Consider the following 72,089-nt stretch of genomic DNA (forward strand, 5'->3'; position numbering starts at 1 on the left):
GATAAGATATTATTTTACAAAACAAGCTGACAAAGAGTAAAAAGATTAACATCAATGTTTGCAAGAATGTGAGGAATGGTTCTCCCATCAGTGGTGGAAATATAATTTGTTACAGCCCATATGGTGCACCACTTAACAGTATCCATTAATATTTTCCATGTGAATTTGCTAACACCTAGCAATGCTACTGTTGTATAGCTCCCTAGAGAAGTGTTTAAACACATGCACAAAGACACGTATAAAGGATGTAATGGCCAAAAACTGGAAACACCCACTGGTTAAAAAAAGTGGATTAGATAAACTGGTATGGCCATAATCTGAAATAACCTAGAGTAGAATAAATGAACAAGGTAGATCTACACATACTATCATAGAAATATCTCTAAGACAAAACTTTTTAAAAAAAGCAAGTTTCAGAACATATCAATGGTATAATATCATTCATGTAAATTTTGTGAGCATGTGAAACAAAATCATCTATTTATATAGATATACGTGTATGTATGTGAGCATAGAATGTTGGAACATCATGTAAGGGTCATTATATCTGGGGAGAGAGGGAGGGTTTTTTGTATTATTATGTTGTTTTAATTTCTTGCAAGGAACTAATTTTGTGGAACTTTTTAATCTGAGCAATGAATTTTTAAAAAGCAGATGACTCAAAGTAAAACGTTGGTCTTGAAGACATGATTCTAGTAAATTAATCCATGATTTTGGACCTCAGTTTTCCCAAAAGCCCATGAAATGACACAAGTGCATCCAAGTGAAGCATGTCATCACTGTCACTCAGATTCCTCAAGGAACTGCAACTGTGCCTGACATTCAGACATTAGCAGAAGCTCTGTTATGCCCAGAGAAGCGCCCATGAGCAGATGAAGAGGCTCTGGGGGAAAGCGGTTTGCTTAGGGCCACCCGGCTAACAGGTGGTGAGACTGAGGTGCTTTCGATCGAGGGCAGAGACAGGAGACAAGCATCATGATTAGTTTTCCAAACAAGCTGAGATACAAACAGTGTAACAGGAGGGATTTCATCTTAAGGCTAAAATTCCATTTTAAAAGCCAGGAAATTAGGAGGTAAGATTCCTAACATATTCTTTGGGAAACAGACAGTAACTCACCCCAGCTTAAAACAAGGCAAACAGTCTTAACTGATACATTTCCAGAGAGAAGCCACTATCCCGGGGAGGAACAGGATCAATAAATGACTTGTGTTAAGTTTATTTTGCAGAATTGGCCAGAGGACTGATAATAGAGGAGAGGAGACAAGGTGTCTCTCGCTGGAGATAAGCCACTTGCCAAGTCTACACCCCTGGCCCTTTAAAACATTCCTGAAAAACTCTTTAAAAGATGAACCCCCAGCCTTTTGGCATGCCTTGTCTCTGAGGATGCCTGCACTTTTTCTCTAAGTGTTTAACTTTAACGCTTTCTCACTGTTCAACTTAATTGCATTTTGTCTCTGCTTTTTCTTGGTAAATGTCTTTGTTTCTTGGCTATTTCAATTCTATTTCTAAGTCTTCATTCAGTCTGTGCTTTACTTCTGATGGGGGAGGGGGAGGGCTGTTGAGAGCTCAGATTTGGGCCTTCAAGTTCCCAGTCAACTGGGTGACCTGGGAGGAACTGGAGCTGCAGGAGCCTGCCTGAAAATCTCCCTTCTTTGGGAAGTTCTCAGAACATAATCTCACCCCATCCCGGGGCCCACAGCTCCCCCAAATCCTAGGGTGGTAGGGGCTAGCCCCCCTGCAATGCAGATCCAAGTGGACTCAAGATGCCAGGTGACCCTGGCTTCAGGAGCTGGGAGGGAGACTTCCTTATGCTGAGAGGTTCAGCAAGCTCCCCTCCACTCCCTCCCTCTGCACTTTCTTGCCCTCAGCTGCCTGCAAGGCTGCTGCCATTCCTTACTCATCTCACTGTGATGAATTCCTTCCTTACCTACACTCTTCCAACCTGCTCAAGAATTCTTTCTCATTCAGAGTCAAGAAACCTCCCCCGTCCAGGTCAAAGTTTCACCTGGTGCACAGGGAGAGACCTCCCAGACCAGCTGCCTGGCTGCATTTTGACTCTCACACAACAAGAGGAAGAAAGAAATAGAATCAAGGTCCTCTCCTCAGCGAAGTTTCTAGGATCTGACATAATTCCCAAAGTCTCCTACCTGGGCTCTTTCCCTGGGAACAGCTGTTAGTTTGGGAGGAGACTGTATGTTTATGCTTAAACATGAGAAATAATTTTAGATGCTGAATCTGGATTTTGTACAGGTACCCAGAGAACTTGGGGCCTGAAGCCTGCTCTACATAAATTGAATAAACAGCTGTTGATGCGCTCAGTTATTTTTACCTTAATCCCTCTGCCCTGCTGGCCCTTCCTCCCTCTGCCTGTCCTGGGGACAATCCCATCAATCCAGTCTGCTCCTTCCTGGAGACAGCGAGGGAGCTGCTCGGGATATGTGAAGAGCCAGTTTGCTGTCTATCCCTGCAAAAGTAGACATTTCCAGTTTTCTTTTTTTTTTTTAACAGACTTCCATTGGGATAAAGAAAGTCATTTTTTTTTTTTGGAGGGGGACTAACTTAGTTTATACTCAGTTTTCAGAGCATGTTTTCTATATATACTAGAGGCATGTTGACTGTCCTGTGATTGCCTAGGGTTTCTTACAAGAAAAATCTGGAGACATGGAATTAAAGGTATCTTCTCAACACAACCTAGGCTCCTTCAGCCAAATCAGGGCTGGTAAGAGCTAAGCTCTGAGGAGACAGTGCTCCCTGGGAGATTTGCTGTCTGGGGACCAATCCCATAATTCATAAGGCAACATAACGAAGCATGGTGTGATGCTGGCATAAACGAGCTCCAGACTCTGCCTGGAAATACCTTAGAGGAAGTGACAGTTCAGCCAACCCTCAAATTTTCTGAGGGTATTTGCTTGGCGGGCAGGTGTGGTATAAAGGGGAGGTTGGCAAGAGACCCATCAGAGAAAGGACACAGAGTCACTGTTGTGATTATCCTGTTACTCTGGTAAGGAGTTTGGCCTGGATTCTGGAGAGAGTGGGGAATCATTGGAGGGTTTTCAGCTGCAAGAGTAACATGATGCTAAGTGCATTACAGAAAAATTATTCTGGCCACAGAGTCAAGGACCAAAGAGAAGGGCCAAGGCTGAATACAGGGAGTAACCATTAAGACACCGCAGCAGCGACCCAGGCAAGAGAGGTTGGGGCCAGAACCAAGGTGTTGCCTGTGAGGGTGGAGTGAGCAGAAAGGTTCCAGAGCACTTGGGAACTGGAACCGATGGGCTCTAGTGACCAGATGTGAGAAGTGCAACAGGAAGGCATATGTCAGAGATGAATCCGCAGGAAATAAGCCTCACCCAAAGGGATTGTCCTGATGAGAGCATAATGAAAGCACTATTTACAAAGGCGTGGTTTGGGGAGAGGGAGCCCCACAAGGTAGGTGAGTTGACTGCAGACTAGCAGCCACAGAAAGCCACTACTGTCCATGGGCAGAGAGGGACAATGTGAGGGCAGCACCACAGGGGCTCGTGAGAGCTGGTGCCTGGGACAGCCACTCAACAGGAGCTGAGCCCAGGACAGGCAGGGCAGGGAAGAGGAAGTGCAGGGGGAAGAGCGTCCACCTCTCTCCCTGTGCCTTCCCTCACCTACCTGTGCCTCCCCGCCCCACCCCCCACAGTCAGTCCACCTCCCTGGGCACACAGCACAGCAGGGAAGGATGGAGAAAGGAGCTGAGACTCCGAAAATGCAGACAATCTAGCACAGTGGGAGCTCCTTTCATCACAAGTGAAAGAAACCCACCTAATCTGGTTCAGGCCAAAATTAAGGTGGGGGCGGGGGCAGGTGTCCCACTGACTCCACTGGGAAGAGCAGTCAAATCCACAGGCTTACAGCCGGGTCATCAAGACTTCTCTCCTGCCGTATCAACTCCTTTTTCTCCCTCGGTGCCCACTATGCTCTCCAAGAGTATTCCTAACAGCAGTGAGTATGACCACCGGCACTTCTAAAGTCATGAACTGAGAGTTTGTATTCCCAGAGAAGAGCAGGGACGCCTCCTTCTCCAATTCAGAAGGACCCTGGCAAGGGGCCAATCAGGTGGCATGCAGTGGTGCACTGGAGCCAGCTAGAACCAGGTCCCAACTCATCATACAGCTTGGTAGCTTGACATTGCCAGGGCATGAGTATTTACACCAAGAAATCAGCAAATATTGTAAATCAAGGCTCTTCCATACATTGTTAAATATTTACCAGCATAGTGCTTACATCAGGAAATGCCATACCATGACAGGTCAAGGCTGGGTCCTGAGTCAGCCTGTCCCAAGCAGCCTCCTGAGAACCTCATGGTGCAGATAAGCATCTCTAGAGGAAGAGTTGGTACTATTACCAGAACTGGGGAGACCCTAGGCTGAAAAGACAAGCTACAGAAGCCCACTGCAGCCAGTGAAGGAGAGGAAGGGATCTAAAACAATTTCCACATCTTGGGGAGCTAGGTGAATGGTGAGGTGGAGAGCAGAGGTCTGGAGGAAAATGGTAAGTTCAGGTATAAACAGATTGAATATGAAGTGCCTGAACACCTATTTTTATGAGTAAAGCAAAATTCTTCCCATCAAGAAACACTCTAACCAGACAGGTAGTATATAAAGGGCAAATAACTGTCCTACAAGGCCAAGTGTAAGTACCACCAGAGGACACAAACCACACACCTGGAATTCTATTTGCTGCTTCAAATTGTAGTTCCCTGGACAGCCCAGCTCTTTGTCACACCCAGGAAGGTGCCAGGTCTACAAAGGGATTCTACCCACACCACACCTGCCCAGGACAGGTGAGCAGAAGGGAAGAGGTGAGACAGGCTGTGACCCATTGAGAACTTACATAACCACCCTGTCTTGGTGAATGAGGGAAAGGAGAAGGTGAATTGGACATGGCTGTCAATATGATGTATGGGAAGGAAGCCTGGAAATCAGGATTCAAATCCCAAGTCTTCTGCCCAGAGGCTTGCCGGTCTGCTGCATGATGGGTCTGAGAGCTTGATAGCAAAACTGCTGTGGCAGCAAAATGATGGCCTCCAAAGGGGTCCACAAGCTGATGCCCCGACCTGGTACTTTACATGGCAAAAGAGATTTTGCAGATGCAGTTAAGGTAAGGACCTTGAGATGGGGAGATAGTCCTGGATCATCTGGGTGAGCCCAGTGCGATCACACATGTTCTTATAAGTGAAAGAGGGAGGCAAGAAGGGTGATATGATCGCTGACTGGGGGTCTCAAACCAAGGAATGTGAGCATTCTAGAAGAAACTTCTAGAAGCTGGACAAGGCAAAAAACAGATTCTTCTCCTAGAGTCTCCAGATGGAACCCAGCTCTGCTGACACCACAATTTTAGCCCTGTGAGACCCATTTTGGACTTCTGACCTCCAGAACTATAAAATAATAAATCTGTTGTTTTAAGCCACCAAGTTTGCAGTAATGTCTTACAGCAGTGATAGGCAATAAAAATGGTATCCAAAGACATCTGGGAAACTGTAGCACCATGCCTGGTGCTGTTCTCAGATCAAGCCACGTGAGCTGGGGAGGCTGTGGCTGATAAGGACTAAATCCATGCCAGAGTTAGCAGGCCCACATGGTGGCCTGTGGTTATGCTGCATATTGGGCTTCTCTGAGATTGATGAGGTGTCCCGGACAGTGTGAGACTGGGTGATTTGTATGTAATGCTGAGCAAGGGAGCTCCCAGAAGTGCTCTTTCCCTTCACGCACTGTTACCATCCACAACTGTGCACACCTTGGTCTAAGAGTTTACACTTCCGACTGCCCTCAGAAACGTTGCTTTCTCCCTCCTGTGTGCTCCAACTATATTGATTGCCTTCTGCTTCCTTTAGAGAAGTAAACCCTGAGCAATTCACCAAAGCAGTGGCAATGTGTGGCCCTTAATACCAGTATCTGTCATTGGTGGGACAGTGGGCAAGGGGCTTAGTCTGAAGGATGGTAACCAAAGGTAATCTTAGATAGTAATAGATTACTTAGGGGTAATCTTCGGTAGTAATCAAGAAATCTTAGACTTGTTTGGTATGTTCCTGGGGTAGAGGTTTCAGAATACAGATTTTACCTCAGTTGAAGTACAGGTTTCTTTAGTGGTCTTTCTAATCATTCATTCTGGTACTTCTATGTAGCAAACCCCCTTTTTATGGCTTGACAACACTACAAATGAATGTGTCCTTCTAAAGTTAAGTGACTGCCATGGCGTAAATATTCCCACCACGGCCAGTCAAGCTATCAATGTGATGCTGATAAATGCAAAGTTAGGAAGCCGTGCGCACTGTGGGCTCTCCTGAGCTGGTAAGAGCCGGCTCTAGCATACCACTCCTTAACCCTACCGGCCACCTTCACTTTCTGATTAGGACAAGGGACACCCCAACAGAAGTGTGGCAGGAATGCTCGTAGAGCACTTATGAGAGCCAGGCACTGTTCTAAGGGTTTACAGGAAAACAATGCAATTCTCATAGCAACTCTGTGTGGTCAGTAGAAACGCAGAAACTGAGGCATTGGTGACATAACCAGTCCAAGGTCATGTAACTAGTACAGGAGAGCTGAGACATGATCTTAGTATGTCTCAGTGTCCATAATCTTAAAATCTTTAAAGTATTCTCTAAAACTGCACTAAGAGTATAGCCATAGCCACATCGGTTCTTTAAACTGAAATTAAATAGTTAAAAATGTCATTTCCTCACTTAGACATATTTCAAGTGCTCAGTAGTCACATATCACTAGGGACTACCACATTGGATGATGCAGATGTAATTCATTCCCATCAGCACAGAAAGTTCTAATAGTGCTGCTCTAAATAGATGGTCAGAAAGAAAGAAGCCACACATATTTGCTTGGAAACAAGGAAGATTTATGGTCTCTGTTGACTGCTATAACACAAAAACTCAGAATACAATTTCGTGTCTCTTCTGCTCTGAGATAAGTAAATTCATTCACTTATTCATTCATTCATTCTTTCAATACATGTTAACTGAGCACCTGCTGTGTTTCAGGACCTGTGCTAGGTTCTGGGGAGAGAAAGATGAATGAAGCGACACAGCTCCTACCTCCAGGAGCTTACAGTCTCACTCAGGAGGCTGACAGCTAAAAAGGCAATTATGATGCCATGAGGACAGTGGTATGATGTGGGATTCAAGGATAACAGGAGATTCAGACAGACAGGCAGCTGAAACTCACACATTCAGAGAAGGCTACACAGAAGGGGTGATTTCTAAACTGGGTGTTGAAAGGTGAATAGGAGTTGGCAGGTTTCAGGTATTTTAGATAAAACATTTCAAAATGCAAAGAGGGGCCCAGAAGAATGTGGGCCACACAGGGACCCGTGAGTGAGTGGGTTTGACTGAAGTCTAGGATGCAGTAGAGATTCGAGATGTGACTGAAGCAGAAGTCAGGTGTTCTCTGGCAGTGTGCTGAAGGGGGGCAGAGGCTGGGGAGGGAGAAAGGAAAGAGTTTCATTTTGAGAGTGCTCAGTTTGATGTGCCTGCAGAATGTTCCAGAGGGTTTGCAGATCTGAAACTCAAGATCAAGGTTGCAGAATACAGAGTAAGAATATCAGCCTCAAGGTGGTGATTAGATGGGGACCTGGCTGAGCTCATGCAGGGAGTGTGTGCAGAGGGGGATGAGAGAGCCAGAAAGAATAAGAACAACTCCAGGAAATGTCAATATATCAGTGGCAGGTAGTGAAACAAGGCTGGAGAAGACTGAGGAACCACATCAGAGGATCATCACAAGGAACTGGTGTCCCAGAAATCAAGGGCTGGGCATGTCAGTGGATGCAGAGAAGCCATATAACATAAAGACGGGAAAGGATCCATGGGAGGTGACCTTGGTAAGAGCCATTTTAATGGAGTTCAGCACGGTAGCCTGCACCCAACAAATATTCATAGAATGATCAGGGCTAAGCTGGGCTGAGCTGGGCTACATAGAGCAAAATTGAATTGAACTGAGTTGAAATGCACCACAATGATACTGGGGAGCAAAGAACAGTACATTCCCACAGTAACAAAGTTGAGCATTTCCTCACCTTCCTTACCAAGGGCCTTTTGGAAACACCACCTCCACAATGCCTCCCCTGGTCCCAGCCAAGCTGCCGCTGCCCCACCAGGCAGGTCCTCACTGCTTCTTATGGAACAGAGCCGGGGCTGGCTCACTGCTGGGCTCGGCCAGGACCTGCATGGGCTGGTTGTTCAGGGCAGCCTCGCGCATCTTGTGGTACATGAACTCGTTCTGGCGGAACATGCGCAGCTCCATCTCTGTCTGCACCCGCATGGCCTGTGGGACACAGATATACCACAAACAGTAATGACAAGCCCTCAGGGCATGCTGGTCTCTCACCAATCTTGGTTGCTTTGGGAAAGGCAGACAATGGGGTAAGTGGCTCCCAGTCACTGAGACTCAACTGTACCTCAGAGGACACGCACACACACATCTTCTGGGGGTCTAATATCCTGGCAGTGGGCTTGGTTTGTCAGGAGCAGGTGTCAGACCCCTGAGAGAGTAGCTTGAGGGACTATTCTCAGCACAGAATGTCTATTCTCAGCACACACACATCTTCTGGGGGTCTAATATCCTGGCAGTGGGCTTGGTTTGTCAGGAGCAGGTGTCAGACCCCTGAGAGAGTAGCTTGAGGGACTATTCTCAGCACAGAATGTCTGTTCTTAGGAAGTGCCACGTCAGGACCTGGCTTTGAACCCTGGCCCCTGCACCTAGGTCCCACCTAAGTTCATGGGACCTTTGGCAAGTGACCTAATCCCTTCATCCCTCAGTTCCCTCATGCATGACAGGGTATGACTCCTTCAGTCTTTACAATGGAACCAGGAGACTATAGTGTGTGCATGTAGAAAACCCCTCATTTGCCCATATTTCCAATCAAGAAGCATGTATCGAGTCCCAGGCATTGTCGGGCATTGAGCATATGGCCGTGACTAAGAGGACAAAGACTCTGCCTTTGACAAGCTTATTATGCTAGATCTAAGTTAGTCCTCTCATACATTTTATGACACCAAAGTTCTCCTTTTTCCCTGTACCTCACTGCTGGGGACAGTCCTTTGAGCCCTGCCACTCAAATAAACCCTTCAAGGCACAAAGGAAACCAGCAGCTATTGAGAGCATGCCACCTGCCAGGCAACGTGGTGCTGCTCACACAGTAACTCACTGTCCTTGTTACAACCCTGTCCTTTCTCTCCATTTTACCAATGAGGAGACTGAGACTGCATGTTCTGTATTTGCAGTCCCACAGCTAGAAAGCGGTGAAGCTGGAATTCAGTCCAGCAGTCTGATTCCAGAGCCTGCACTCCCAAGCTCTGCTCTACAGAGCAAGCACATTTTTCTATGGAGCATATGGCTACACACACATGCACACATGTGTACACACACACACACACACACAAACCATTGGTTAGGTTTTCTATGTCCCAGCTTAGAGCATTTCAGGGTTCATGTCTCAGCTTTGCCATCCACTTGCTATGTAAGGTTACCCCACTTTCCCTAGGCCTCAGTTTCCTCACATGTAAAATAAGGGGAGTGGCCTGAAGCATTTCTAGATTTCCCTCTAGTCGAGGAGACAATCTACGGACTTTCCAAAAGCAGCATCCAGAACTCATCTTTCATCCTTGGAGGGCTCTGAGCAGGCAGGGGGGCCCAGCCCCGAGATGCTACTTGCCTCTAAGTCTTTGGTGATTGGGTGGGAGGGTCCGTGTGTCACCAGAAGGATGGCATAGGCTTTGCAGATCATCCCATGCCCCACCTCAATGTTGCCAGCATGCCAGTTGGTCAGCCCGGCCCGCATCACAGCCATGCCCAGCTGGGCGTTGTTGGGGTGGTAGAGCTTCCTGTAGGGCCATAGCAAATAATCATCACATGTAATCCCAACCTTCCTTATATCCATAGGCAGTTGACAACTTACAAAGCGTCCTCATTGATTATGTCCCATGCTCTCCCACCAGTGCTATGAGGCATCTGTAGCCCTTCGAGAGGAGAAGGAGCCATAGAGCAGATGAGAAGCCAAACACCCCACGTGGTGGGGCTGTGGGAGCTGAGGCCACGAGCCTAGTCATCACGGGGATGAGGCGTCGGGATTGTGCTCTGAACTCAAATATAGGAAGCTGGGAGCTCTCAGGAGTACCCTAGCCCTCTCCCTGGAGAACAATAGAAGTTCGAGAGAAAAACAATAACTTGAATGTCCTTCTCAGGGTAGAGCTGTATTTTCACCTCCTTGGCACACCTAAATGTCATACAGTTTTCCCAGATTTTGTTTAAAAGTAACATCCTCTCAAAAAATGAACCTGCTTGTGCCAACTTACTCGTTTGGCCAGAGATACAAATTCACATACCAATGTGCACACAATCGGCAAGGAAGAACATCGGCAGAAGGAAGGCAAGGGCTTAAAATCTGTGAGGATGGCTAACATCTCTCTTTTTCTTTTTTAATAAAAGAAAGCTCACAAGATTGCCTGTGTTGCTTGTTAACAGGCAAAATCTTTCCAAGTACTTAAAATCAAGCTGGACTTACGGACACCAAAAGTAGATGCCACTCAAGTGACAGATGAACAGGAGGATTTGGGAAAGACCAGCGGTAATACATAGGTTTTATCTCAGGTACCAACTCTGATTATTTGGTCATTACTACTCAGAGCACCATGGTCAAAAAGCTCAGTCATAAAGAAGACTGTGATCAATTAGTTAGACCTGCTATGGGTACAAGAGGGAGAGGTAGCAATGGGTACCATCTACTTGCCATCCTTGACCTAGAAACATTTCCAGGAGACTATCTCAGATCCAGGATTGTCACCTACATGTAGCCATCCACCATCCTCCTGGCATAGTACGAGGCCTCCTCAAAGGCCTGGAGATAGGAGAGAACCTCCGAAATTATGCTCTGCATCTGCAGCATGTAGAGGTTGGTGTCAGCAAACACTGGCTCCTGCTTCTGCAGGCACTCCCGGCACAGTCTCACCACCTAGAGGAGACATGGGCTGTGAATATTACCGCTGCACAAGAGCACGTGCGTAATTCACACATGGGAGCATCATGATGACATTGGACATTTGTTCTCTCAAGGCTGAAGAAATTGCTGACAGAGGTGGGAAAGCACCTGTTTGTGATTTAATAGCAAAATGGTCCCACTTAGCTAAGATGTAGGGGTGGGAAGAGTAACCATGGGAGATACTTGGCAAAACAAGGAGTTTTCATATATAAGTAAGTAATAGGGAGTTATGAAAAATATATATATATATATGATTCACCACCCTGGCTGTGCTTTGGAAACACTTGGAGACCTTTTTAAAACCACTGACATCTGGGCCCTACCCCAGACCAGTTGAAACCAAGTATCTTGGGGGGGGACCCTGGCAACTATAGTTCATATAAGCTTCTTGGTGGTCCTTATGCACAGTGAGGTTGGACAATCATGCTAGAAGTATACAAGATAGGTTGGCAGAGAGGGAAGTTCACCAGAGGTTGGGAGGGTGCCACACTGGTCCTGGTACGAATAAGATGGGTGTGGATAAAGTGAAGGTTCCTGTGGCCAGGAATCTCACCTGGTCAGCTTGCTCACTACACACATGTGGGCAATACGTTGTTATTGACTCTATATAAAGAGCTCTGCCCAGTGCTCTGGGCAACACGGTGGCATGGCCACATGGCTGCTGCACAGCTGCAGGGCTGCAAGGCTGCAGAAGAGCAGAGACTGGAGTGGTGCCAGTGCCAAGGACAGAGACTGAGACGGCTGCGGGGGCATAGTGGCCCAGAGGCAGAGACCGGCTTGCTGCATGCAGACTCACTCTGAGTGGACAGGACTCTAGTGATTGACCTGCCACCATGGGAATAAAGTTGGGTATAAACCCTTTCACCCCAAGAACATTTCATTGTCATTCCTCAGTCTCACTGAATCCATAGTGAACTTGCCCGGGGCTGAAACCCATTGGCAAGACAATGGATCTGACCCTAATCACCTTGGTCAGGCTTTTCTGACTGATATGAATGTAGGCATAGGCTTAGGCTGCACCCTACAGTCAGGTAGTCTCTGGATTTTAGTAGCTCATTGTTCTCCTCTTCCCTGCTGCTCTCATGAAAAAAATGCCACACAATTCTTTCCATTTCAAATGAGCAGAAACTTATGTTTGCTCTGACACTTTCTAAGAGTCCCATGAGGCAATTGGGTGGGATGACAATCAATCCATCTTGAAGACAATCCTCTTAAACCTATAGGGCAGTGTCCAGCCCTACACTGGTCCTGACAAGTTTGAATGGAAAAGAGGAGAAACAAAGGAGAGGAGAGAAGCCAGAGGAATGGAACCAGCAGAGCCCTCCTGATTGCTCCAGCTCCTACCTGTGCCTCTCACATTGATTTTCCATGTTGTACAGCTGTTTGTTCATGTGACCATCTCCCCAACTGACAGAACTCCTGGTAGGCAGAGAGCATCTGTTGTGCTGGTCTGCCCAGTAAGGGCACAAAAATGTGCAGTGACAGAGCTACAGGGTATTATACTCAATGAAATAAGCCAGGCAGAGAAAAACAAGTACCAAATCATTTCAGTCATTTGTGTAGTATAACAACAAAGCAGAAACTAAAGGAACAATACAGCAGCAGACTCACAGAACCCAAGAATGGACTAACAGTTATCAAAGGGAAAGGGACTGGGGAGGGTGGGTGGGAAGGGAGGGATAAGGGGATTAAGGGGCGTCATGATTAGCACACATAATATAGGGCGGGGCACAGGGAAGGAAGTATAGCACAGAGAAGACAAGTAGTGACTCTACAGCATCTTACTATGCTGATGGACAGTGACTATAATGGAGTATGTGGTGGAGACGTGATAAGAGGAGGAATATAGTAACCACAACATTGCTCATGTGAAAACTGAGCATAAGATTGTATATCCATGATACCTTAATAAAAAAAATGTGCAGTGAATGAGTAAGGGAGGAGAATGAAGATAAGGAGAGAGCATATAAAAACGATCAGAAGTTAATCTCCCACATTGCCATGCCCTGTTGGCATTTAAACCCAGCTACACATGAGTTATTGAAAGAGCTTGGGGAAAAATTCTGATCCATGGTCCCTGTATTCAGCTGGAGATTTGGTGAATCACACCTTTGAGGGTGAGACACAGGAATCTCTATTTCCAACAAGCTGCCTAGGTGACTTCGATGCAAATGTTCTGTGGGTCAGTGTTGAGCAGTGGGTCTCAACTTGGGGTGTACATTGAAATCACTTGAGAGCTTTAAAAATCCTGATGTCAATTTTCTGGGGAAATTGTCCTGGGTCAGGGTCTGAGCATTCTGGTGTGCATCCACTTGAAAACTCCTGGTGCTTTGAGAGCCAGGGTTGAATGCTTAGTTAGTAGAGACTGGGAACTGTAGCTAGGACATGCATTCAGTGTGGGAAAGCAAGCAACCACGGCTCTCTCCATTCCTCATCTGTGATGCCAGCCTGAGATTCCCTGGATACCCCAGGGAGCTGGGATTTGTCAGGCTACCTGTACTTTCCTCCAACCTGGTACTGGTGGGATAAACAGTCACTGAGAACACACCCCTAAGAAATGCTAAAGGCTTAAGGGCAAGAGTTATGGTCTCAACCAAAAAAGCATCTTCCAGAAAAACAACCAGCTTGGTGCTTTCTCCATTTTCACCCCACCCCATTTCTTCCCTTAATAGAGAACCTTTCTGCTCTTCTCCCCACCTCCATCCCTTTAAAAATGAAATCTTACCTCATGGTACAAACCCTCAGAGCGAGCCTTGTCAATTTTTTCCAATGTATCCTTGGATAATTGTACTATCTCCTTCACCACATCCTGGGAGGGCTGGGAAAGGGAGGGACATTTAGTTGGAAACCTGTTCACAAAGCAACTCATTGCATCTTTGAATAGCTGCCATCTTTGACATTCAGTGTAGTGTAAGGTTAATGCCTCCCTGAATACTTCATTTCTGTAAATGCTTCTCAAAATCCCTATACTTTTCCAACACCCCTATCATTGTTCTGATTCACGTTGCATTTTCCATTGACCAAGCTCCAGAACCATGCTGCCAGCCAACCGACCCCACCCTGGGCTAAAGCTGGATTTTTGGACCCCCGCACAGAATCTGACAATGACCCCTATTCTATTTTCTCTAGCATTTTAGATTCTCATTCTATCACCCAAAACATTTTCCATTTTTCCTCTTTACTTCAAGTCAACCACACATTCTGCTGGTATGTCCTTTTATTTTTGTCTATACCCAAGTCATTGACTTAAATACAGGCCAGCATGGGGGCCAAGGACAGAGGCTTAGGGCTTGACGAAAAAATAAAATTCTAGTTTGCCACTGGAATTCAACAAAAAGGGCCCATGGCTATAGACATTCAAACCCTTCCAAGAGTCTTAGCATCCAACTCATATTTCCTTTCTTCACCAAAAGTGTATCATGAGACAATTTGTCAGCTGTCTGTGAAATCTAGACTCATTGGGCTTACTGTCTTCACCTGAGCAGTCTAGTGCTCTTGTAAAAAACAAAAAATAGGTTTTGATACTTAAGGCAGTGAAGTGTCACAATTAAGAAGCCCCTGAGGCCACCATAATTTTGAAGAAAAAGGGCCAAATTTCTCAAGTCCACAGGAAAAGTGTCCTTGTGTTGCTTATCTGTATCAGATGCTCTTTTCTGAAAAAAAAAATTCTTTTTTTGCTTAGGCAAATCTGATAAAACTTTTTCCAAAATGAAAATTATTTTATTATTTATTCTGGCTGTAAAACTGATGCATGGAAGTTGTAAAAATTAAAGCATATGTAAAAAAGGTAGAAATACCCAGAATCCATCCAGAGAGCGACACAGCATTTTGAAGAACATTGTCTAATGTGTATATCCAGGAATAACATTTAAAACATTTAACAACTGGGACAGGAAAGGCACTGACCAACAAAACCGAGCCTGACCACCGACAGCGAGTATGCCTCTGTGGCCTCATCGGCGTGCGCTGGCTGAACTGCAGTCCTGTATATTTGCACATACAGGCATGTGTATATGCCAATAGCATCAAATATTTTTTCTAACTGGAATAGTACCATATTTCTGTCTATAGTCTGTTTTTTTTTTTTCACTCAGTAGATTATGGCTATTTTCCCATACCAATATAAAAATTTAGCTGTAGCATTTTCCAGCTGTATGAACTATTAACCAGTTCTCCAGCTGTCCGATTTTTTACTCTAAGGAACTGGGCTCAGTAGCTCCATTTAGATTTGCTGCTTACATTATTTTGTGACATTGTCTCCCCTAAACTACCAAAAAGTGATGGGAGCATGGGCATTTGTTCTCATGAAAATACATCCCCCTTTATCGATGGAGCGTTGGCTCTTCCCTCAGTCTGCCAGCTGTCCTGAGCCACTCCCACAGTGTCCATCTTGCAGTATGAGAGGTCCCGGCCAGGACAGCCTCCAGCCCAGGATCTCCTAAGGAAGGGGCATTGCATTTACTCTTCTACTTACCTCACCTACACCTACGGTGGCTTCTGCAGAGTTCTTGACCTACAATTTTGACTGTCCTCATTTCCATATCCCTCTGTATCTGAGCTCTCTGGAATTCTTCTGCATGTCTGCCTGTACTCGTCCCATGGGCAGACCCCACAATTGAGGCAGCCATCAATGGTGTGACTTCTGCTTGCAGGTCTCACTCCTGACTTAACCTTTGTCCTGACCTTTGATTTGGCCAAGATTTCTGGCTCTGGCTGCCTTCAGCTCTTCTGCTCACTCAGCTCATGTCTTGGCTCCAGACAAGTCAGTTCAGTGCCTCTCTGCCTTCCTAAGCTCATCTGAATCAAGCACGCAAGTAAGAAGGGGTCCATGTGTTGCCCAGTTTCTGTGACTGGTGGTCTAAAAGTGTGCCACCAACCTGTCAAACCTACATTTTTTGTTTCACCCACAGCTTGTCACCCAAGAGGTGACTCATAAAAGCACATGAAGTTTACGACCTCTCTCTGAGTTCCATCATCTTTAAAACTCAAAATTCTTAAGTGAATCTTCTGGAGTAATCAGTACTTTGCAGAGTAGATTCAGAGAATACCAAGTGGTTAGATGTTAATAATAGTCTTGCTCAATTTGATATTGTAAGGAAGAGTGTTACTTTAAGCTTTGGAAGTGAATCAAACTATTTCAAGGAAGCAACTGCCAAGATTCCCAAAACAACCTGGCTGGAAGGTTGTTAATTAACACGTGTACCATGTGATAAAGCTAATCTGAGAAAGGAAATTGGGCTGCTCCACTTGGCTCCACTTTTCAAAGCAAAGACAGGAAAACCTGATGAGCAGACAGGATTTAAGGAACCCCGCCCCGCAGAGAGAGACTTTCCTCTCCCAAGAGCAACAAAATAAATAGAAAACAGGGAGGGAAAAGGGGAGGAGCCAGAGAAGGCAAGGGAGATGCTAGTGGAGGACTGGTGCCAATGGAGGAAGCAGAAGAGGAGGGGAAAGAACTGCAGCAGAGGGAGAAGAGCCGGCAGAGAGGGAGGGGCCCAAAGAGGGCAGGAGAGGGGAAGGGGACGCTGGTTCCCAACCTTGAAAAATTGGTATATTTCTGTTGTGAAAACCCTGGGTGAGGCCTGGAGAGAAAAATAAAGAAACACTTAAGAAAAAGAAAAAGCCACGATTGAGGGGAATGTGGTACATTTTGCTGTTATTTTCTCGTTTTTTTTAATATTTGGTTTTAATATTTAGCCAGGTCTACATTTACCTATATAAAGGAGTCAGGAAGGATTTTGAGGCCAGTTGAAAGTTTGAGAATGGCCCTGAGAACACTCGGGGCCAGGCACCAGGAGGGAAGGCGGTAGGCCAGCAGGTAAGATACATGGTCTCCCGCACGTTCTGAAGGTCAGGGTGAGGGTAGATGCGGTCGCTATTCATTTCTGTGGTTTCTACAGCACGGTGCTTGGAGCCTCACACATATACACCAGCCAGTACCCATTTCCTGAAATACAGAGCCTTTGATTCTGTGGAAAGGGGTCGTTACTGTAAAGAACATATTAATCCTTAGGTCCTAACTGCTTTGTACTTTGCCTGGGTAGGATGACTCTCAACTTGTCCTCCAGGCATCACTGATCTGTTGGTTATAGCTTCCTCCTCCTTACGTTTCAAAACTGACTCTGCTTCACACAGTGGGGGTGCGCGTGTCCCTTTTAATTTCATACATGGTGGCATACACAGTGTATGGGTTGAATTGCATCTCCCTCACCCAAATTCATATACTGAAGTCCCAAGCCCCAGGCCCTAAGAATGTGACCTTATTTGGAAATAGTGCCACTGCAGAGGTAATTAGTTAAAATAAGGTCTCATCTAACGTATCTAACCGGAATAGGGTGGGCCTCTAGTCCAACAGGACTGGTGTCCTTATGAAAAGGATGCCAGGGGAAGAGAAAGGGAAAGGAAGGCAATGTGGGGAGAAGATGGCCATCTCCAGGCCAAGGAGAAAGGCCTGCAGCAGATTCCCCCCCACAGTCCTCAGAGGGAACCAGCCCCGCTCGCCCTTGATTTCAGACTTCTGGCCTCCAGAACAGTGAGACTGACTTTCCGTTGCAGAAGGCACCCAGCCTGGGGTACTTTGTTACAACAGCCCGAGGAAACTAACACACAGGGCAGAATGTGGGCCCCTTCTTCTTTTCCCTTAAGAAATAGAGCTCATTCCACATCTGGACACAAAGATCTACCTGATTAGTTTTAGTAACTGCAGACATTTCCTTTGTTTAAATATTTCCCTATTGGCAGTTATTTAGGTTTTATTCAATATTTCATTGTTCCCAGCACCACTACAATATGTGTCTTCATACATGTATCTTCCTCTGCAGGGTAAATTCTTAGAAGTAGAACTGCTTGGTTAAAGGGTAAAAAATTAATTAGATATTAAGAACAGAAATAAGTTAGTGGCAAAAAAAAAAAATGTCTAGAAGAGTCAGGGGATGAAGGAAAGAGATGTCACATGGGGGAATAGTGTTACCTGAACGTTGGCCCCAACATCGAGTAATGAAGTAATTGAGAGGCACCCCACTGTCTGAACCTAGAAGTCAGTTTTGCTCATGACTTTTGCTCTAACCAGAGACCAATTTCTGCCCACACCTAAGATGCAGAACTCAAGTTAATTGAGAAGTATATTTGTGTATTTGTATCTTAAATGCACTGATGGACTGCATTGTATGGAAGTGTTCAGTCAGCCTCCCCAGAGGAGGCTGGCTCCTGGTCACGAACCTACGTGTCACCCTTCAGTTGTGACCAGGGGCAGTTACGAAGGCTCTACCTAGCAGGTCTCCTAGGCAAAGCTGCCTCGCCATGCCAGGCGTGGAGCACACCTCTGAAGGAAGCCCAGGACACAGGGCCCCTGGCTGATCATGCTCCTCGCATGTTTGCATTCCTCACCATGTGCCCTCACCCTGGTCTCTTTATCTAAGGTCTTGAGCCAAAGTCTTCCTCAGGCACCTCTACCTAGGTCCCCTTACAGGTCAGGAGAAGGGAAGTATGAGGACACTTGCCCACTCCATTCCATACGCAGTACTTTTCCACACTGAGCCCTTCCCCCATGCCCTCCCTCACCCTGGAGGCTTTTGTCCTGGGCCCCTCAGCAGCAAGATGCCCCCACTGTGCTGATCCTGCAAGTGCCCCTGCACCTGGGGTCTTTCCTGGGGAAATGGGACAGGAGGAGTTGGGGTCCACTCTGATTTTAGCTTCTTGCTTGGACCATTGCAGGAAGTGATGAAAGGCTGACCCTTTCCTTTCTGACATGCTGTTTTAATCGGCCGCCCTGACACCTGGCAGTTCAGCTTTCTCCCAGCTCAGCGGAGCTCCTGCAGCCGCCTGGGTAGGCCTTCGGCTGCTCAGTGGTCTCACTGTCAACCAGGCAACAGCTGCACAGGAGGTAAGCATATTAAGCCATCTAAACATTGCCCGATCGCCACATGCCAATTTCCATGCGACCAGGAATACCTTAGGAATAACCAGACAACCAATTTCTCTGCTATCTGGTCTCCATATAGGAAATTCTCAGCCTTACTTAACCTGCAAAGGGGCAAGGAGAGGAACCAAATGTACTCTGGGTCTACTCTGCACGCTGCCCCTTTGCATACATCATTCTGCTTAATCCTCATGACAACCCTTTGGCGTGGGTGCCATCATTCCTACTTTACAGGTGAGAAAACTGAGTGACCTTCCCAACTGGAACACCTGGCAAGTGGCGGCACCAGGACACTAGCTGGGACGTATGTGCAGCACACTGTGTGCCCCCACCACCTTCCTGCAGATTGCAGGCTCTCCACTGGGCTCCAGCAGGCAGGGGTGCCCTGACTGTGACACCCAGCCGGGCCTGGCCTGGGGACAAAGTCAGAGTGAATGCCAGAGTGGGGCTGCATGTACCTTGGGGTCATCTTTCACCCCCAGGAAGAGGTCATCTTTCAGGCCTTTCTGGCAGTGCTCACACGTGCAGACAAAGTAGTACTGCTTCTTTAGCTGCTTCCTGCGCTCCTCACTGACGTTGAGGAAGTCGATATAGGACACCGTCAGCTCCTCTCCTTCTGAGATCTTGCCCAGGGCCCGGAGCTCAATTCTGGAACAGGATGAAGGAAAAGAGTTCATCAAATCCAGGGCCGTCAGAGAGGCATTTCAGCTCTTCCCGGGTCTCAAAGACAATGACTTCCACTAGCACTCTGAGAAAAGTCCTGTTCTCCCAAAAAGGGGAGATGTGGCCTAAAGGAGGAGAGGTTTCTGGATAATTCTGCTCTACTCAATATAGCAATCAAATCTCTTCCATTCAGTTCATTGCTCTGAAACCCAGTAGAGGGCTGGGCTTGGTCGTAAAGCCATACATAGCTTCTTCCATGCCTGCAATTATCCCTATACATTTAGTTATTGTCTGCAGCAAAGGAAAGGAGAAACAATAAGGCAAAGCTCCAAACAAGAAAAGGCTCAATAGTCATTTCTGCTTATTGGGGGCCTATGCTCTCATAAACATAGCCCTCCACTTACCCACAATATTGGCCCATTCTGTGTCTCACCTGAAGCCCCCACTTACTTTATCCTTCAGTCCAGTGGTTCAAGGCTACATTACATGAGAAGACACACCTGTAGATCACTGAAGGCAAATAAACAAAGGCTGGCTTCTGTGCTTACTGGGGTCCTGGCTTTGGGTTGAAGGTGGGTGGCAAGAGCAGATGGCATTTCAATCCCCTTCCAGCCTAGATCTGATCCTCTAATTACCTACAGCACGACCCCCTTAACATAATAGATACAGAATATGCTGAGGACGAAAGACCACTGCAGAACTGACATCCCACTGAAATAGGCAAGCAGAGACCTGCAGGGGGACCCCTCAGCCAGGCACTTTCCATGACAGGGCCAGGAGATGCAGAAAACCAGAGGTGAGCCCTGCAAACTGGATTGTAGGATGTGCCCCCATATCTCCCTAGGCACCTAGGGCCACACTGCCCAGTGGGAAACCATCACCCAGAGAGTAAGCAGCAGGATGCAGAGGGCTGGGGAGAGCATCTGCAGAGAGATCCGTGATCATTCCTTTTACCTCCCAGAGAGGCTGTGTCAGACACTATGTGAAAGGCAGGACAAGATCCCAGCACCGCAGAAAGGTCCCAGTCAAAGGCAGCCCCTTCCATGTGCTCTGAAGTGACAACTGAGCCAGCAGCTCCTAAAGGACATATATTTAGGCATCTGAAGTGACCACTTAAGGTTAAAAAGCCTTCTCTCCAAGCGGGGTTTACTGACATGTCCATAAATTTGGTAATGTGTACAAAAGCCTGGCAAAATCTAAGTGCTGCTCATGTGCGCATGAGACTCCTTTCCTTCCTTCCCCACCACAGTTTTTCACAGCAACTGTCACTCAAGAGATGAAAGGCAAGAGGGAGAGCAGGGCTATGTAATTCCACTCACAGCTCTGCTGAGAATCCTACTGGTCCCAGCCACAGGGGAGACCAGAGAGGTGAAGTAATGTCCCCAAAGTCTCACAGCACTTTGGCAACAAGTGCCATTCATGCCTCACCTCATCATACTGATCTCGCCTGGTTGTCTTCAGTTTGCCTCACCAGTCTGCAGTGCGTGGGAAATGAGATAACACTGAAGCCCTTGATTTTAGGACCCTACTAATGTCCTAAGTAGTTCTATGTGAGCAACACCTGGGCCAGTGGTGAGTATGGCTCTCTGGCAGTTGAGGCTGGTGGGGTGGGTAAGTAATTTTGCCCCCTTTAGCCCCTTTTCCAGATGCAGCTCACCATAGTAACATATCCCCATCCAATAGTGATTCAGTGCTAACTGAGTTAGGATTTCCCACCATGGTTAAGCCAGTTCTTGTAAGGTCTAAGAGTACTCAAATTATTTCAGTGGTGCTAAAGACTTTTCAAAGCCAAATTAATGTAATGCCACTTAAATATGAAAATATGTACGCCTCCTTTTACCTTACTTGGAATTGGGGATCAGGGAATAGTGACCACCACTCCATTCTGGACCCCAGACCCCTTCCATCTCTAATGCTCTGCAATTCTATAGTTCAGCTAATGAGCCACAAGCAGGCAACTTGCTTAAGTATTTCTACAGAGATTAGGAACAAAGCCCAGGGCCACAGAGACTTAGAACTAGGAATGTCCCTAGAGAGGCTCTCATCTTGACCTTGCTCTACAGATGTGGAAGCAAACGCCCCCGAGTTGATGTGAATCACGCCAAGTCATGTGCTGAGATGCACCAAACACTCCTACTGCATTCCCAGAGCCCAGACCCCCACACAGCATTTTGCTCTTAATCCAAAGAGCATTTCAAGTACTTTCAAAAGAGCCTGACAAATAACCCCATCGAATGGCCTGGCCATTTGGTTGTCATACAGAAAAGTCGGAAGTAAAATCTGACCTTAACCACTAATTCGTAGTTGGCCAGAATCAGTGAGCAGAATGCTATGAATAAATATGTACCAAAACTACCACAGTTAAGGGTGCTGTTTTCAGAACCACCTGGGTGAGAAGTTGTGGGGTGGGTGGTGATTATAAACAAACACACGGTCTTTAATAGGTCAGTAACACCACCAGTCCTCATTTTGTGATAAGCAGGGGTTAGAGAAACAATGCACGTTTCTGTTAAAATGATGTGGACTAGAAAGGCTTGGCATGCTTTGAAATTGGAGGAGAAGGAGAAAAAGAACAGAAGACAGGGAAGAAAGGAGGCAGAGCATAGCTGAGCCACGGCAGGCAGTGGCTGGGGGAGGAACAAAATAATTAATAGAAATGCATTTAGATCCAGGTTCCACAAAGCTGGGACTCTGAGGTGCAGCAGGACGTTCCGGACAGACAGCAGCCAGGGGGTCTCAGGGAGGGGGTGGCCCCAGCAAACCAGGCCAGTGAGGGAGATGGGTCAGAGGAGCAGAGATGCTTGCGAGGACTGACCCACCTCATCTGGGTGTGAAACATGGATTTCACTGCCTCATGACTGAAAGAAAAAACAGACACCCAAACGGAAATCATTACCCCCGGCTGATCCAGTACAGCTAGTCAGGCTGCACAGCATTCCAGATTATGCAATCAAAGCTTTGGCCATCACAACGACCTTTACCCCAGCCCCTTCCAGTGGGGCTCCCTGGGCAAGATGCAGCCTGGTAGAGTGGAAAGCTCCCTGGATTTGGAATGAGAAGTTCTGGGTTCAAAAGTACTCAGGCCTGGACAAGTGACTTCCTTTCCTGGGCCTCAAGGTTCTCATCTGTAACCAGCTAATGAGACTGTCCTGAGATGAGACAATGCATTTAAAAGTAAAGTGCTAAAAAGCTTCATGGGAAGCTATTATCATCCCACAAACAAGCATCTTGGATGAATAAGTGTTGCCTCTGCGTTGTCTAGCCTGGGGATCATTTGAACTGTGTGTACTTTGGTTAGGGCACGCAAGTAGCATGTAAAACTTGTTAGGGTTAGAATTAGGCTCCTAACACCATGTCCCATGTTCTTTCCACCATGGCAGGCAGCTTGGCAGTGACTGAAAAGTCGCCTTCTCTTGCACAACAGCCAAGAAGCCCAGGTCAAATGTGACTGCTGAAAATGAGTGGGTGCAAAGAAGCCAGAGCAGAAGCCAGAGATGATCTGAAGAAAGGGTGCCCAAAATCCTATGGCTGTTACATATAATGACAAGAGGAACCCTGGTCACCACTGCTTCAGGGGGTGGTGTCCTGAATGACCAGGCCCCTAATGTGGCTGAATTTGATCCTCTAACAACCAGGCTCACCTGGACAATAGCTCCTCAAGGGGGATTCTATGAGGTCCAGACCAGTGACCTCCCAGGAAGAGAAACACAAGTGCTGGAAAAAGATTATCATCTGTGCCCTAAATAAATATCTCTGTCTTGTGTGGCTTTTCAATTGCTTAAGAGCCTGCTGTCATGAGGGCCCCTGCTTCCAGAAATAGGAAGGAGACAAGAAACCAGAGTCCTTACTATTTTGGGGCTTAGACTTGATTCTTAGCTGAGAACCAGGACCATTGTCTTTGGTTTCCAGGAAGTTTTGGGGGAAATCCTGAACATTGTTGATGGCTAAGTGTCAACTTACATCTGTTATAAGAGCTCATCTCTTAGAACAATAGGCCTCATTTCCCCAAATTTCCTCAGAGCTGTAGACGACCAGGGTCTCATCCTTTTTGCTGACTTCTCCATTTGTGCCCCACCCCTACAAGCCATTCTTCTCCCTTCTGTCCCGGATCTGTGCTTTCCTGGGGCTTGGGGAGCTGACCTCTGAGGACTTCATCACCCAGGGTCCTTTGCTCTCTGGCTTCTGGTTGGGGTTTGGCCAATGGGAAGAGATCAGAAGGTGGGAGGAGAGAGAGGTTGGGGTATTTCTTCTCCTGGCTCCCTCTCTGTCTTGCCACGGTTCCAGCAGTGGCTACTTTCTCTACAGGCACAGACATGCTGGTGGTGGAGGTGGAGAAATGTCCTCCTCCCCTGGCTGTAGCTCTCACCAGCTGCAAGAAGAGTACTTCCTCCAGGCTCCCCTCCAAGTCTACAGCTGGTAATGGTTTCATGCTGTTGCTAGACCCACCCTGGACATCTCACCATTCCATGTTAGTTTCTTAAACTCTACCTATACTTCTGTAAATTGTCCTTTTATTAAATTTTCTTTGGGTAAACCCAAAGAAATTTCTGCTGGGACCCTGACTAATATATGCTCCTGCCAAGTGCCTTCTCAGTTGATATTGTTCTGTAATGACCTCTAGAGAGAGAATCCCAGGCATAAATTTTAAAATAGTACCTAACACATCTAGGCAGCTCAAGAAACATACAAAGACTCAGACATCATGCATGTGGAACTCTTTGCTATCCTCCTCATTACCTTTCTCCTATCCACAATTATTCTAGAATCAAATTTCTATTTGCTGCCCAGTTGAAATCCATGCTAGCTGAGTTTGCCTTGGGTTTAAGTCAAGTGGAGAAAACACCACACAGTCTCCTCATCCCCATACACCACCTGCAGGTAAAGACATACTCACTTGCCATTGTTAAATATGACAGTGCAGTTGGGCCAACAGTCATGGTTCACTAATCCCAGGTTGGGAAAGATGCCCACACCCACAGCCTGCAGGCCTCTCTGATCACTGAGTGTGAAGCCATTGCAGTTAATCTACCCAGAGGAAAAAAGAGTCAGTTAGCAGACATAGATAAGGGACAGACCACCATCCTAGCTGCTGAAAGTTTAAAAAAACAGAAGACTCAGGGGCATCCTAGAGATTCTTAGAGAGTCTAGGAACAAACCATTTGGTGCCATGTTCTCTACATGACTCCAAATGACCCTCAAAATCAGTACCATGGGAGAGTCCCATACTTGCTAAAAGCAAAGACACCTTGAAAGTTTTTGGTAGTTGTACTCTAAAAAGGCCAGGTGGAATGTTGGTTCTGAGAAGCCTCTCCCTTTTCCTGTATCTGGGTCTCACACAAACCTTCCTCAGTATCTATCCTTGTTTCTCTCTCCGCGCTCTGCTCTGCCTTACTCTGTGTGTGTGTGTGTGTGTGTGTGTGTGTGTGTGTGTGTGTGTGTGTTTCTGTGTGTCTGTGTGTCTGTATGTCTCCCCTGTTTCCTTTGCCTACCCACCTTTAATGCCTATATCTGCTCGTAAAATTGACATCCTCTTTTTGATTGCTTTGTGCTTGGTGGATATTTTATACTCCTGTTTTAACAATTTTAAAATCTGATAAGTGCAACAGTTAACATTTATTTCTGAATGCAAAGTAAATCAAGTTGGTTTTTACTTATGTGGCACTTGATTGATTTCCATGTCCTTAAAAATCAGTTGTTCTTTATAGAAACATATTCCAAATACCTGCTCTGAAAAATGCATAAGAATAAAATATAATATAGAATATGTTAATAATTACATGTGGATTTCTGCTCTCTATATAAACACATATATAAATGGGTGTTACACATACACAGTTGTACACCCACATGGCTATTTGTTATAGATACTGGAAGACTGCCACGTTCTCCATTCAGTCTCATCAGTCATTCAGCAAGTACATGAAGTGAAGCCTGTCAGCACCACTAACAAGCTGTTACCTTGGGCAAGCTTCCTTATTCTCTGAGCCCTGGTTCTCCCATCTGTTGGCTGAATAAATTGCATTAGACGATCTCTAAGGGTCCTTTCAGCTCCACACTTTGGTAGAGCTGAACCCTATGCAATCCTATGACTTGTAGTCCCCAGAGCGCCTCAGGGATACCCAGGATCTATCTGTGACAACTGTTCACTCTGAGGCTGTGGAGCATAACTGCTCAGAGTAGACACTCGGGCACCAGACAGACTGCTTCTAGTCCTTCTGGGATACCAGTTCACTGTGTGGCTTTTGGAAGTCATGGAACCTCTCTACGCCTTAGCTTTCTGTTCTATAAAATAGGAATGCTCAAAGCACAGTTTCCTGTGTTGTAAAGACAGCAAAAAAATTATATATTGGAAGCTGCGATGGTTCATTTCATGTGTCAGCTTGACTGGGCTGCAGTACCCAAATGTTTAGTCAAACATTATTCTGTATATTTCTGTGGATGTGTTTTTTCGATGGGTTAACATTTAAATCGGTACACTTTGAATGAAGCAGATTGGCCTGCATAATGTAAGTGGACCTTGTCCAATCAATTGAAGGCTTTAATAGAAAAAAGACTGACACCCCCCACCCCCAGCAAGAAGGAATTCTGCCAGCAGACTGCCTTTTAAGCCTCCACATTTGCAAGAGCCAATTCATAAAAATAAATCTCTTTTCTTTCTTCCTCTCTTTCTCTATCTACCTATCTAGACACATATATCCTGTTGGTTATGTTGTTCTGGAGAACTCTATCACACAAGCACTGCTGCTGCATGGTGAGGACTCAAGAGATGCCAAGTGTAATCATGCTGCTGTTATTACAACCTCCCTCCTCAGTCTGGTGCCAGCACCACAGAAGGGGCCTGGCCTGCCACCTAGAAGACACCTACCCCCACAGCCCAGGGCCTGAGCCTGCTGACCCACCGGGCTCCTGCCGCCACCTCCTGGACTCCCGTGGCCGTGAGAGGCCTGGCCTGGTTGCTCTAAGGGAGTACCCACCCAAAAGCCCTTACTCCCTTTTCCCTGCCTTGCCACACCCCACCATTTCAGGCTCCCCATTATCCTGATCATCAGACCTGGGAAAAGGAAGGTCTTATTTCCAAAGTGACTGGTAGGCAAGAAGGGATGGTCATTGAGTCTTTGTTTTCAGTGTGGAGAGGAGAAAAACTATAAAGTGCAGATTACCACCCGAATCAGGTAAGACAGGAATAACCTCATAGTAAGCTGGGCCAGAATGGGATGAGAGGTCTTCACTTTAGGACTCTGCTCCTTCCCCCTCTGGCCTGGCAGCCTCTGACTCCTTCTTGGTTAGACCATCCCAGCTGGCACCCCACCCCGCCGCTGAGGACTCGTACCACGCCAAGGATGTGAGAGATATACTGCATGCTGAACTGCTGGCTCTGGGGTGGCCAGTACTGCAGGAACGTGTCCACGTCCACCCGCAGCTCCCTCTGCTCCTCCTCCCCAAAGTGGTCCACATGGTTCTGCAAGTCGTCCACGGAGACCAGGCAGCCCTCCGTAAGCCCTGTGCCCTCTCTCTCTACCCGCCACATGATGCGTGCCGCCAGCCTGTGGAGAGAGGCAGGGTTAGGAAGGCTCCACTGCATTCATTCATCTACTCAATGAACACTTCCTGAGTGCCTAATGTGTGCCAGACACAACGTCAGGCACAAGATATGCTTTGGAACTAGACGGATGGAATTTTCTCTATCATGAAGCTCCTTATAGTGGGAGAGACCTAAGCTAAAGGAATAGTTTAAACTAGTGTTCAGTGTTATGCAGAAAATAAAATAGGATGACAGGATAAAGACTGGTTGGGGAAAGGAAGCCAAGGTCATCAGGGGAGGTGACTCAGAGGATGCACACTGGGGCTGAAAATGGAATGAACGGGAGAAGCCGTCTCAGTGCAGATGGGGATAGAGCGCTGAGTACAAAGGGCCTGAAGAAGGAATGAGCTTGGAGAACAGCTGGCTTTGGGTGTGAGACAGAGATGTGAACTTCACCTTGGGGGCAGACGCGCCCCTTGTAACTGTAAAGCAGCCCACGCCTACAAGATGAAGCCTGTGACCAAGGGACACTTTGGCAACTCCCTCACACTCCCAGACTGCATGCTGGCCAAGCACCTGGAAGGGGCTGATGGCCTGTGTCAGACCCTGTCTCTGCAGAGGGATCCCCTTGGCGAAGTACAGGCCCTTTCTTCATCTTGTTAGAATCAGAGAGTTATTTCTGCAGAGATGTCCTGCTGGGGGTCTCAGGTGCTAAGAACTAAGGTATCCCCACGAAGTGGGAACTCAGAGCAGCACCAGAGAAAATAAGACTTTGGGTAGGGTGTCTGCTGTCTCCAAATATTAGGGAATTAGTCACAAAGCTCAGAGAGTAAAGACTAATGTGTGACAGATTCGAACTCAGTAACAGAAGCAACTACCAACTGGGACTGAGCAGAGAAATGGAGTGAGCTCCCCATCACAGTAGGTAACATTTACTTGGGCCTTGAAGACTAAGTAGGATAGCAAAAAGATATCTGCCCTCCTGTGTTCACTGCAGCATTACTCAGAAGAGGCAAGAAATGGAGACAACCTAAGTGTCCATCATGAGTCAATGGATAAAGAAGATGTGGTATTATAATGGAATATTATGCAGCCATAAGAAAGAAGGACATCCTGCTATTTGTGACAACACACTGAGGACCTGGAAGGCATTCTGCTAGGTGAAACAGCCAGACAGAGACAAAAACTGCATGGTATCACTTATATGTGGAATCTTGAAAAAAAATCAAAAGTCAAACTCATAGTTTGGAGAACAGAGAGGAGAAAAGTGATTGTCAGGGGCTGGGGTTGGAAGAAATAGGGACAGGTTGGTAAAAGGGTACAAATTTTCAGCTATGAAATGAATAAGGTCTGAGGATCTAATATAAATCACAGCGACTATAGTTGATAACACTGTATTGTATAATTGAAAGTTTCTAAGAGAGTATCTTCAGGAGTTTTTATTTTTTTAAAGAGAAGCCAGAAAACTTAATTGTTTTAAATGTGAAATTTCACCATTTTTTAACAATGGCAGATCAATTTTTAAAAAATTAAATATTAAGGAGCCAGAGAGAATGGGTCTGCAGCCAGCCCCAGCATGGCTGTACACATCCAGTTCCCCCTCTTTTTGAAAGGACTCCACGCAGACCCAAGATGTGCACAGAAGTACCCACATCCAGTCTGTCTGAAGCTCTTTCCTGATTTGCACTCAGCCTGCTTCCTTGGGCCTGGGACTGCAGTCACTCGTCCATCCCCCGCCTGACATTTGGGAATCCCATGTGCCCCGCAGGGGCCCAGCACTGACCTGATGTTCTCATTGGGCACTTTCCCGTATCTCCTGATGGCCGAACACTCTCCCTTGTGGTCCAGCCAAGCGCCCTTCTGACAGGTGCGGTCACAGTAATGGGCATACTTGCACTGCCCACAGCGATGGAGCTTCTCCTGTCTCTTGAAGCAGGTGTGGCACACAAAGTTAACGAGGCTGGGATGGAAGGAGAAACACATGATGGGACACAGTGGAAAGGGACCAGCCACACTGGCCATTGGGAGATTGCGGTTCAGGTACTTGGCTCAGTGGGCCGGCCTTGGCCTTGTCTTTCTATGCTTCATATTCCCACTTTTCCAAATGAGGGGTTGGGCTTCCAAGGGTCCCTTCGAGCTTTCACTTTTCTTCTAGCAGGTGATTTTCAGTGAATCCAGTGTGGGGGACACCACTGCACCCTGCATACAAACCTTTCCATTTAATTCAGCAAGGACAGATGTGTGGCCTGTCTGCATTAGGCTCTGGGAGTACCACCAGTTGCCAGAGGGGCAGTTGCATTTGCAATCGCCGGGCAGGCTGAGGGGACACTGATAGGGAGGCTCAGGGACTTACTGGAGCACACTGGAAAAGACACTTGAGGATCCCAGAAAGTCTTCTATGCCAGGGGACTAGAGGGAAATTCCTCATGGTCCCCTTGCCAAAAGTCACAAGTCATGGGAGAGAGTGTTCTGTATGGCATGTCCTTCTCCTTGTTGAAATATAATGTCCCTTTCCCCAAAGAATAAACAATCATAACTATGTGCAATATGATAGGACCTGAACATGATATATTTTACACAAAATGAAGCCTACACACTGTGATGCATGTCCCAGGTATGTGTGTGTTGCAAGAGTAAGAATGACAAGGTTACTAATGTCACTGATGTTATCTGATGTATTCTCCTGGTTCAGAGAGAGACTGGCAGTGATTTGGAAGAATAATATTCACCCAGCCAATGCTTGAGGGTGAGAGATAGAAGAAGATGTTGTTCCTCCCCTGTACTTCTGTCCTCCCAGTGTTCCTGTCAGAGAGCTGAGCGTCTTCCCCCGGGGAAGCCATCATTCAGACAGAAAAGGGCATAGGCTAGAGTGAAGAAAACATATTTCAAGATGTAAGCTAACACCCAGAGTAAGTGAAATCTGGAGTGATGCACAGTACCTCTACGCCCCAACTGCAATGTGGGAAAGAGAAATCTTGGCCCCTGAGGCACAGAAATGCTGCAAACAAGTTCAGCAGCACAGTTGGAAGTACGGAGCTCCCAGGAGAAAGTGGACCTGTAAACTCAGGATGGAGTTGACCCTCTAAACAGGGATCTCAAAAGAAAACAGGAGCTTTTAGAATCACAGAATTCTAGAGCCTGAAAAAAAGAGACTGCAACAGAACATGCAAGTACAGAAATCCCTTGCATCCATCCCTGACATGCATTTTTTAATTCCCATGGTGAAGGAGAGTTAGCTGCTTCCAAAAACAGGACTTCCTAGACTTCTGTTGTTAGCCAGTCCTAATTGCTGCAGATTTCTTCCTTCAATTTGCCTTCCCAAAGAACATACTCCTATAACCTGATTTGGCCTTCTGGATCCTTGTCCGGTAGAGCAAGCCTGGTCAGCTCAGTTCTCCAAGAATTTGAAGACCGCTGCCATGCTTTCCCTCATTTCCCTCTCCCATTGCAACACTCCCAGCTCCTTCAACAGTTCCTTATAGTTCTGTATATAATACAGTTTCTGGAAGTCTCTCCATTCTGGTGGTCTCTGATGTGCCTACAATGGGTCCCTGTAGCCCAAGCAAGGTGGGTAGAACTGGACAATCAAGCAAGATCCAGCACCCAGTGCTAGGACACCAGGCTCAAGGATCAGCCCAAAGGCTAGAGCCCCCTCAGTCCCGTGGTGGCATCAAGAAATGGAGAGAGAGACAGACAGCCAAGCTGAGGGCTGCATGGCTACTCCTCTAAGCTAGGCCCTGGGCTTCCGGGAGCCCAGGCAGTTGCCTGCCTCTGGGTGGCCTACTCAACACACTGCTGTGTTCTGTTCCCAACTGCGGTGAAGTGCATTGCTAGTCATTTGTCATTAACCATAAAGTACTCAAGGTCGTGAACAGCTAGTACTTATATATAAATTAGAGCAGATTCAAAGTTATTCCCATAATAATGTCCTCCTTACTCTCTTGCAATCTCTTAAACTTTCCTAATGAGAAAGGAAGAGTGGAATTACACTAGCATACTCAGAATTGCAGACTCCCCAGCCCATCGTAACTATGCACAGAGGGTATCTACCCTGCTTGAGAAGGTCGCTTGTCATGAGTGCCCCAGCAGAAGAGAACACACGAAGCTCACACGGGACCCTGACCATTAAATTAGGTGGAATCCCCAAACTCTTAGAGATGGGGAGCTATGAATTTTCTCACATCTGTCTCAAGTCAGGATTACATTCTCTGGCAGGAAGGTGAAGTTCAATAGCAGGGACTGGATTGCTGGAGAATCCAAGGAATTTGGATCCTAGCAAGATTCCAGATCTGGTCTCCTGGCCACCCAAGGCTAAGACCCTGGGTGGGTCTTAATTCTTAATAAAAATAGTGTCCAGAACAGAGTATAGTATTCATGTGTGGTGCTGTTCACACTTCCTGGATCTGGACATTGGGCTTCCATTAGCTTCTTTAGCAAAAAATTCACACTTATTTAAGGTCAAATTACAAATATATGTCACTATATCCTCTTGAACTTTCTCTAAGGTGTTGCAGCCAAGTCAGAGGTTCTCTCCATTTGTCCACATGGCACTGAGTTTTTTAAACAACTTTATCAAAGTGTAATTGACATATATAAACTGCACATATTTATAATGCTTCATTTGATAGGCTCTGACATAGGCATATACCTATGAACCATCACCACAATCGAGATAATGAACCTATCTATCACTTCCCAAAATTTCACTGAATTTTTTAACCTGAAGTATAGAGTCCCCACCTTTATCCCTATCTGATTTTTTCCGGCGTAGCATTCCAAACCGTAGAGACCATTTTGAATATTTATTCTGACATCATTCATGTTGGTATGTTCAACTTGGAGTCACCTGCAAGTATAAGGGAAGGGGGAGTGTGGGTAAAATTGTAGTATTTCCAGAATATCTCGCCTGGCTTTAGTGCATTTGCATATCCTCAGGGGTGGAGAGAAGTTCATCTCCATATCCATAGGTAATTACCTGGGCAGCTGAGGGCTTATCTGTACCTGAGAGGTGAGGGGGAGGGCTGGTTTTGCTTCTGCCAGAACACGAAAGAGAAATGACCCCAGACTGCAGTTTGTAAGCAAGAAACGTATTTTAAACTTTATTTCTCCCTTTGACTGATTTTGGTTTTAGAGGTATTTTGCCCCAGGATTTCCTCTCCCCGGACTTACAGGAAGCAATGCCCACCTGTGGGGTCTCAGGACCGAGACCAGGAATACAAACCCAATGCAGGAAACAAAGGGGGGCCAGGCAGGAGGTGGTCTGGAGAATGGAGGGTTCAGAGCAAGCACAGGCACGCTGGCCATCACTCGTAATTCATCACTTAGAACGCCATGCCTGTCTGCTCTGGGGTGCCCATCAGAGAACAAGCCCACGCTGGAAATGCTCTAATGTTTTATACTGAAATTGATACTTTTTAGACTATCCTAGTATAATATCCTCATATTTTCATTTTACATATATATTCACATTCATATGCACATTTATGGTGATAATAAAAACAGATCTTTTAGTCTGCTATTTTTTAAGTGAGTTTTGTTATTGTTTTTAAATTCTGGGCAGACAATGCCCCCCTTAGAGTCTGCCCTCAGGTTAGGCTTCTGGCATCACCCTCCCCTTGGCCACCCTGTCCATGAGGCTCATTAGGGCAGATTTTCCAAGCCCAGCTCAAAGGGAGAAAATACACCTGTCCAGGCGCTTGCCACCAGGCTCCCATGAACTGACTCAATACACTTTAATGATCTGATTACAGAATAATCACTCCACCATCTGTAGCTATATTACGTTTGTTAGAAATTCCAGCACAAAGCCCCTTACGTCCTCCAAGTCACTAACAACAACCTTGACCAGAAGAAGGCTGGAGACAGAGCTGCTAGGTGCTAAAATACAGACTTCACCCCAGACTGGCTGACAGAGAGACCTATACAATCACTCATATAATCAATTATCAGGCCTTGAGTTCATTCACCTCAGTTCTACCCTATCTCACCATCACACTGTCTCATAAAATTCTTTATAAACGCTTTGCTATAATAAACTTTTAATTACTTTTCATAAAAAGAAAACATGATCAATTTGGAATAATTTTTTTCTCATCATGCCCTCAGAGTGGATTCCAACTGTTTACCAACTATTTTCTACAGGCTCACAATACCTGCGTTAAGTAGCCAGCTCAGAGCCTGACACGGGATGATTGCTATGTAGACGTCAGCCTGGTCCACACGTCGGTCCCTTTCATGGGGAGGCTGCACCAGGTGATCTCTGGGCTCCTGAGCTCCTCAGCAGCCTCTAATTCTCAGGCAGCTGCCAGACAAGGAAGACCTCTTGGCTAGAGGACAATCCCTATGGGGGACAAGGGTAATCGCTAACGGAAATACTCCCTCCTGTACTTGCACAGTGAAAGCGTATACAAAAGACATGAAGTCCTAAAATCGCTTTTTGGATTCCAGGAGAAAGAGTGCTTCTTGCAGCCAGGCTTAGCCGGGTGGCCTTCAGGTCTCCTCATTTTTCCAGTCCCCACAAAAAGATATTAACTCCCATTTACACAACACTTTGTAATTTTCAGAGATACCTTTAGCAATTCACTTTTGTTAAACTTTCACAACAACCCTTTAGAGCAGTGGTGATCGCTATCTTTGCAGGGAAATTATTCTCCCAGGGGTCTCTGGTGCCTGGCACTGCTCCCAGCACAGGGGGCAGAGGAAGCCACCAAGTCCACCTATTTTGCCAGCACGTCCCCACGCACTACTTGCTCTGCGGCCCTGCCCTGGGTTATGTCATCTGTCAGAGTCAAGAGGGCTGGACGGGCAACTGGTGCTCAGCTCCTTGTATGGAAACAACCAGTTACTGGACAGATAAATGCAAAGAGAAGGCGCCTGCAAGGTGGACAAGCCCTCCAGAAACACAGAGAGGACTGATCCCACAGTTATGGCTTTCTGGGTGACTTCAAAACTCTCAGCCTGCCAGGAGGGGGTCACCCCTCAAAAACCAAGGGGAAGCGGGAGTGTCTTAAAGAGCATCCCACCCCTCAAGTACCCAGAGAATTTTACAATATTTTAAATTCCTTCTCTCCTTCCTCCTTGTTCTTTTCACTCTTCCTTCCTTTCACAAATATTTGTTGGGCATCTGTCCTGTGCTGAGCATCAAGCTTGGTAATAGAGGGCCTTAAAGAAAAACAAGACGCAAACCCCACTTTCAAGCAGTCAGTTCAAGCAAAGTGACCCATTCCATCCAGGAGCACGGGGAGCTTGCTGTAGGGTTCAAGGAAGAGAGACCTAACTCCCACTGAGGTGGGGGAGGTGAGGGACCAGGAAGGCAACCAACCACCTGGGAGGGGAGGAGGCATTGCTCTGATATTCTAACAATGGGTTGAGTTTATAATCAGAATGTCAAGTTCCTCCACGGAGAGGCCCTGGTGTGAGTCAGAAGATTCCATGTCAGAGGCTCAGACACATACAGGAGACAGAAGTAGTTGTTTGACAAGATCGTAGGATGTACCAGATAGGGGAAATAATGCAGGAAGTAGGCTCGTTTTCTGTTCCCCATGGCCTCTACTTAATGTCATTTTCAAGTGCCCAGTGTTGACTCTTGAGGGCATCTCTTGTTCATGTTTGCACTCTTCCATACCTTACTGTAAGAAGTAAGTGCTGCTTCCTTCCATCAGACCTAGGGATCACCTACTTACTTTTAACATATCTTTCATATCAAAATAGTAATTCCAGGATTTTCTCTGCCACAGCTCACATGATGAGGTTTACCCACCCCATTCAGACCTGTCTGTATTTCCCACGTTCCAGCTGCAACCACACCCCAGTTCCCGGGCTCAAACACATCTTCAGAGGCGCATGAGCAAAGATGACATCATTACGGGGACAACCTGGCATTTTATCTAATCTAATTTGACCTACATTTAAAAGGCAGTTATTCCCAAACTTATGCATTTAAGGATTGCGCAGTAAAGTTTAACACTACAGCTCATGTGACCAAATATGTCTTGCCTCCATAGCTAAAAGTGCCAAATTTAAACATATTTCTAAATACACCATGGTGATCTTCAGCATCAAGTAGACATGTGTAAGGCTGTAACCTGAATACTTTAACCAACAGTTAGTCACTCATTTGCTGATCTAACTGTTCGGGGATTTCTCTAATCCCTTTATCAACTTATTTCCATTTATAGCATCATTTGTCCTCCACCACCCATCAGCAGCTGTTACCAGATTAAAGGATATATGTGTGTTGGTGTGTATGCCATAGCTAATCCAGGCTGACACAGGCACACATAGAATTACCCCAGTTAAAAGCCCAGCTGTCTTCACCGGACCTGAAGAAACTCATAACTAGTTCAATTTTCAAAAAAGCCTGGCTGATGGTAATTTCTTTTAAAGTACGCTACTTTTTCTCATGTTCTTATTTTTGTTTTTACCTACACACTACACACATACAGAAGCTCCTGGGCACCTTCAGCTCCTAAACAGAATCAGTTAGGAGCTGGTCAAGTTTTTATTTAGAAAACTTTTTAGAAAATCCACTATCACTGCTTTTTCTTAACATCTTTTGTGACAAATTGGATTAATAGAAAATCCATATTACTGGTTGTGGTAGGCTGAATAACAGCCTCCCCAAAATGTCAGTGTTCTAATCCCAGGAACCTCTGAACTAGTATGTTACCTTATGCAGCAAAAAGGGCTTTGCAGATGTAATTAAGATTAAGGACCTTGAGATGGGGAGGGTCCCCCCCCCAGGGTCCCCCCCACCCCCTGAATTCTGAATCCTCCGGGGTGGGTCTAATGTGATCACAAGGGTCCCTAACAGGAGGCAGAAGGTCAGATCTGGAAAAGGTTCTATGCTGCTGACTTTGAAGACAGAGCTTAGGAAGGCAGGCAACCAACAGAAGCTAGAAAAGCTTAGGAAACCTAATCCTATAGACCCCATTTTAGATCTCTGACCTCCAGAAGTATAAGACAATAAATTTGTGTTGTGTCAGCCACTAAAATTTGGGGCAATTTGTTAGAGCAACAGTTGGAAACTAATACATTGGTTTGTTGTTATAAGCACTTTTTACCCTGTGTAATAGTAGGTATATTCCTGTCCTTTACCTATGAATTTCTGGATTTAATCATTCTTAGGTCCCAGAACCAATTTTGATTCTTCTGAAATTGATGGATGGTACTGCTTCTTTTATTACGACTATTATTCATTGGACTGACAAGAAAAAAAGAAATTAAGTAGGCGATGCTGGGTCCACTTAGGAGCAGGGGAGGGAAGGGCAGTAACAAATGATGGGCTAGATTCCAGGGGACTCTGTCCTTTCCAGCGACTCACCCCCGTATAACCTGGGGCAAGGCCTGTCACTGCCCTAGCCTCAGTTTCCCCATCTATGAAGGGAGGATTGAAAACATTCAATGGGTCTCAACCTTCTCGGTTGAAAAGCTATGGACTTTCTCCCCAGAAATAAAAAGTATGTATACACACACATATAAGCTTTGATCCTCAGATTTTAGATGTCTCCCTAGTTAAGGATCTGTGAAACCCAGCTTAGGAACCCATAGGCTTGATACACTGTACATTCAAGATACCTGGGACTGTTGAAAAAGAATAATCAAATAGTATTTTTGGCTCCTAGAGCTGCTCCATTTCTTGTGTTTAATGCTAAAATAAAATAGTAATTAGAACAAGTTGCATTCCTGTATTAACCTCATACCCCTCTCTTGCTGCACTGGAGTACTTTCCATGTACTGAAGAAATTGTGCGACCCACAGGCTGGGAGAGATCTTCCTGGTCATAGGGCCCAATTTCCTTATATTGCCTGGCTCTCTGTGTATCATATCTGCCAGGTTGTCACTAGGAAATACACAGCCTTGAAATAGCCCTTTCCATCTCCAAGCAGCACTGACACACCCATTCCACCCATCAAGCAGTAGAGGCTCAGTATCAAGGGCCTAAAAGCTTATAGGGGCCCAGGAAAAGGTTTGGAATTCATAGCACCTTTTAATAGTTCCGAAAATTTTTAAAGAAAACTGCAAAGTAGAAATTAATAACAATTTCAAAAGGAAAGGTATAAAAATCCATTCAGAAGTAGTAAGCAAAAGCTACATTTTGACATATTCTGAGGCTGTACCGCTAAAGGTAAGGGTGTCCTGGGCCTAATTAATCTAAAATGGCTTGAACTCTGACTAGCACTCTTCCTCTCCCTCAACTCCATCTTGACCTGAAATATGACTCTAGCTTCTATTCAAGGTGCCTGGTTCCAGACCTTCTTAAATTTAAAGAAAAAGAGTTTAGAACTTTCCTTCTTACAAATGACAGTTCATTATTTGCAGACGCTCATTAGGAGTTCTCCCATGTTACTATAACATATGCTTCAAATTCACCCACCTGGTCAATTCTGAATCTGTTCTAGGTTGGCAATGTAGCTATTGGCTGTGGTTTTTGTTTGAAGGTAATGATATGATGATAATGGTGGTGATGATGCGATTTTATTCATATTGTGATAAACTGTGTCCTGTGGACCTTAGTCTGGAGGAACCACCTGACTAATTTTACAGTTTGCAGAAGAAGGAGTTTCTATTTCAGAGGGCTGGAAGAGTCCTTCCAAGACCAAGCAGAGAAAAGATAAGAATCTAATTGCCTTGCTGAAGGCCAGACTCATTCTTAAGATTAAAACTATTTATCTTCTCATTCTATTTGACATAAATGAACTAAATGAGCTAAAAAAAGGAAAATGAAAGAATGCAATGACAATAACTGGAATAAAAGTAAACCAAAAGAAAAAGAAGCATAGCACTTAGACATCATTTTAAAGGATAGATGTAAGATAAGAAAAATGGGTAATTTTAAAAATATGATAAAAGGTATGAAAAATTAAGGAAATTTTTATTAAACTTAAAATTTAAATTAAAAACAGTATTCAGAATTAATTGAGTACTATCAAAGAGTTGAAATCAAAAGAGCTAAGTAACCAAAATAATACAAAAGAATTCAAACAACTTAGAAGTCCTGAACATTAAGGAGTAATAAATATAATGAGCTATACATATAATTGTAAAATGAGGGCATTGATGGAAGGTAGACAAATACAAAAGAAAAAAATGTAATGACCAATAAACGTATTTTTTAAAAACCTTTCACCTCCTTAATAATAAAACAATTCAAAATAAAATAATACCAAACAAGTTTTTAGAAATTAAGTTGGAAAATACAAAAGTAAAAGATAGCTTCCTGTGTTGGCCAGAGTTGGGATGGGGAGGTAAATGCTATATTGCTCACAGAGAAAACTGGAATGACCCTTTGGTGGGGTGATTTGAAAATCTATATTAAAAGCCTTTAAAACATCTTTTGCATCTAAAATATATACTTCTAGGAGTTTTATCTTTAATAAATAATCAAAGATGTGAGAAAAAATCTACTAGGAAAAGTAAGAAATAACCTTGATATCCAAAATATGGGATTTGTTAAATTGATATACAACTGTCAACAAAAGGAATACTATACAGTCATTAAAAGTACTTCAGAAGGATTATAATGGTTTGGAAAGTGACTCACAATATACTGCAAAGTAAAAGAAAAATAGGTTACACAATAATCACACTTTTGTGAAAGGAAAAAATGTATACATTAAGTATATAAAATCTAAGATATTATCAAGTGAACCATTATTTTACCATAACAGCACCAAAAAAAAAAAATTCTCCCAATTAAACCATAATGAGTCATAGATTGTAAGATGCAACATGACTTCAGAGATGTTAAAATGAAGTATGTATCCTAGAATTGATAAAATACTGTATTGTGTCATATTCTTTTTATTGTAAAATAAACAGCCTCACCCCATATTTTAATACAGTATCTTGATTTTAGGGAAGCATTTTATGATCAAATACATTTAATGTAGTGTTTCTCCCACCATCACCCCACCTACAAGCCATTGGGATCAAGAAAATATTTTATATGGGTTATATTTGCATAAACCAACTGTAAGGAGTTGTACTTCAATTTTTTTAAATGTAAGAATATGTGTTTAGGAATATGCACATGCATGATAAAACTATTATTCAAAAGGCAAGGGAATAAATAACAAAATTCAGGATACTATTTACCCTTTGGACAAGCAGGGGACAAGATAACAAAAGATAGGGAAAATGCAACCTATTGGAATATTCTAGTTAGATAGGATGCTGGTTTCACAGTTGCTCATTACTGTCATGCATCCTAACATACATAAATACATAAATATAATATACTGTTTGAAAGAATTAATTTTCATTTAATGCAGTGCTCAACTAAACTTTTTCTTCATGTTTGTGTTAGTAGGGTAGGGCAGAAAGCCTGGCTTGCAATAACATAGATTAGATCATGCCTCTTTTATAGGATGAATTTTGTAGGTGTCTCAGTCCTACCTCCCAGACAGGTTTCTCATCTGCAGTGGCTGAGTCTCACCAGGAGCCTGAAGTGGGAGGACAGGATGGACAAAGCTTTCTTTTGATGCCTGTCCAGGCTATCTCAGGTATCCCCAAAGAGCAGTCCCTTCATCTTCGCAGTGACAAGTTTGGGTAAATCACTTCTTTAAAGTATGTCTTTCAGATTTTTTTCCAATCATTTACCTCAATCACCCTAATTTTTATTACTATTGTAATAGTAACACTTTATTAGCATTTTATCTGCAATGTACACTAAAGTTATAGTTATTACTTCAAATGAATGATGAATTACTTCTAGTAAGAAAGACATGTAAACAACCTAAATGTCCAGTCACAAAATGGTAAGAGAGTAGGTAGCCATTACACACTATATTTATGAAGACAGCATTATAACAGAAGAATTATTAATTAAAGAATAATTAAAATGAAAAAACAGCATAGTTTATATACTAAGATCCCAGTGTGAAGTACAAACAAAACCTCTATTTTTAAAATAAGCTGGAAAGAAATACGTAACAATAGTAAGAGTTGTTATCTTTGTGTGAAGATAAATTTTTTCCTCCTAAGTTTTACTTTTATAATGGATGGAAAAACCACTGAACTCCAAACATTCTTGAAAAGAAAACTGATTGGTTTGTACTGACTTTGGGGAGGCACCAGTGGAGGAATTCTATACAAGGCAGTGTAGCAACTCAGAGCAGCACCAAGATCATTGTTCAAAGTTCCTGTGTTTCTAGCTTTTTGTCTTAATTCTGAACACAATGGACTCCTTAACCACACTCACCTCCACCCCTGACACACACACAAATAAATTAATAAAGTAAGACAAACCCCACCACCCTATATTCTTGAGATGATAGTCAGCCATACATACTCCATTCTCTGCCTTCCCTGAAGGTCTGGGTTGGCAGAAAGAAAAGAGAATTTGAATGCTGATGAAATTATCTTTGAAAAACAGTGCCCATTTTCAGAATGGTCAGTACAGTGAGCCAACCATGAAGCCTAGTTCTCAGAAGCCATCTTGATTCAGATCCCTCAATGTCAGGCAGGTCATTCCCACTGCGGGCTCAGAAAATATTGTCATAATTTCATTACAATGGGGCTTTTTAAAAATAAAGGTTTAGCACAAATTTAAAAGTTTGGTGGTAAAGAATGGACAAGATTGTGGGGAAATAGGAATGGAATTTAACTGCACCACTTCGGAGAACTTATTCAAAAGAAACAGTACACAGTGTGGCACAGCAATTCCTCTTCGTGCCATATATCCTAGAGAATAATCCACGTGCACATGAGGGCATGGCCAAAGGTTTTGGCTGCAGAAATGTGTGTTTTTATGAAAACTTGGAAAACACCAAATGTCTCCCAATAAGGAATAGATAAACAAAATTTCATATATTTATAGGGTACTACATACAGTAGTCAAAACTGGTGACGCATAAAGCAGATGGATCAATGTGAATAGATCTACATGTGGGTGAAAGAAACAGATCTTTGAGGATTTAAAATAAGTATCTATAGACTTATAGTTCTCATAAGGACAGATATCAAAAACATATTTGGTGAAAAGAGCAAGTTCTAGAATGACATCTGAGCTATGATATCATTTCTGTAAAAAAAAAAAAAAAGCCACAGAAACTACAGCTATACATTTTGATAAGTACAGATATATGTACATAACAGTGCAAGAAAATTCTAGAAGGAAACACAGTAAAATCATAACAGGGATGACCTCTGAGGAAAGACAGAGGGAACTGGAACTGGGGGTGGGAAAAGTAAAAGGGGATTCCAACTTCACTCATGACATTCATTCTAATTTTTCAAAGTAAAAAAAATAAAATGGATTCCAGTGTTATTGTGTATTTACAATTACTTTTTCAAAGCTTCAGCAATTCTTTTATCCTCTAATATATGTATTATACCCAAGAAAACATGGAGTCTTTGTAAGAAAATGTTTTCTGTGCACCACACCCACCTCTCTACCTCCTTTCCCTCCACCCTCACCACACTGCACACCCACTCAGCCAAGTTCATGGGTGTTGTAAGAAAGTGCCCCAAAGCCTTGGCTCACCTTTACAACCCTCCTAGAGACCAGAGCAAAGCACCTTGGCAATGACTCTTTGCAGAAAAACCTATGCCAGAAAAGAGCTGTCCAAAGTGCCATTTTGTTAAAAATGATCTCACAGGTTTTTTCTTACCCTGATGATTTTGAGAGCCAGATTTTTCAGAGTTTGGCACCAGCCAAACCAACAGGAGAAAAGAAGGCAATGTCCACATTTCATACCTGTCAAAAACCACTGCGGCGTAAGCCCGCTCGGCAAAGATGACATCCGCAGCGCAGAACTCCTTTGTGGCCTTCAAACCCCTGCCTTTGCCCTCAGAAGTAAAGACCTCCACATTCTCCATTCTCCCAAATGTCATCTCAGAGTCTCTCAGGCAGCAAGGCACATATGAGCCAAGTCCCTTGCCCTCGCTGCTATTTCAGCACCTTTGGCATCCCAAAGAGCAAGCCTATAAATGTACAAGCACCTCCCCTTCCCTACCCCGTGGCAGCCACTCGGCCCACATCTCCCCCTCCACCCCTTCTCCTGGAGGTGGGGATGGGGCAGGCAAGAGGACAGCGCTCTGCTGGGGTCTCAGTCACGACTCAACAAAGCCGACAAAGCAGAAGATGACCATGGGCTGATGTCACTACTCAGACTGGGCCTGAAAACTTTTGAAAAGTTCCTTTACAAGAAGGAACTCAGTCCTGGATGGCAGTCATGCTCAGCTTTAGTTGGAATAGGGAGCACTTGGTCACGAGGATATTTTTAGCAGCCAGATGCCTCTGTCAATCCAAAGCAGACAGCTGAAATTGTCCAAAAGAAGCAGTGAGGGGACGCCTGCTGCTCTGGGACCCTTCAGCTGGCAGGCTTGCACTTTCTCAAGTGAAATGGGCCCCTTGTCCCCTTACACCCTCCCCCATGCATTAACTCTTTGCAGAAAGCCAGCAGATGCTAAACATAACAGGACTTTGGCATATATATAACAGTACTATTTAGGTTCCAATGGCTTCCCTCTTTTCCAATATTACCAAGGGCTCCCACAGCACCCTACCCAGGGCATGAAGGTCTGGGCGTTCCCTGATGATACAGGCATGCTGGATGCACATCTGTGTATGAGGAGGCATGCCTTGCAAACAAGAACCCTTATTTCTATCTTTCTATCAAATCTCCCTTAAATATGTGTCTGTTGTCAACAAAATGCCAATGTGCTCTGTACTTCCTTCCCCAGGAGTGGGGACCCATGTGGGACAATTCTAAAATTTCCATTAAACCAAATGCCACCCTTCTTCACTGCCAGGCAGCTCTCCCTGAGGTTGAAAAGAAAGACACTTGTAGATCAAGGGCTATGGCTTATCTTCCAGGTAGTATGTTTAGTTTCTGGGATGCATCTCTTTACAGGAACCCCATGCTCTGGATCTCTGTGAGCATGGTAGTTTGCAAGCACTGGCTTCTGAGTCAGTTCACATTTTAATTCTGAGCCTACCACCAACATTTTGAGAGGAACCTGCAAAACAAGGGTGATACCTTCTACTTCACTGAATTGTAGAGAGGGTGAAATGAGATGATATTTAAAAGGGAAGAGCACAGCATTTGGCACTTCATGAAAAACTTAAAAATGATAGTGTTTGTTTTATTTTATTTATTCTGTTACATTATCTTTCCAAAACAATCAAGATGTGTTAGAAATTCTAATGTGTCTTCAACCAATTGCATCTTCTGAAACTTGACTCTTGAAAACAGATCAAAAATCCTTTGTCAGACCATACATCCTAATATTTTAGGTCATAACACATAGCTGCTAGAGCTAGAAAGGGGGTTATGTATCCCAAAGAGCAAACTAACTTGAGATGTTTAAAATTGGGTACCCCCAAAAGTCAACATCACATGCTCCCAAGGAGAAAAAGAAGATTAAAAAGGAATTCTTCCATCTAGGTTAGCCTCAGATGAATGCCTGGACCCACATCACCTGGCAAGTCAGGTCCCTGCAACAACCAGGAGCCAAAGGCTCGGGCTGGTAGGGATTGGGTTGATCTCTAGACATTGTACCCCTGGAAGAGGTTCAACCCAAGCCAAGGTCAAGGAAGAACTCTACCTGCCCCACCCACATCAGAAAGACAAGGGGACGCGTCAAGCCCGGTACTTTAGTTATATTTGTGAATCTCAACCTTCACAAAACAAACATTATAGTATTAAAGTGTGGTAGACAGAATAATAGTCCCCCAAAGGTGTTCAAGTCCTACTCCCCAGACTTATAATATGTTAGCTTACATGGCAAAAAGGAGTTTGCAAATGTGATTAAGTCAAGGATCTTGAGATGGGGAGATTATCCTGGACTGCCCAGTGGGCCTGATGAAATCACAAGAATCCATGTAAGAAGAAGGCAGGAGGGTCAAGTCAGAGAAGGCGATGAAACAGTGGAACCAAGAGGGTCAGAGTCAGAGAGGCATTTGAGGATGCTATATGGCTGGCTGTGAAGGTGAGAGAAAGGTCATGAACCACGAAATGCACGCAGCCTCCCAACCTGGAAAAGGCATGGAAACAGCTTCTCCCCCAAAACCTCCAAAGGGAATGTGGTCCTAATAACACCTTGACTTAAGCCCAGTGAACCTTGTTTTCGGCTTCTGACCATCAAGCCAAAAGCAATAAATTCACGTTATTTTAAACCACTAAGCAATTTGTTACAGCAGCAATAGGAACCTAATACATAAAGTATTCTTCTTAGTTTCTCATGACAGTAAATAGTATGTAACATCTGTTTTGCTACTCTGAAATGAAATTCTTACACAATATAATTTACTAAGTCTAATAGCTAAAAAACGTAAATTGCTAATTCCTGTAGTCTGAATGTTTGTGCCTCCCCCAAATTCATATCATGAAATCTTCACCCCTCAAAAGGTGATGGTCTTAGTAGGTGGGGCCTTTGGAGGGTGCTTCACTCAGGAAGGTGGGGCCCCTGCGAAAGAGACTGGTGCCCATGAAAGAGGCTACAGAGGACTCCCTAGGTGCCTCCCTTCTGCCATGTGAGGATACAACAGAGAAATCTGAGACCTGGAAAGGCACCGTGCTGGCACCCTGATAAAGAACTTCCAGCCTTCAGAACTGTGAGAAAAAATTTCTGTTGTTTATAAGCTACCCAATCTGTGGTATTTGGTATTGCATCCCAAATGGACTAAAACACTAACATAACCTAGTAAGGAAGAGACAAAATGAAAGTTAAAATACATATTCATTGTAAATTAAATATGTCAGTGTGGTCACTATGCACATGCTTGAGTACAACTTTGTTCTTGATAAAGTGGGAAGATGTTTGCATCTCTAAGTAGAATCACTCTGATTGTGAGAGCTAGAAATGTAGAATGATATGGGGGCCACAAATACAACACAGGGCATGTTGCCTGTGACATGATTTTCTGAAATGATGAGTGACTCTTGGTCAAGTTCCAGATGAAAGGAAGTACAGTTGCCCTTCAGTTAACAAGTTGCATTCTTGGAACATGTAGTGTACATTTAAACTTTAGAAAAACTTTTCTATGATTATATATGTTTTAATTGAAGTATAGTTGATATACAATATTATATTGCTTTCAGGTTTATAATACAGTGATTCAACAATTACATACATCATGAAATGCTCATTATAATAAGTGTAGTTGCCATCTTCTATGATTACCTATAAAACACAGCTCTAGATTCAATAAATACAAACCAAGTTTCACATACCTGAAATGCACATCTGGATACTTGAGGCTGTATAGGATGGGCAGAGAATCTTCAAAGTACAATGCTGTCTCTTGCTTCTTAGAACATCTAACATCTCTGGCCAGGATCAGTGAGACAGGGGATGTTGGCCGTAGTTATCAGGCTGTGATGGGAAGGGGACACAGGGCCATATTACGTTGCATATCAACACAAATTTTGTGTAAAAGTCTTTTGCCCATCTATCCCCCTCCAGTTCTCCCCCCATTGGGATCCAAACCTTTCTTGGTGGCCCTGGGCCTGCCCATAATATGACAGTAACACTGCACAATTATTGTGACAACCGAAAGCTCCCCCCACATTTCTAAAATGCCCCCTTAGTGGTGGAACTGCCTCCATTGAGAACTGCTGGTCTTCATCACCAGGAACAGCACATCTGGAGTTTTAAAAGGATTTCTTTTTGCCCTACTGGACATGTTTAGCCAGAGAAGGAAATATTCAGGATGGACATCAGAGCATTCTTCAATGTCATACATCAAAATATGGAAGAAGAAATAGATTCATTCTGTGATTCCTATGAGATCAAAGTAGGGGCCAGAATGGACACAACCATGTGACAATGTGGTTTTGTGGTTCAGAACATAGACTTGAGATTCACAAACCTTCACAACCATGTCCCTGTTCAGCCCTTTTCTGCTCATAGAAGATGAATTTTTTTCCTTTGTTAATGATTCTTCATCCAGCAATTCTCCGCTAGTAATAGCCATCTGGTCTCTTTCTTATGTGTGTCTGGATAAAGAAGGGTGGGAAGGAAGGGAGTAAAATGAGACAGTTCAACCGAAAGTTGCCCTGGTCCAGGAGATTCCAGACAAGGGGATGACAAAAATGACCACTACGGTTCCATCTTCCTCCCGCTTCAGCTCAACATCCCTCCCACCTCAGGCCACACACACATGCCAAGAACATTATTGTGGCTGCTGAGCACTCCCACACCCTAAAAAAGGTATGTGCCAAGTGTTGCAGAATATAACTAAGCAAGGGGAATGCCAGGTCCCCAGTCATGCACCTTAAGGGTAGAAGAAGGTGACGTGAAAGGCCAGGAGTGGGGGCTGTTTAGAGAGAGTTATCGTCACAAGACTAGACATGAGCCTCCAACTGGTTAATATAAGCTCCACTGGTTAACTTGTATCTTGGGTAGGATCTACTCCCAGATTCTATGTTACAGTCCCCAAGTCTTTAACCATAGCCCATTCATAATACTGTCCCTAGCCTTTGAGCAAATAATCTCAGAGGCCTTGAATGATGGCATTCCCTTCAGTTAGATAATGCTGCAGTCAGGGACTATGGGCTAATAAGTGTGTAAGTGGAGATGTAAATGAAATCTAGAGTAATGGGTTTCAAATCATTGGGACAGCTTGTGTGACTGTATTAATGCCACAGTGGCTGATTTTCCATACTCTGGAAAAACTTGAATCATCCCTTCCAGTAAGAGTCAGGGGCTGAGCCACATGCCTACAGGGACCACCATCTAGTGGCAAATCAAGGGAGCTGCAAGATTTTAAATATTTTCTGAGGCCTTATTTAAGTAAAACAGCCTTTTATCACTGCATTCTACCTCCTTTGTACCTGGAGCTAAGGCTTATTTAGGCCAGGGATCAACAAGTTTATTTGGGCCTGAAAACTAAGAACTGTTTATACCTTCTTTAATGGTTAGGGGAAAAAGTCAAAAGAAGAATATCTTGTGATACAAGAAAATTGTATGAAATTTAAATTTCTGTCACCATAAATAAAATTTTATTAGAAAACAGCCATACTCATTTGTTTACATATTTTCTGTGACTGCTTTCACACTACAACAACAGAGTTGAATATCTGCAACAAGGCTATATGGCAAACAAAGCAAAAAATATTTACTATCTGGCCTTTTACAGAAAATATTTGCCAACCCCTGCTTTAGACTAATAATAGCTTAATTTCTGGCAATGTTAAATAGGATAGGAGTTGCTCACTGTTTTTAAGTACATTCACTGGCTGATTCATTAATTCATTTCATAACTGGTGTGAGTGACAGGATCAAAGAGAAAGTTCTTGCGCACATCTAGCCTTCATATTCCAGAATGACCTGAGCAGGCTCCCTCCTTAATAATCAGTCCATTATATCCTGAACAATTACATCATTGACTGAACTTCAAACCCTCTCTGGTCTCTGTGGTTGATTAAAATAGTGCGCTTACTTCTATCTTTCTTTCTGTGGCTCCAAGAAATCTTTGGCTGCAAATTGCTTTCTTCCCCAAAATTCCTACAGTCACTCATTCCACATGCACTTCTCAGCACATGCATCAGGCACTACGCTCAGTGCCTAATATAAAGATAAATAAAGTGTAAGCCTGTCTTTAAAATATTGACCATTTAGAGAGAATCATGAAAGAGCCTGTAAAGATGGTGAGATAGATATAGGAGGCAAAGGGGAAAGGCTTTTCAGGGCAGCCTGAGGAACCAGGGAAGGCTTCAGAGAAATAACACAAAGTTAAGTAATGAAGGAGAGAACCAGAACTGAAGGAGGCCATTTAGGCCCAAGGACATAGCAGCATGAGCAGATATGTGGAGGTAAAGAAACAGCATGACATGTGTAGACAATTCCAATTGGTTGGGTGTTTCAGGAGCTGCGGAACACATGTATTATAGTTGTTTTCCCTTCTGGCACCCGACTATTGCCTTCTATGTCTGTGGGTAAAATTGTAATATTTTCAGAATATCTCGCCTGGCTTTAGTCCTCAAGGGTGGAGAGAAGTATGGCTTTAGTTCGTATGCATATCAATGGGCATTCCTCAGGGGTAGAGAAAGGTTCATCTCCGTATCAGTGGGTAATACCCTGGGCAACAGAGGACTTATCTGAACCTGAGAGGTGAGGGGGAGTGCTGGTTTTGCTTCTGCTGGAGCAGGAAAAAGAAGGGCGTGGACGGCTGTTTGTAAGCAATAAAAGGGTTTTAAACTTTATTTCTCCCTTTGACTGATTTTGGTTTTAGAAGTATTTTGTCCCAGGATTTCCTCTCTCCGGACTTAAAATGTCCCAGTGTTTCATATACATTTGAAAGCTATTCTAACAGCAACAATAAGTGTTTGAATGTTTGAAATTGTGCTTTATTTACATTTACCCTTTGAGTGTTGTGTTGTTGATGCTGGAGTTCTTGTTTGCGGAGTCAAAGAATGAACTTAGCAAACACCCAAGGTAGGAGAGCCAGGGTAGAGGCTTTTATTTAGAAATAAAGTGAGAGGAAAGAGCTCCTGACTCTGACCAGGAGGGGACAAGAGAGCCCAGGGTGGTGCATTGTCTAGGGGATTTATAGGCAGTTGAGGATTTTTTGGGAAGTGAGGGCGTAGGGTGTGGACTTGTACCACTTATCCTGCCCTCAAGGTGGGCTGGGTTGTTGTCTGTTTGCTAGGGCTGTTTACAGTGAAGTCAGGGGTTATGCTGAGATACCCTTGCGGAACACTCAAACATTCCAGACCAAGTTGCTCCTGCCTTTTGGCCTTTAACTGATCTCACTGAAGATGTCTCTATTCCTAGTCTAGTATCTTTACCCTAGAGAATTAGTGTGACCTTGACTTTGCATAATGCTGAACACAGAGTTTCAATAGGGACTTTACATTGTTACATTGCTTTGACTATAAATATCTTGCCTTGCTTTTTCCGGAAGCCCTCACCCTACTCTGTCTAAGCCCATGGTCCCTGTCTCATTGTGGTATTGGGTATTATTGAGTCCTCCTAGTTAAAGAGCAGCAGCATATCCCAAGTATAAACCCGAGATACGCTTATATGTGTACACAAGGAGATTATATAAGAACGTTAAAGATGCATTGTCTGTAAAAGCAAAATAGGAAACAAGCTCATGGTTTATTGACAGGAGAATGGATAGCTCCTGGTGTATTCATACAATGGAATGTTACAGAGCTGTGAAAGTGAATTAATTAGAGCCTCACATCTCAGCACATGTTAGTATAAAAAAATAATGGTGAGTGAAAAAAAGCAAATTTCAGGGGAATGAACAGATGTATAAAAATATATAAAATTTTAAATCATACAAAGCAATACTTCATACATACACATGTAGCAGAAGTATAAAGAAATGCAAGGGGTTGAGAAATGCTGAATTCAGGATAGTATTTATTTCCTAAGGGAGAAGGAGTTCATTAGAAAGTAGGGAGAACACATTCCAGAAACAGGGAGCAGCATATACTATAAATATAACTATGCAATGGCTTAGCACATACAGTAATCAGTAAAGGTTTGATGTTGCTGAATCATAAGGTGAAAGCAGGGTGGGGAGGTAAGAGCAAGAAGGTAATGAGATCAGGAAGGTGCCCAAAAGCTCAATAGTACTCAGGGCTCACTTTGACCAACAATGAGGAGCCAGGATTGACTTCTAGACAGAACCCTTTGGTAGTGACATGGAAAGTAGATTGGAGTGGTGAAGTCAGAGAAAGAACCATAATCTAGGCAGCTATTGCCAGGATTCTAACAAGAGATAAGGAGAACCTGAAATTAGGCAAGGCACTGTGACAGTAAAGGAGAGAATACCCAGGAGAAACTTTGGCACAGGGCACCAGGACACATGCCCACTATTGTACAACAATGAAATGAATAAATAACACCTATATGCAACATCTTGGATGAACCTCAAAATGCTTAGTGAAATAATTCCCAGAATACTGCACAAAAATACCAATCTTTAGCATTCAAAGACAATCTAATAAACTTTTTTTAGCCACACATAGATGTATAAGGACATATATAATAAAGAAAATGACCACAAACCAGGGTAGCGATTTCTTTGGGAGACAGGGAATGAGATGATGAGATTAACGTGCGCGTGCACGCATATGGATTTATCTTGAGAGATAAAGAGAAAAAGGTCATTTGTGGACCAATGATGACAATGTAACCCGAGCAAGGATTTTGTTTAATCTACTCTGTGTATTAAAGGCTCTAATACAGGAAAGGAAAACGGATAAAGCAGGAAATGATGTATTTTCAGATATTTTGGAAGTAGAATCCGTAGATTTCCAGACTTTTTTTTTTAAGCTGGTTTTACACCCGCTCTCCGAAGGTGAGCAGCCCCGCAGGTTTTTCCGTCGCTCCAAAGCTCTGGATTGGAGGGACTGCCGGGAATGAGCGGAGCGCACCCGGCTAACGCAGAGCCAGGAAAAACGCCAGTGGAGGGGGCGGAGCCAGCAGGAAGGCGGGGCCCGAGGGGCTTTCTGAGTACGGGGCGACCCGCGCACGCGCTGTAGTGCGCTTCGCCGCCATGGTGTTCTAGCTGTCCAGTCAGCGGTGGGTGTTGGCGGCGACTTCCCCTCTGGAAGCCTGGTCTCCGCCTCCTCTTCCCACCCCGCCTGCTCAGCGGCGGAGGCGGCGGTGGCGGCAGCGGTTGTCCTTGCCTCTCCGCCACCTCCACCTCGGCCTGTCCCCTGGCCGGCAGCGTTGGCGGGGAGGGGACAGTAGTTGTAGACGCCCGCCCCTGAGAAGGTGAGTTCCCGCCCTGGCGGCGGGGGCGGCCGCGTCTTCAGCCCCTCAGCTCCGCGGCCCGGTGAAGGCCTTGCGCCCCGAGTGTGCGACATGGCCGTCGGGTCGGGGCCTGAGTGCCTCTGCTCCTCTCACTACCTGCCGCCCCGGAAAAGGGCGCCACGGCCCTATGCGGAGTGTGGAGGGGAAAGTTCGCCACCGCACGCAGAGGGAGCCGAGGTGTGAGGGGGCAGAGACGGCCCGGCGGAAGTCTGGATCAGGGTGTCAGGAAAGGGAAGGGGGTCTGGCGAGGAAACTCCAAGATTGAGGGGACAGACGAGGAGACTGAAGGCCCGAGACGTGGAAGGGAGTAAACCTCCGCGGGCTGGATCAACATCCTGAAAAGACGACTTCCCAGTAGGGTGGTTAGGGAGCAGCGGAGTTAGGAATCGGGGAGCGCAGGAAGGAGCCGGGAGCTGAACTCTGCGGAGGCCCTGGGGGAAGCGAGGAGGGGTCAGCTGCTGAGGGATCGCTTTGGAGAGTGTTCCTTGGCTTATTGAGGATGACACCCCGTGAAGCTTCTAAAATGTACAGGCCTTTCATCATAGTGGCCTGCGTTTTAGTATGTATTTACCAGTGTCAAAGATAACACGGGGCTATACGTATATCGGTTAAATAAACATTTTATTCAGTAACTACTGATCGGAGAAGGAGCTGAGCTGCATTACGATTTGATTTAGTGGGAGGTGACTGGTAGTTTTAGAAGGAAAATGGGGGAGAAGTGGGGCTCAAGTAAAGTCAGGGAAGGGAGAAATTCCAAAGGATTGGTCCCTGTGAATAGGTTGGGCCAGCTGTGTCTGCTTGCTGGCAATTAAGGGAGTGGGGTTCTGTCATCCCACAGTGACTGGGAAGCAAGCTGGCCTTCCTTCCTGATGATTATATTCCGAAGGAATGGCTTTCGTGAGTTGTAGAATATAAACATTTCAAAGGGACAGGAAGGATTCACAATTGAAAATCCTTTATAGTAAGTACTCCTAAAATGATCACGAGCCATTCACCAGTTTGGCTCGAACAAAGTGCACTTCTTTTGACAACCCTGAGCTCCTAGCTGGAGCTCAAAGGGGAACTGGGTCATCCCAGGGATTCAGCCTTAGGCTGCTAGAGACAACGTTAAAATTTGGTCAAGTCTATGCGGAGGTTTGGAAGGTTTGTTCCTGCCGAAACTTTTTACAGTTCTCACCAACACATTTCCCCTAACACAAAAAGCTGTTTCTTGATCATCTCAACGTAACAGATGTTTGAGTTCTTAAAAATACTATATGCCTTCGAACAGCCTGCTGTTCCCAACTGTGAGATGAGGCTTGAAGGCAGTTTTGGAAATGAGTTAAGATGGTGGAGCTTGATCCTCCTGCAGAAGATTTCAGTAAAACATTTAACCAACTTCAATTTCATAATTAATTTTTAATATTTGTTGTGTTGCCCACCTTATGTTGCCTTTTTTCTCCAGAGTGAAAGATGGCTGGAAGCCAGAATCCTCTGGAATAATTTAGGTTTCTTTCTCCTAGAAGGACACTAATAAATGTAAACCTCAAAAACATCATAAAAATAATTTTATTTTCACTCTCTTCTATGATATGTTCTATTTTTGTGTGCTATTGCATAATCTTTTACACCTTTCACATTAGAATAATAGTAAAGTAGTAAAATATCAGAAACTTACTGAAACGTTTTTGTAAGGCACTGTATATAAATCTCTCTAAAAATGGAAGTTAGAAATTGATTGCAACCAAATGATACTCCGTTAAGTCTCTTAGTAAAGGCAACCTTTGAAAAACTAGATTTAGTGTTTTGAGTCAGCCTGGGGTAGTATCTATTTTTCTGAGATAAAAATAAAATCGGGATTTTTTTCTCCATACCAAATTTACTGCCTCTCACCAGGAAGTAAATCTGAGCAGTTTATAGGTGTTAAGACTACAATTCAGTTTGGTTCCCAGATTAGTCACATCACAGGAGATGTGGAAACATTTCTCATAGAAAAACACCATTTTGCCAGACTTGGCATTGTTGTTTTTTGTGATGACTTTGAATATACAATTGATAAAGACTAAAGATGTCAGTTCACACAATGCTAGCAATAACCTTTCTATATCACATCAAAGGGGTATAATGAAAATCCTAGAATAGGAGTTTTGACTAGTAATAGGTTCTGTTGCTAGTTTCTCCACTAGCTTAGGGACCCAGAGTTATGTCCCAAACTTTTTTCCTCATCTGTGGGGAGAGGGAATTGGATGAGACCGATTGAGTGGTTCTCAACCAGGGGTGATTTTGCATCCCCACCCCAGAGGACATTTGGCAGTGTCTAGAGACATTTTTGGTTTTCTCCACTGGACTAGGAGGGGCATGGTGAACACAAGTGGCATCTATTTGGTATAAGCCAAAGATGCTGCACACATCCTAAAATGCACAGGGCGATCTTCCCACAACAAAGGATTCATCTACCCACAATGTCAGTAGTGTCGAGGTTGAGAAACTGCATAACCAAAAATTACAGTTCCCTACTGAAAACAAAAAAACCATGGCTTGGCTGTGCACTAGAACAGCAATTCATAAAACATGGAACTTTGACCTCTAATGGCTGTCAGATGATATTCAAAGAATAATGAAATCTCTGTTAAGACTGAGACTCTACTGGGATTTGAAAAAATATAATTTGTTCCCTGAAGAATTACTCATCACTTTATTTCTTTCAAGTAAATATCCTTCATTAACTGTTAACTGCTACTTAACAAATGATAAATATTTTATATATTATGCTATTTAAAACACTAGTTAGACTCAGTATATTTCTAGTTCAGATATTTATCAAAGCCTTAAATAACTGCTAATTTAGATAATATGTAAACAAGAAGTAGGGAAAAAAAAGGTTCATGTTACCTAGCCAGTACCTTTTTTTTCTTAAAAGACTTTGTTAGGAGATTCCTCCAAAAACAGCAAAGAATTGTCATGCTTACCAGTTATTAAAATTCCACTCACAATCTCAAGATCCTGATAGGACCATTATTACTGATTTGAAAAGCACCTGCAAATCTATTTTCATTTATAACTGTAATACTCTTAATGAGCTCCTCTGTAGTGGGCTTGATAATAAACAGATGTCAGGATTAAAAATTGGCAAGCAGGGAATATATAGAAGGTGTAAGATTACAAATAGGGAATTGAGAAATTCACAAAACCCAAAGAAATACCATATGATCAGACATATTAAAATAAATATATATAGAATATTTATGATCAAGGTGTCATAAGATTTTCCAGAATACTTTGTATTTCATTCAGTGAGCTTTCTCAAATATTTTTGACAGTTAAAAAATTGTTCACTAAGTAATGAGACTCCTGAAAAAACAGTAAAAAAACAAAACATACAAAAATCATAACAAACAATTCTTGCCTGTTTCTTCTTTTTAAGAAAAATATAATTAAATGGGCTCGGTTTCAGAATGAAGGACATTTCTTGACTTCTTAGTGAATCATTGACCCGTTTACATGCCAAATGCCTAAAAATGTTTTCTCCTCTTTTCATTATGGTAAACAGATACAAGTCAAATGACAGAAAATCTAGGCTTTGCCCTTCTTACATTTATTCAAAAAACATCTATTGAGTTCCTGCTACGGTACAGGGTACTATGTTCAGTACTAAGGATATACAGATGAATTAGGACTAACCCTTTTAAAGAGCTCAGTACTAATGTTTATTAGTGAAATTAGCGGGGGGACAAAATAGTTTTAAATATGGGTTAGCCATACTCCTGAGATACAAGAGTAGTTCATTTTGTGTAAATCTGTGCATTGCCCAGACTCCAGAGCACATTATGTTGTAAATATGTTGGCAACTGGATAGAATGCTTGGGGAGGAGGGTGTCTGAAGAGATATTAATGATTATTTGTTAGTTTCAAATCTGCTGTCTTTATGAGGTATCAATATGTGAAAGTATTAGCTAAGCATGTTAAAATGACTAATTTACAATTGTCCCTACAATTTTCATCACATACATATTAGAACATAAGCATTGTTTTTTTCCCCCCGTTTTACAGGCCCATTCACATTTACTAACCTTTTGGAAGGAATGGCATGCGTTTCATGGCATTCTGATGTAGAATGTATGCCTTGGGTCTCAGTAAACTTACTTCGCAATCATGATCCCTGAGATAGCCAGAGTTTACTTATCATTACTGATGCTCAAGACATAGTTTAATAAAGACATTACTTTTATATTAAATGTATAACTAGTACTCCCAGTTAAGGATTTTGTTAATTCCTTTATATTTTGTCATTGGAAATATGCCATAGAAAGCCCTCAGTTATCTTTGTGATTGTTTTATTAGGTGAAGTAACTAGAGCTTGCCAAACTCATAGGTCAGGTACTAATCTCATTTCCTGAAACGGCAAATTTAATAACTGACATAACTAAGAGTAGTCATGATGCTGGCAGGTACAGGGCTGCATTTCTAGCACAAGTAAGAGGTCTAAAAACTCCTTAAATAGGGCTTGACCTTTATAAAAAGGAATTTTTTTTTTTTGCTGTGGCAAAGATAACAGAATCATTTACCTAGTCTCCTAAAACTTAGTGCTGTGCTCTGCTTAGTCTTTCCTAAAATTATAGTGCTATGTAAAGATTGCAGAACTCTAGAGCAGGAGCAAAGCAAGGATGTCCATTCACACCACTTCTGTTCAGTATTGTGCTGGAAGTCCCAGCCAATAAAATCAAGCAAGAAGAAAAAATAAAAGACTGAAGGGGAATACATAACACTCACTTAATTTGTAGATCTGTTCACCTCCGTAGAAAACCCTAAGGAATCTAGGAAAAGGCCACCAGATTAATAAGTGAATTTAGCTAGGGCACAAAATACAAGGTCAGTATACAAAATCAATACTATTTCCAAATGATAGCAACAAGCAATTAGAAACTGAGATTTTTAAAAACTACTGTTTACTATTGCATCAAAAAACAATACTTTTAGATAGCTTTAAAATACTATTTAAAATAACATTACTGAGAGAAAGAACATGCAAATAATGGAAACATATTAGATGTTTTATACATCTAATGCTTAGTAAACTAGATTTTAAAAGTATAGGAGCATGTCACATATTTGGTGTATTTATTAGAAGGGAAAAATTGAGCTACTTACACCTAAAACTAACCAAGTTAACATCCTAATTTTGCTCAAAAATTTTTTCTTCAAAGATTAAAGATATTTAATAAACATTTAAAAACCTTTATGCTGTAATAATGTTTAAATCCCATGTCACAACACCAATAATGTGCTGTGGAGTATGAAAATTTATATTAAATTTTTGCTGAAATTCAGTTGATTTGTTCATCAAACCTGAGACTTAAAAACATTTCATATAATGCAAAAGTTCAGGTTTAGCAATTTGTAGGTGGGTGGCTGGAATGGAACAAATTCTGACAGGTCTAGAATAGGAAAAGTAGAGTGGTTCTTAGTGTTTTATTAAGGTATGAAGCCCTTTTAGACAGTTCTGAGTTATGAGTAATTCATGTTATTCAAGTGCTTCATATTTAACATAGTAGTTGGTGTGCAATGTTTTTAATTTTCATAAGTGCTTTACATATTTTTACTGAAAAAAAAGACCAAGCTTTGTACAGCTATTGAGTAACAACTTGCATAGTTTCATTTCTCCAAAATAAACGATTCTGTATTCTTTCTCTTTTCGCTATGATAAATGAATAAGTAAATGGTGTTGTGGGTGTTCATCTATAACTAGGTTTGTGGTGTATAAGCAGTACAAGTAGGAACATTAAGTTTTCAGAATTTTGCTAGACCTTTCCCCCAAATTTCAGATGGTACATATAAAAAAATACTCAAGGTGCATTTCAGTCAGGACTATTTCTTAATTAGTACCTGATACAAACCTGTGAGTAGCTAATAAAAGCTGGGATCCCAGGTGTTTCTGCTTGATATTTCATACTCCTTTGGGTATTAAGTTGTACATAGTACACATTAACAGAGGACATAAACTGAAACCTTTGAAGAGTTGGATCAAAATCAGAGCAATCATAAAAGATAATAAGGATCAAATCCAACTTTCAGCATTTGATTTTAAAAATCCCTCTAAAACATGAGTTAGCTTGAAATACAAAGAACTAAGGGCTTCTGTCAGGCACTTCTGCCCTGTTTACATGTAACTTTTTCTTTATTTTGCCTTCTGTATTTACTAAAATAATTGGTTGGTAGAACTTTCCACTATGTAGTTAAATAGATGAAATCCTGAATAACAATAAAAATAGCTCAGTCACACAGCACTTAATGTGTGCCATTTCCTCTAAACACTTTACCTATATTAATTTCCTTGAGGCTCACAACAACTCTGAGGTGTGTTATATCCATATGTTAGAGATGAGAAACCTTCAGCCTAGAGAATTTGAGGAATTCTTACCCATCTTACAGTAATATGTGATATGTCCCAGAACTGACTCCAGAGTCCCTTTGTCTGGCTCCTAGAAGCAACGAGCCAAGTAACATGATACGGTAGGCAGCAGTTCAGCATAGATGACTTGGCCTTTGTTAGATAATTTTCTGGAAACAAAGCAAACATTTAAAAATCCAATTTAACAAATTTAGGTAGAAGTATTTATTGTTCTAAATAATAAACTGTACATATTTAAAGTGTATAATTCAATTAATTTTTGGCAGGTATAGACTTCCATGAAATCACCATTGTAAACAAAATGGCAAATATTTGCATCAACCCCAAAAGTTTCATGTCCCTTTACATTCCATCTCTCCTACCCCTGTTGTCAGCAGCCACTAATCTGCTTTCTGTCACTATAGATCAGTTTGCATTTCTAGATGCTTTTGTAAATAGAACTATACAGTAGGTACTCCTGTGTCTTCATTCAGCATGATGATTTTGAGATTCATTCATGTATGTATTGCTGTTTTGTTCATTTTTATTGTTGAATGATTCTATTATGAATATACCATGTTTTGTTTTTCTACTCACCTAGTGACAGACATTAGGGTTTATTTCAGTTCTTAGCTATTTCAAAGTAAAGCTGCTATGAACATTCATTTACAGGTAGGTCTTTGCATGAACATATGTTTTCATTTCTCTTGGGTAAATTCAAGTGAAATGGTTGGGTCATGTGGTATGTTTAACATTTAGAGAAGTTGTCAAACTGCTTTGTAAATATGTACCATTTTAAATCCTAACTAGCAACGTATAGGAGTTCCAGCTATTTGACATCCTTACTACAACACTTGGTATTTTCAGGCCTTTTAATTTTAATCATTGTAATGATGGTATAGTGGTATCTTATTGCAGTTTTTGTTCACACTTACTTGGCCTTTTAATACATTCTTTCCTGAGGTGTCTGTTCATACCTTTGGCCATTTTAAATGGAATTTGTCTTACTGTCATGAGTTCTTTAGTCCTGTGTCTGATACATGAAAAAGGGATATTTTCTCCCATTTTGTGACTTGCTTTTCATTCTTTAATGTAAAAATGTGTAAAGCCTGGAAATCAGAAAATGTTTCAGTTTTTTAAAAGGGGAGAAGTGGGTTCCAAAATACGGAGTGAGAAGTTTTACATCAGATAGAAAGGCAGCCAAGCATTACAGTTAATAACAGATTCTGGAGCCAGACTGCCTTAGTCATTTACTAACAGACATGCTCCTTAGCCTTTCTATGCCTCAGTTTCCTCTTCTATAGAATATGGATAGTAATAGTACTTAGCCCATAGGGTTCTTAAGAGGATAAAATTAGTTACTATTTATGAATGTTTAAATAGTACACGGTACATAGTAAGGGCAATCTGGGTAAGCGGTACAGAACAGATTGCTTGTGAATGTAATACTTTGAAATGAATATTAAAAGCAATGTAGATTTATGAAAAGCACAAGTGAAGCCATGCTTCATTTTCTTTTATGAAAGATCTACTGGTAGATCAGAAGAATTTTCTGGGACCATATTTCTTCATTGAGGATACTCTGATTTCCCTGAAGTTTTTGACGGATTCAGCAGTGTGCCAGAGGTACTTGAAGTTTAAATGGCACACTTTATTTAAAGATTAAAGACTCTATGTAAAATGGATGTTTTAAGATCAGAGTTCAAGAATTTCATGAGTTTTTAAGGTATTTCCTGAAACTTGGAATACATTTCTGTAATTGCTCCCTTTTGGCTATATACAACCAGAGCTGGCAATAAGAATTCACTTGTCTGTCTATAGAATGTGAAGAACTGTATCAAATTCTTAATATCTGTCTGATGTGAACCATAGATTGCTGACAAATAGATCATCCTAGATACTAGAAAATGGTGGATTCCCTATACCATGCCATAGGTATTATCTTGCTCTTGTTAATACTTAAAGTTTTCACCAGTGACATTGATGAAGACATAGATTGAATGCATATTAAAACTATGTGTGGGAACTGTAGCAAATGTCAAGATTAAAATAATTTGGATTTTAAAGATCCTTATAGAGAGGAAAGGTGACCTAAGCCCATAACAAGATGAAGTATAAAGTCCTTCATTTAGAAAAGTCAGTTATATTAAGTACCAGATGAGAAAAGATAGCTAATATAGAAGAGATACCACCTCTTGGATTTTAGTAAAATAAAATAAAGCAAAACCAAAAACATTTTGTCAGTAGAAATCTGTAATATAACACTAAAAAATCTGTGATATGACTACTGAAAAGAAAAAGGTAAGCTAAATAAAATGGGAAGAATAGAAGTAGTGTCCAGGTCAAGGGAAGTGATGATTTCACTATACTCCACAATAATTGCAATTGGTGTCCTTCAAACTATAGATGGCTACATCCTCTGTAATGAGTAACTAGTATTTACTGTGCAAATGACATCAAGGTAGCATCAAAATTTTCTAAGGGAAGATTTTTACAACACCTAGACTTTACTACCATGCTTCCTTTCTTTTGTCTAATGGTTCCTATTGCCCACCATGTTCACCAAAGTTTGGTACATAAACAATTTAAGTGCCCAACTATGCTAATGTATAAGGAATTTCAAGGTACATAGAACATCTGCAAGTTATTTAAACCCAGTTTCACATAGAGGAATTTAACACAGAGGAATATGAAGGACAGATAGAAAGATACTATGACTCTGATAGAATCAGTTTATTCCAAAATCAAATTCATCATCTTTTTGAACACTAGGCTTCTCTACTCCACTCCCCACTTCCCTCCTTCTGGGGAATAACAAGAGCAATAATAATAACAATTCTTCTCTTCTTCCTCTTCATTATTCTGACAAAGATAACTTTACCCAGGGTCAAAGCCTCAGAATTTAGCTATATCTCCCCTCTCTTCCTTCTACCTGCTCTCTCCCCAGCTATCAAATTCCTTTGATCTCATCTGCAGAATGTCTTTCAATTCTTCCCTTATTTTCTGTTCCCACTATGACTCTTCTGATTCAGCCCACAAATATCTTGCAACACGCTCCTGACCGATATCCCCATTTTAAGTCTCTTCTTCCCCTATTGACTGTAGAATTTAAACACAAATGCCTAAATAAGGCCTACTATGATCACCCCATTCCACCTTTACAGCACTGTCTTCCCCTACCTTAATGCATATCTTGTTTTATCTAAAGCAGATATGCCTCTACCAATGTCCTTCTCTCCTCCAGAACACCGTTTCTTCACTCATTTTTTTCTCTAAATTTTACCCCTTCTTAATCAAGAAATCAACGGATCAATCCAAATCCATTCTTCACAGAGCCTTTCCTAAACCCCTCAGCAAAAAGACATTACACTTTCTCACGTCTTGTAGTATTTAACATTATTGTCCTGCATTAAAGTTGTTTGAATATCATTTTTACAAAATTATAAATTTCCTGATAATAAGAATCATCCTGTTTATTTATACTTCCAGTGTATGAAAAGCTATATATATATATAATAGAGTTAAGTCCCCGGTTTAAGATGCAGCTCTAACAGTCAACACATGTGGCAAGTTATTCTAATTTCTTTGAATCCTGACATCCTAGTCTTCAAAATGGGAGAAATTCCACATTCTTGCATAGGTAAAAGGCTGGAAGAATAACCTATTTTGTTGAGCATACATTTGTTAATAGTTGTTCATTACTTCTTTTCCTATCTCTTCTGTACTTACTACAGTATCTTGAAGACAAAATTCAATTAATTGTGATAAGTTTAATAAACCTCAAAGGTATGGAAAACTGGAACTATTGTTATGTGGATTGATAAATGAAAGTTAGCTTTGAAAACACTATAAACTACAGTTGACATGAGTCATGACTTGATAGGGAGAAAATGGCTGAGATTTTCAGTTTGGGTATATGATACCATTTAATAAAGATAAAAATAAAGTAAGAGCTTGATGGGTGAAGGAGCTAAAGGTGACCAAATTTCTTACCTCAGTATCAGATTAAAACATTGACTTTTAGAAATGGTTAATCTGGTATTAAGAGTTGAATCAGGAGGGAAATTGTTATTCTATTTTAGGTTGTCTTGAACTTCAAATGACTAAACTTCAGTAAACTTTCCATCTGTACTAAGCTTTGCTTGCCACCAAGACTATTTATTTGCTGTTAAAGATTTTTAAAAGAAAAATCAATGTCATATAATCATCATGAAGTTGCTTCTATTAATTCTGAATCAAGGGAAGTTCTGAAAGCCTTTTTAGTTAACCTTTCTTTCTGACTTTAGAGCCAATGTAATTATGTACTTTAAAACAACTTAAAAGTAATTTAGATACCATATATAATGAATGTTTTTAAATATTCATCAAGTTCTTTCTAAAATGCTTCTTACGATTCTTGAACACATTTTGAAGCAAATATTTTTAATCTATACACTGGTAGTGAAAATTAACCTTAGTTTGAAGATAAACTAAATTTTTATGGAATTTTAATTATAAAGTAATATACCTTTTTGTAAAAAAATAGAATACAAACGTGCAGAAAGCAAAGTGTTAGCTCTCTTTTCCTAACCCTATTTCCCAAACCCCACTACCTTTCATTTGTATCTTTTCAGATTTTTTTCATATGGATAGTGAGCTAACACACAAGATCAGACTGTCAAATCAGACTCACACAAATCAGTAACATTACCTACTATCAAGGTCTACTAATTATACAAGCAATCAGAAGGTTATAAAGAAGCAGATAGATATCTAGTACATGAAAGATGGCTCCTCAGACCATGTTTTCCCATATTGTTCATGCATCTCTGGTCCAGAATAATAGATGAAATTTCCAAGTGAGGGTTACCTCACACAACAGAATATTTAAATTATGAATCATCTCCATTTTATACCCCAGAGAGTTGTATAGCTTATGTGACATTCTTCAGCGAGCCATGCCTTATGGTTCCTGGAATTACTTTACTATAGGTAATCCTTAGCCAGTGATATCTTATTAAGGACATTTTAGAGATAAGTTCCCTTCCTCCTGGCAAATATCATTAGGCTCTTTACTCAGAGGTTCAGAGGTCACCTGCCTTCCTCCTCCTCCCTGGGAAAGGGAGTGAATGTATTGCAGTCCAGCTCTTTTAACTCCTTCTTTACAGTAAATTCATATGCCTGTATTTAATTTTTGGCTCTGTACATTGAGTTTTTAATGCTAAAATTAGATTTTAGATTGATCAATAGGCGGGTAAGCAAGTAGGTAGATAGCCAAATATAGTTCTACATCTTGCTTCTTTCCCTCAATATATCATGGACATTTCTCCATGACAGCACATGTAGTTCCAACTCATTCATTTAAATGGCTGCATAGGAAGTAGTTTTGATAGTCCATGATTGGCATAGTATTTGTATAAATTAGTAAATTTCTGTAAAATAAATTTCAACTGTTAGGAATTTTAGATACTAGTGTAGACCTCAAGTGAAAATGTAATAATCTTGGCATTATTTAGTGTGAGAAACAATTCCAGCAAAAGTTCTAGAAGTTACTATGTGAATATCACTGTAGCTTTGAGTGGCTTGTCTGAGCCTTGCTTAGGGAACCGCACTGTGATCATGTCTGTACCGACTGGTGGGGACAGTTGTTGACCACAGGCAAAGGTGGCTGGCGGTTCTGCCATGTGATCCTCTGATGACATTAGTTATATAGCAAGAATCAGTGACTGTCTTAAGATAGATTGTATTTCTTGAGATTGTCTGTTATAAAATGTAAAAATATAAATCAATACTTGATTTATTATCCCTGCCTTTCAGTACTGGTGCCCCAGATCATTTTCATAAAGGGTCAACTCCTACTGGTACCCCAGTAACTTCACCTTCAGAATGGTATTTTTTGGACTCAATAAAAATATATTACCATATTAAATATTAGAGGTTTACTAAATGTTTTATGCTAAAATGTCATTCTAATTAGAAAAAAGCTAGTACTATATCCTTGGAAACACTCAGACAATTAAGATTTGAGATGGCATGAAAAATGATTCTAGTTGAAGACTGATAATGTTACCTTATATGTTTAATATGATCTTCTATCTTACCTCCTTTTATTTTATTCATAGATACTACATTCAATAAACAAGACTGAACTTTTTCACAGATATCTTTTGTAAAAGGCCAGTGCGAAGTAATGATATAGTTTGAGTCACAAAGAATTTCAAATTATGAGGTAGGTTGAAAATAAAGGGCATCTAAACCATAGGATTATTTCTACTGAAGCTGATACTCTGATTTGAAAGCAACTAAAACTGTATTCAGAATAAACATATTAAAAGTCATGAATGCCACCTTCAAATATAAAGTTGCAAGTTTGGGATCATTTATTTGAAAATAAAAGATTATTTATTTTTCCAGGGTAAAATACATGCTCAAAGAGTTGGCTTTACTTTAAAATTTACAGAAAGCAAAATATAATAAGTTGAAAATGGATTGTGTGAAGATTCAGATGATTGACCTCTGTTGATGATGTAATTCTAAACTTTGAAATTTAATCTTCATAACAAAATTGCTTAGTTTCAGGTGACTAGCAGTGTGCAGTATTGGAAAAAAATTGATTTTGTAATCTCTGCATCATGTTTTTTAGCTCCCCAGTTGTTGCAGAGTCTCACAATTTGGGGAAAGTTTATGCTAGAAAACTGAAGCAATTAATGGGTGAATATGATCACCTTTCTCCACCAAGTTCTCAGCCTGATAAGGGTAAGGTTCCAGTCACCTCTTTATTGATCTCTGCACCATCTGTGGTCTTTTGGAACTGGCTTCTATCACTAAGCAATTCATCAAGGTTCACCAATATCTCATTCCTTTTTATTGCTGAATAATATTCCATTGTTTGGATATACCACCTCTTATTCATCATTAAAGGACATTGAATTGTTTCTACTTTTAGCTGTTACAAGTAATGCTGCTGGGTACATTTGTGTACAAGTTTTTGTGTGGACTAGGTTTTTGGTTCTTTGGGTATGTACCTGGGAGTAGAATTGCTGGGTCGTCTGGTTACTCTGTTTAACATTTTGAGGAACTGCCAAATTGTTTTCCAAAGTAGCCACACCATTTTACATTCCCCCAGCAGTGGATGAAGTTTCAAATTTTCCACATCCTGGCCAACATTTAATATCTATCTTTTGATTATAGCCATCTTGTAGGTATGAAGTAAAATCTTTTTATTATCAAAATTTTCAGATATAAAAGTAGAGAAAATAATATAATGAACCCTTGTGTACCCAACACCCAGTTTAAAACAATTATCAACATCTTTCTAATCTTGTGACTTTTCAAAACAGCTTTATTGAAGTATAATTGACAAACAACAAACTGTACATATTTAAATAATATAATTTGATGGGTTTTGGCAAATGTATTACCCATGAAATGATCAACCACAATCAAGATAGTAAACGTATCCATAACCAAAAAAGTACCCTTTATAAATCAGCTGCTGCCTGTCACCTCTAACTGCCTTATCCCCAAGCACACACCATTACTCTAGATTAGTTTGCATTTCTAGAGTTTTATGTAAATGTATCATATATTATGTACTTTTTTGTTAGACTTCCTCCACCCAGCATAATTATTTTTAGATTTGTCCATGTTGTTAAGCATATGACTAGTTCATCCTTTCTACTACTGATATTCCACTGTATGGCCATACCACTATTTAATTTATCCAGTCACCTCTTGATCAACACATGGGTTTTTTCCTTCTGAAGCTATTACAAATGAAACTGCTATGAACATTCATGTGTAAGTCTTTGTGTGGACATATGTTTTCTTTTGGGGAAATATCTAGAAGCGGAATAACTGGGTCATATGGTAGGTATATGTTTAACTCCCTCAGAAACTGCCCAACTGTTCTCCAAGCAGTTACATCATTTTGTATCCCCACCAGCAATGTATGAGAATTCCCACTGTCCCACCTACTCACCAACACTGATACCGTTCTTTGACATTCTTTCTGATGTCAGCCATTCAAGTGAGTGCATGGTGGTATCTCATTGTGGTTTTAAGTAAAAGATATCATTGGCTTGAAGATCAATGGTGTCTTTTCATGTGTGTATTAGCCATTTGTATATATTCTTTTCTGAAGTGTCCATTCAAATCTTTTGCCCATACTTAATCAAATTTTTGTTTTTTTTCTAGTCAGAATTTTTATATTATTTAACTTGAATAGGAGCTAAATCTACTGACACCAAATTAGGCTTCATTTGACTTTCTTTTTAAATCTCAGCTTTCCAGAAAAGAGAGCTGATCATTAGTGACTCTAGAGTGCTCTGTCAGGCTTATTTCTGTTAAAGGGAAGAAATGTTCATTCTACATGCGTTATGCTACCTCTTAACTTGTGGAGATAAAATAGATCAACAAAAAAAATCTAGGGCATTATCATCTCATAGTAAGTATGTTTTCTGCTATATTTGTATTTATGCAGGATTTCAGGTAGGGGAAAGAAAGCAAATCAGGATAATGCTGCCCCCCTCCAAAACAAGAACCAAACAAACAACAAAAACTAGTATATCTACTTTAAATTTCCTCTGAACTTCTCTACATCAGCCCTGCCCACTGTCAGCCTTCACCTCCACGTACCCCCTTCGCCCTCCCACCAGCACTGAGATAAAGAGATCAAACCAGAAGGCCTTCTAGAATGCTTTCTTCACAAATCAGTAGACGCGGAATGAAATCCAACCCATACAGAAGATACGGAATTCTGTTCCCTCATCTTCCCTCATGCCCTATACCCAAGAGTAGTTTTATCTTGTAACTGAATTTCTGATTTCCAGCATTCCCAAGCTGTTTTATAAACATCCTTTTACTATTAAGTCTTACAGTACACTAGTCAGTATGTGAGTATGTATGTTTATTTTAATTTGAGTATGTATGTTTATTTTAATTTGAGTAAACTGAAGATTTTTAAAGATCAAATTACTTCTGTATGATTCTTTTACTTCTTTTAGAAAATAGTATACAAGAAGCCAATTAATCAGAACTTTAGAAAATACCTGAACATTTAGATCAGGCTGCCCCCCAAGGGTGTGTAGTCCTGAGCCACCCATCCCTATATGCTTTACATTTTTTGCCCTACAACAAAATCCTATATGTCATCTTTCTGCCCTCTTCATGCCACTTCTGAGTGGGACAAAGTTGCTTGTAAGTGGCCTGGGAATATTTGACTACCCTGATGCTCCTTTTTGCCATATAATGTCATGAAATTTAACTTTTGTGCTGAATTAGGTTTTAATTTGTTTGGGCTTTGTTTTGTGTATTGAAGAAGCTCTCTTCAAGAGCAAAGGAAATATTCAAAATAAAATAATCGAGTAAGGTTTTCTCCCGTCTTCTCTACAGAGGATCCCTTGTCAACCTAATGAAGCATTCAAAGACATATGACTCTTTTCAAGATGAACTGGAAGATTATATCAAAGTGCAGAAAGCCAGAGGCTTAGAGCCAAAGACTTGCTTCAGAAAGATGAAAGAAGACTGTGTGGAAACCTTTGGGTACAAAGAAGAGGTTGATTCCATACCCAGATATATAAAGTTTGATCAGAGACTCCCATCTGGAAGTGTCCAGACCTATCCAAGATCGTATACTATTTCACAAACAGTGGGAAACCTGTTACCTCAGTGGCTACCAGCTCATAACAGCAGGCTGGGACCAGAGTCCCGGAGCTACTATCAATTGACCAGGGACTGTTTCTCAGAAAAACCAGGACCCCTGAACCTTAGTCAGCAAGAGTATAATGGTAACTCATACAGTGTAGAATCTGGAGTTTATAAGCACCTCGCCTCAAAAAACAGTATCAGTGCCCAACAAGCCAGTCATAAGCAGATACATCAGATGAGAAAACGGCACCCTGAGGAAGGCAGAGGAAAACCAGAGGAGAGGCCCGAGCATAAGGGGAAAAAAGGTTGTGAGAAAATAGATTTAGACAAACATAAGAGCATCCAGAGCAACAAAAAAGAGACAGAAACAGTTAGGGTCAGTACAGAAAAGCTTAAGAATCGGAAGAAGAAAAGCAGAGAAGTAGCCTCTAAGAAAGGGGAGCATAAGCGTAGAAAAGAGAAGAAGGAACAAGTCAAAGAAATGACAGAGGAGGAAATGCTCTGGGACCAGTCTATCCTTGGATTTTGATGGTCTTGAGTTGGTTCTCCTGAGGTTAAATTGAAAAAACAGTTGAGAATTAGTCATAACAATGTTCATGTTCATACCACTTTTCTCATGTGAATAGTACTTTAACTTCTAATAAAGGCCAAGTGACAAAGTATTTAGTATACTGGCTCTCTAACGTGGAAATTCTCATTTTATAAAAGCATTATTACATTTTTTTTATATGCAATGTAATTTTCTTTCATGAGAGTGGCTCTGCTTTTATTCATCAAATTACTTTGATGTATCTCCCCTTGGGAGGTCATTTATCTTAAATTGGATTATTAATAAGCTTTGCAGAATATTTCTTGATTGGGTTTGTTTTAGTTTTGGGTAGGATATTTTTATATTCATTGGTTTTTTCTATGAAGCAATTTAGATTTGTTTTTCCTGTTAGATCTAACTTGCAGTGTATTTTCTAGGTTGCAAAGTGAAAAGTGAAGTACTTAAAATAATAAGCTTAGGTTACATGTAGTTTAAAAGTTTCAAAGAGTCTTGATACAAAATCAGTTTATATTCTGGAAGTGTTTATAATAAAGGGTTCTAATTTCTACATTGCGTGTTCTGTGTCAATAATCTACTCCCATTCAATGATGATTTTCTTTGGGAAGAGCAGTAACTCAGCAGTTTGTTCTTAAGAAGCAAGATCTGGGTAGGTCACACTTTCCTTTATATACTTGGAAAAATTCCTTATCTACTATAGCTTGCTTATCCATATTTAAACCTACTTTTTTAGACTAGAAATCAATGCATAACCACAATTTTTCCAAATAGTTGAAATTGAAGAAAGAGGAATTTATAAGAAATAAAATGCCATTAGATTATTCCTTCCTAATCAATGTTTTCATTCTGATAATCCCCTTTCTTTTTTATGACAAGCATGTCAAGTATTTAAGCATCACTATTTTGTTACAGAAAGAGTAATGGCCTGGGAATCTGAATCCCAGGAATCTAGTCTCAGTTATGCCATCAAGATGTTATATGACTTTGGGGAAGTCACTTAACTTCATTTCCCTTGTTAGCAAAACAGCTTGAAGGACTGGCCTCTGCAATGCCTTGGATAACAAGATTAAAAATTCTCTTTGCATTCTACAATGTACTAACATGTCTATTACAATATTAACTTAATATTATTTTGCTAAAATCGTTTTTTAACACATAACCCCCGCCCCCCTGCTCCCAGTCCTCTTGCGTGTATCCAGTCTCCTTACCCTTATTGGCTGCTGCTACTCAGCCCTGATGCTTCTCTGGGTGGTCATCCTTCCTAGCCCCCTACCTCCCAGGCCTCAAATAGCAAAGAAGAAACGAGAAGGGAGAAAGAGGGCAGACGACCCATTTTATTTTAAACTAGTGACCACAAATCTCCATCAGGTTTCCCTAGTAAATTTTCCACCCTCAGAGACGTTTTATATTCTCCCTTCTCTCTTCAAACCTTCCCCTCATTATCTCCCATATAGGGTCCCTTTCTCAGCTGATGACTTCACCTCACGCCCCAGTGAGAAAACTATCCTTCAGAGGGGAATTTGTCCCACCAGCAGATCTATAAACTTCCCTCAAGCACTCTGGCCTCTCTCTTCCCTCCTGTTACTATTGTAAATTGTCTACTCTTATTAAAGACAAACCCCTCCCCTCATCCCTGGATCCTACAACCTTTTACCTTCTCAAGGGCTTCATCTCTCTTCTACACCATGAATCTCTCCTCCTTTACTGTATTAGTCCGTTAATATGTAAACATGCTTGTTTCTCTTCTTCAAAAAACAAAGTAACAAGAAAATCCCTTGATCCCCTACATCCTCTTTTAGCTGTCCTTTCTCTTTCACATCAAAACTCGTCTACGCCATCTATCTACATGTTATCAGCTCTTTCTCTCCACCTATTCTAATCTAGTTTTCCATCCTGCCACTCCTCTGAGCCTGGTCTTGTCAAGGTCTCCAGTGATCTCCATGTTATCAAATCCAGTGGATACTTTTTTGTATTCAATTCAGCCTCTCAGCAGCATTCATCTTGTTGGTCAAATGAATGCCCCTCTCACAGCTTCTGTAGTGCCACATTCTCCTTGATTTCCTCTACTTCCTGGCCCCTCCTTTTCATGGTCTCCTTTGCTGGTTCCATCTCTAAATGCATCGTCACGTATACTGCATCAGGAGCCAGTCCTAGATTCACCAGTCTTTCTAATCACACATACCATGTGATCTCATCCAGGCCCTGGCTTTAAATTTACCTGTATGTTGATGTAGACCGAATGTACCCCCTCCTCCCAAATTCATATGTTGAAATGTAATCCCCAGTGTGATGGCATTTGGAGGCAGGGCCTTGGGAGTTAATTAGGTCATGAAGTTAGGGCCCTTGTGAATGGGATTAGTGTCTGGATAAAATGAAAGTTCTTGTGGCCAGGATTCTCACCTGGCCCTGGTTGGTTGGCTCACTACACATGTGTGAGTGATACATCATTATTGACTCTAGAGAGAGCCCTGCCCAGTGCTCTGGGCAACAGGGTGGCACGGCTGCAAGGCTGCAGAAAAGCAGAGCAGAGGCTGGAGTGGTGGCAATGCAAGGACAGAGGCCCAGAGGACAGCTGTGAGGACAGAGGGGCCCAGAGGATGGCCGTGAGGACAGAGGGGCCCAGAGGACAGCTGTGGGGGCAGAGAGGCCCAGAGGCAGAGACTGGCTTGCTGCATGCAGACTCACTCTGAGTGAATGGGATTTTGGTGACTGACCTGCCACCATGGGAATAAAGTTGGGTATAACCCTTTCACCCCAAGAACATTCTACTGTCACTTCTTTGGTCACATTGAATCCATAGCGAACTTGGCAGGGGCTGAAACCCATTGGCAAGACTATGACTTTAAAAGAAGAAGCCAGACACTTACAACATGGATGGAGCTGGAGGATATTATGCTCAGTGAAATAAGCCAAGCTGAGAAAGACAAGTATCATATGATTTCACTTATTTGTGGAATATAAAAACAAAGCAAAACAGAAGGAACAAAACAGCAGTAGACTCATAGACACTGAGAAGGGACCAGTGGTTACCAAGGGGGAGGGGAATGGGCAGGGACCAGGGACTGTTGAACCACTGTGATGTACATTTAATAAAAATCAAACTCCATGCTCTGCTTCTTTAAAAAATGGCCAGACAACTATGCAACTGAAACAAGACAATTATTAATTCCAAGTACAATAAAATGATAAAATGTAGTTCAGTAAAGAAAAAGTAATTATATTTTTCAGTCAAAAATTTTCATTGGGCATCAAATTTGAACCAAACATGGTTACTAAACAATGACCTGACAAGACAGGGAAAAAAAATCATGTATGGGTGGAACAATTCTGTCTTCTCAAAGGAAAGAATTCAGTCAAGAGACCAGATAGCAAGAAAAGCAGGGAGGAATTCTTTGGGTTACAGGGAAAAGTATACTCTGGAGCTGAGAGAGCAGGCTGGCTGGACCCGAAACAGCCCCACCATTGGGGTTAGGTTGGCTTCTATTTTTTTTTAAGATGGCAGGAAGTTTCCAGGAGGACAAATACCATATGATTTTACTTATATGTGAAGTCTAAAAATACTAAACAAAACAAAATAAGAAAACAGAAATAGCCTCATAGTCACAGAGAAGAGACTGGTGGTTACCCTGGGGGGAGGGTTAGGGTAAGTGAGTGAAATAAGTGAAGAGGATAAAGAAGCACAAAATCTCAATCATAATATAAATTAGCCACAGGGATGAGAGTACAGAAATGTAGTGAATAATAACTTATCTTTGTATAATAATATCTTTGTATGTTGACAGATAGTAACTACACTCATTGGGGTGAACATTTAATAATGTAGGTAAAGTGTTGAATCACTGTTGTATATTTGAAACCAATATAATATTGCATATCAACTATACTTGAATGAAAAAAAGGAAACATTACAGTCACTACGAACACTGCATCAAGTAATGAAGAGACAAAAATTAAGAGCAAAGAGAACATTTGGTAGAAGGCCCAAGTGGCAGATGTGAAGAATATGGCTATATTTGCATATGTATATGTGAAGAATCCAAAACCCAGGGGTGAAGTTCCAAGAGCTGCCTTGGACCTGGAACCCCTCTCCACCTTCAGGGTCCACAAGGACCAGGCCTATTGTGATTCCTGTTTCAAGATTTTATGAATGAGATGCCACTCATGAAATGAAACGCTATCTTTGACTGAAGTTGACTAGATTTCTGTTCTTTTCAGAACAAAAAAATCAAACTAAGTTGGGTGTGAGGAGAAAGCAGAGCTGAACCCACTCAGCTCCTCTGCTTTTGGCGGATGTGTCTTTTCCCATTAGCACAAAGATGAGACATAATGTCTAAAAGACACCATTTAGGACCACTTTGTACAAAGATGAGACACAATAGCAGAACAGTCTTCTGAGGATATAGCACAGGCTCTCCCTGGCAGTGTGCCTCCCCATCAGACACAGTAAGGGCCGCCCCACTACACCTGCCCTGCTGTTTAGCGCCTTTCCTTCCTTGCCCCGTGGGTGGCCTGACGTCCCATGTGAGGTGGGAAAGGCAGCTCCCTCCACCTGAGGTTGAGAAGTCAGTCAAACTGACAGATTGAAGAATTCCATTTTGTCTCCTCTGGTTTCTGAGAATTTTTTTCTGGAGTTTACATTCAAGTAGTGACAAGTGCTGGATAAGAAGAGACAATTTGATGTTATTGGTCTAGAGATCATCTTTCCAATAC

At 42.3% G+C, this 72,089-nt stretch overlaps 2 protein-coding genes across 6 annotated transcripts; one reads left to right on the top strand and one right to left on the bottom strand.

The window, feature by feature from the left end:
* Window positions 1-6,839: 6,839 nt before the first annotated feature.
* On the bottom strand, window positions 6,840-42,048 carry SMYD1 (SET and MYND domain containing 1). 2 transcript variants are annotated; one of them, XM_036931113.2, is made up of 10 exons: window positions 41,816-42,047; window positions 28,901-29,077; window positions 26,926-27,139; window positions 24,490-24,620; window positions 22,415-22,453; window positions 19,391-19,580; window positions 13,740-13,832; window positions 10,824-10,987; window positions 9,692-9,860; window positions 6,840-8,301 (listed from the first exon to the last, which is right to left on the bottom strand). In XM_036931113.2, exons 1-10 carry the CDS (start codon window positions 41,950-41,952, stop codon window positions 8,143-8,145), a joined length of 1,473 nt encoding a protein of 490 aa, XP_036787008.2. In that variant the 5' UTR covers window positions 41,953-42,047; the 3' UTR covers window positions 6,840-8,142. The 2 variants fall into 2 exon arrangements, with proteins under 2 accessions (XP_036787008.2, XP_036787009.2); XM_036931114.2 differs by lacking the exon at window positions 22,415-22,453 and having other exon boundaries at window positions 41,816-42,048.
* Window positions 42,049-50,571: 8,523 nt separating this feature from the next.
* KRCC1 (lysine rich coiled-coil 1) lies at window positions 50,572-67,929 on the top strand. Of its 4 annotated transcripts, none has more exons than XM_036931092.2 (4): window positions 50,574-50,799; window positions 63,307-63,413; window positions 63,828-63,940; window positions 66,578-67,929. In XM_036931092.2, the coding sequence occupies exon 4, from the start codon at window positions 66,597-66,599 to the stop codon at window positions 67,359-67,361; it is 765 nt and encodes a 254-aa protein (XP_036786987.2). In that variant the 5' UTR covers window positions 50,574-50,799; window positions 63,307-63,413; window positions 63,828-63,940; window positions 66,578-66,596; the 3' UTR covers window positions 67,362-67,929. The 4 variants fall into 4 exon arrangements, with proteins under 4 accessions (XP_036786986.2, XP_036786985.2, XP_036786987.2 ...); XM_036931093.2 differs by having other exon boundaries at window positions 63,345-63,413; XM_036931091.2 differs by lacking the exon at window positions 63,828-63,940 and having other exon boundaries at window positions 50,572-50,799; window positions 63,345-63,413.
* Window positions 67,930-72,089: the final 4,160 nt, after the last annotated feature.

The sequence above is a fragment of the Manis pentadactyla genome, chromosome 2, assembly GCF_030020395.1.
Source record: "Manis pentadactyla isolate mManPen7 chromosome 2, mManPen7.hap1, whole genome shotgun sequence".
Classification (NCBI taxonomy): domain Eukaryota; kingdom Metazoa; phylum Chordata; class Mammalia; order Pholidota; family Manidae; genus Manis; species Manis pentadactyla.

Coding starts and splice junctions, on each gene's coding strand:
- SMYD1 (XM_036931113.2), bottom strand. CDS start 41,952: ATGACATTTGGGAGAATGGAGAATGTGGAGGTCTTTACTTCTGAGGGC. Junction 13,833..19,390: donor GGGTGAAAGATGACCCCAAG/GTACATGCAGCC, acceptor TCCCTTTCCCAG/CCCTCCCAGGATGTGGTGAA. Junction 10,988..13,739: donor CTGAGGGTTTGTACCATGAG/GTAAGATTTCAT, acceptor TGTCTCCTCTAG/GTGGTGAGACTGTGCCGGGA.